Source organism: Typopeltis vanoorti, unplaced genomic scaffold (genome assembly GCF_054136105.1).
Source record: "Typopeltis vanoorti isolate ZY-2024b unplaced genomic scaffold, IOZ_Tvanoo_1.0 HiC_scaffold_37, whole genome shotgun sequence".
NCBI lineage: Eukaryota > Metazoa > Arthropoda > Arachnida > Uropygi > Thelyphonidae > Typopeltis > Typopeltis vanoorti.
In genome coordinates this window covers 130,753-202,841 of record NW_028328094.1, presented here as the reverse complement: position 1 = coordinate 202,841, position 72,089 = coordinate 130,753, and the positions used below count along the sequence as shown (strand labels likewise).

The 72,089-nt window shown below is 37.7% G+C and overlaps 2 pseudogenes; both read right to left on the bottom strand.

Annotated features, from left to right (window-relative positions):
- Positions 1-38,975: 38,975 nt before the first annotated feature.
- LOC150092147 (5.8S ribosomal RNA) lies at positions 38,976-39,134 on the bottom strand (annotated as a pseudogene).
- A 17-nt stretch (positions 39,135-39,151) lies between these two features.
- On the bottom strand, positions 39,152-39,758 carry LOC150092146 (small subunit ribosomal RNA; annotated as a pseudogene; the record flags this gene model as incomplete).
- Between the last annotated feature and the right edge of the window lie 32,331 nt (positions 39,759-72,089).

Here is a 72,089-nt window from a genome sequence, read left to right as displayed (position 1 = left end):
GAATTTTTTAAAAATTTGCATATCACCCGATTAAGTTCTTATTAGCGCAGTTTGATAGATAACACTGCCCTATGCCTATATAAAAAGTTTCATATCGCTAGGATCATTTTCCAGCGAGTATCAGCGCATTCGTGCTGTAAGAGTAAAAACAAGCTGCTTTTGACTAAAAAACACGAAAAAATTGACTTTTTGCAAAATTTCACGGAAACGTTATTTTCCTGTTTTACACACACAAACGCTATCTAATGAAGCTATTTGAGTGTATTTAAGTATATTTCGTTATATGGCGCATAATTTAACGCAGAGGTTGTTAAAGAAACCAGCAATACATAGTATAGTGCTTTCTACCTTGTTTGGACATTATGTCGTTAGAGGGCGCTGTATTCGAACTAATGTTGAATTTTTTTAAAATTTGCATATCACCCGATTAAGTTCTTATTAGCGCAGTTTGATAGATAACACTGCCCTATGCCTATATAAAAAGTTTCATATAGCTCGGATCATTTTCCAGCGAGTATCAGCGCATTCGTGCTGTAAGAGTGAAAACAAGCTGATTTTGACTAAAAAACACAAAAAAATTGACTTTTTGCAAAATTTCACGGAAACGTTATTTTCCTGTTTTACACACACAAACGCTATCTAATGATGCTATTTGAGTGTATTTAAGTATATTTCGTTATATGGCACATAATTTAACGCAGAGGTTGTTAAAGAAACCAGCAATATATAGTATAGTGCTTTATACCTTGTTTGGATATTATATCGTTAGAGGGCGCTGTAATCGAACTAATGTTGAATTTTTTAAAAATTTGCATATCACCCGATTAAGTTCTTATTAGCGCAGTTTGATAGATAACACTGCCCTATGCCTATATAAAAAGTTTCATATCGCTCGGATCATTTTCCAGCGAGTATCAGTGCCTTCGTGCTGTAAGAGTGAAAACAAGCTGCTTTTGACTAAAAAACACGAAAAAATTGACTTTTTGCAAAATTTCACGGAAACGTTATTTTCCTGTTTTACACACACAAACGCTATCTAATGAAGCTATTTGAGTGTATTTAAGTATATTTCGTTATATGGCACATAATTTAACGCAGAGGTTGTTAAAGAAACCAGCAATACATAGTATAATGCTTTCTACCTTGTTTGGACATTTTGTCGTTAGAGGGCGCTGTAATCGAACTAATGTTGAATTTCTTAAAAATTTGCATATCACCCGATTAAGTTCTTATTAGCGCAGTTTGATAGATAACACTGCCCTATGCCTATATAAAAAGTTTCATATCGCTCGGATCATTTTCCAGCGAGTATCAGCGCATTCGTGCTGTAAGAGTGAAAACAAGCTGCTTTTGACGAAAAAACACGAAAAAATTGACTTTTTGCAAAATTTCACCGAAACGTTATTTTCATGTTTTACACACACAAACGCTATCTAATGAAGCTATTTGAGTGTATTTAAGTATATTTCGTTATATGGCGCATAATTTAACGCAGAGGTTGTTAAAGAAACCAGGAATACATAGTATAGTGCTTTCTACCTTGTTTGGACATTATGTCGTTAGAGGGAGCTGTAATCGAACTAATGTTGAATTTTTTAAAAATGTGCATATCACCCGATTAAGTTCTTATTAGCGCAGTTTGATAGATAACACTACCCTATGCCTATATAAAAAGTTTCATATCGCTCGGATCATTTTCCAGCGAGTACCAGTGCATTCGTGCTGTAAGAGTGAAAACAAGCTGCTTTTGACTAAAAAACACGAAAAAATTGACTTTTTGCAAAATTTCACGGAAACGTTATTTTCTTGTTTTACACACACAAACACTATCTAATGAAGCTATTTGAGTGAATTTAAGTATATTTCGTTATATGGCGCATAATTTAACGCAGAGGTGTTAAAGAAACCAGCAATATATAGTATGGTGCTTTATACCTTGTTTGGATATTATATCGTTAGAGGGCCCTGTAATCGAACTAATGTTGAATTTTTTTAAAATTTGCATATCACCCGATTAAGTTCTTATTAGCGCAGTCAGTGCCCTATGCCTATATAAAAAGTTTCATATAGCTCGGATCATTTTCCAGCGAGTATCAGCGCATTCGTGCTGAAAGAGTGAAAACAAGCTGCTTTTGACTATAAAACAAGAAAAAATTGACTTTTTGCAAAATTTCACGGAAAAGTTATTTTCGTGTTTTACACACACAAACGCGATCTAATGAAGCTATTTGAGTGTATTTAAGTATATTTCGTTATATGGCACATAATTTAACGCAGACGTTGTTAAAGAAACCAGCAATACATAGTATAGTGCTTTATACCTTGTTTGGACATTATATCGTTAGAGGGCGCTGTAATCGAACTAATGTTGAATTTTTTAAAAATTTGCATATCACCCGATTAAGTTCTTATTAGCGCAATTTGCTAGATAACACTGCCCTATGCTTATATAAAAAGTTTCATATCGCTCGGATCATTTTCCAGCGAGTATCAGCATATTCGTGCTGTAAGAGTGAAAACAAGCTGCTTTTGACTAAAAAACACGAAAAAATTGACTTTTTCCAAAATTTCACGGAAACGTTATTTTCGTGTTTTACACACACAATCGCTATCGAATGAAGCTATTTGAGTGTATTTAAGTATATTTCGTTATATGGCACATAATTTAACGCAGAGGTTGTTAAAGAAACCAGCAATACATAGTATAGTGCTTTATACATTGTTTAGACATTATGTCGTTAGAGGGCGCTGTAATCGAACTAATGTTGAATTTTTTAAAAATTTGCATATCAACCGATTAAGTTCTTATTAGCGCAGTTTGATAGATAACACTGCCCTATGCCTATATAAAAAGTTTCATATCGCTCGGATCATTTTCCAGCGAGTATCAGCGCATTCGTGCTGTAAGAGTGAAAACAAGCTGCTTTTGACTAAAAAACACGAAAAAATTGACTTTTTGCAAAATTTCACGGAAACGTTATTTTCGTGTTTTACACACACAAACGCTATCTAATGAAGCTATTTGAGTGTATTTAAGTATATTTCGTTATATGGCGCTATAATTTAACGCAGATGTTGTTAAAGAAACCAGCAATATATAGTATATTACTTTATACCTTGTTTGGATATTATATCGTTAGAAAGCGCTGTAATCGAACTAATGTTGAATTTTTTAAAAATTTGCATATCACCCGATTAAGTTCTTATTAGCGCAGTTTGAAAGATAACACTGCCCTATGCCTATATAAAAAGTTTCATATCGCTCGGATCATTTTCCAACGAGTATCAGCGCATTCGTGCTGTAAGAGTGAAAACAAGCTGCTTTTGACTAAAAAACACGAAAAAATTGACTTTTTGCAAAATTTCATGGAAACGTGATTTTCGTGTTTTACGCACACAAACGCTATCTAATGAAGCTATTTGAGTGTATTTAAGTATATTTCGTTATATGGCACATAATTTAACGCAGAGGTTGTTAAAGAAACCAGCAATATATAGTATAGTGCTTTATACCTTGTTTGGACATTATGTCGTTAGAGGGCGCTGTTATCGAACTAATGTTGAATTTTTTAAAAATTTGCATATCACCCGATTAAGTTCTTATTAGCGCAGTTTGATTGATAACACTGCCTTATGCCTATATAAAAACTTTCATATCGCTCGGATCATTTTCCAGCGAGTATCAGCGTATTCGTGCTGTAAGAGTGAAAACAAGCTGCTTTTGACTAAAAAACACGAAAAAATTGACTTTTTGCAAAATTTCACGGAAACGTTATTTTCGTGTTTTACACACACAAACGCTATCTATTGAAGCTATTTGAGTGTATTTATGTATATTTCGTTATATGGCGCATAATTTAACGCAGTGGTTGTTAAAGAAAAAGATCGGGTGATATGTTAAATACATAGTATAGTGCTTTCTACCTTGTTTGGACATTATGTCGTTAGAGGGCGCTGTAATCAAACTAATGTTGAATTTTTTAAAAATTTGCATATCACCCGATTAAGTTCTTATTAGCGCAGTTTGATAGATAACACTGCCCTATGCCTATATAAAAAGTTTCATATCGCTCGGATCATTTTCCAGCGAGTATCAGCGCATTCGTGCTGTAAGAGTGAAAATAAGCTGCTTTTGACTAAAAAACACGAAAAAATTGACTTTTTGCAAAATTTCACGGAAACGTTATTTTCGTGTTTTACACACACAAACGCTATCTAATGAAGCTATTTGAGTGTATTTAAGTATATTTCGTTATATGGTACATAATTTAACGCAGAGGTTGTTAAAGAAACCAGCAATACATAGTATAGTGCTTTCTACCTTGTTTGGACATTATATCGTTAGAGGGCGCTGTAATCGAACTAATGTTGAATTTTTTAAAAATTTGCATATCACCCGATTAAATTCTTATTAGCGCAGTTTGATAGATAACACTGCAATATGCCTACATAAAAAGTTTCATATCGCTCGGATCATTTTCCAGCGAGTATCAGGGCATTCGTACTGTAAGAGTGAAAACAAGATGCTTTTGACTAAAAAACACGAAAAAATTGACTTTTTGCAAAATTTCACGGAAACGTTATTTTCGTGTTTTACACACACAAACGCTATCTAATGAAACTATTTGAGTGTATTTAAGTATATTTCTTTATATGGCGCATAATTTAACACAGGTGTTGTTAAAGAAACCAGCAATACATAGTATAGTGCTTTCTACCTTGTTTGGACATTATGTCGTTAGAGGGCGCTGTAATCGAACTAATGTTGAATTTTTTAAAAATTTGCATATCACCCGATTAAGTTCTTATTAGCGCAGTTTGAGAGATAACACTGCCCTATGCCTATATAAAACGTTTCATATCGCTCGGATCATTTTCCAACGAGTGTCAGCGCATTCGTGCTGTAAGAGTGAAAACAAGCTGCTTTTGACTAAAAAACACGAAAAAATTGACTTTTTGCAAAATTTCACGGAAACGTTATTTTCGTGTTTTACACACACAAACGCTATCTAATGAAGCTATTTGAGTGTATTTAAGTATATTTCGATATATGGTACATAATTTAACGCAGAGGTTGTTATAGAAACCAGCAATACATAGTATAGTGCTTTATACCTTGTTTGGACATTATTTCGTTAGAGGGCGCTGTATCGAACTAATGTTGAATTTTTTAAAAATTTGCATATCACCCGATTAAGTTCTTATTAGCGCAGTTTGATAGATAACACTGCCCTATGCCTACATAAAAATTTCATATCGCTCGGATCATTTTCCAGCGAGTATCAGCGCATTCGTGCTGTAAGAGTGAAAACAAGCTGCTTTTGACTAAAAAACACGAAATAATTGACTTTTTGCAAAATTTCACGGAAACGTTATTTTCGTGTTTTACACACACAAACGCTATCTAATGAAGCTATTTGAGTGTATTTAAGTATATTTCGTTATATGGCGCATAATTTAACACAGAGGTTGTTAAAGAAACCAGCAATACATAGTATAGTGCTTTCTACCTTGTTTGGACATTATGTCGTTAGAGGGCGCTGTAATCGAACTAATGTTGAATTTTTTAAAAATTTGCATATCACCCGATTAAGTTCTTATTAGCGCAGTTTGAAAGATAACACTGCCCTATGCCTATATAAAAAGTTTCATATAGCTCGGATCATATTCCAACGAGTATTAGCGCATTCGTGCTGTAAGAGTGAAAACAAGCTGCTTTTGACTAAAAAACACGAAAAAATTCACTTTTTGCAAAATTTCACGGAAACGTTATTTTCTTGTTTTACACACATAAACGCTATCAGATGAAGCTATTTGAATTTGTTTTTTGGGGGGGGGGTGGGGGGGGGGGGGGGTGGGGGGGGGGGGGGGTGGGGGGGGGGGGGGGTGGGGGGGGGGGGGGGTGGGGGGGGGGGGGGGTGGGGGGGGGGGGGGGTGGGGGGGGGGGGGGGTGGGGGGGGGGGGGGGTGGGGGGGGGGGGGGGTGGGGGGGGGGGGGGGTGGGGGGGGGGGGGGGTGGGGGGGGGGGGGGGTGGGGGGGGGGGGGGGTGGGGGGGGGGGGGGGTGGGGGGGGGGGGGGGTGGGGGGGGGGGGGGGTGGGGGGGGGGGGGGGTGGGGGGGGGGGGGGGTGGGGGGGGGGGGGGGTGGGGGGGGGGGGGGGTGGGGGGGGGGGGGGGTGGGGGGGGGGGGGGGTGGGGGGGGGGGGGGGTGGGGGGGGGGGGGGGTGGGGGGGGGGGGGGGTGGGGGGGGGGGGGGGTGGGGGGGGGGGGGGGTGGGGGGGGGGGGGGGTGGGGGGGGGGGGGGGTGGGGGGGGGGGGGGGTGGGGGGGGAAAATTCAACATTAGTTCGATAAAGCGCCCACTATTCAATTTTCATCCTTTTACATAGTCATGCTTGTGTTACTCATTTATTAAATAATTCCTGAAGGTAGATGACCCTCAAGGTACAAAAATAGCGACTTTCATATAGAGGGAGGATGATGCTCAAGGTAGATTGGCTGTCGACTGCGTTCTACCTTGAGCATCATCCTCCCTGAAGAGGGAACATGAACCTAAAGGGTGTCGATTATTTTAACCTTCAGGTTCATCTTCCCTAACGAGGGAACATGAACCTGAAGGGTGTGGAGTCAGATCAACCTTCAGGGTCACCTTCTAAAAAGAAAGCACTGTACTATGTATTGCTGGTTTCTTTAACAACCTCTGCGTTAAATTATGTTGCATATAACGAAATACACTTAAATACACTCAAATAGCTTCACCTGATAGCGTTTATGTGTGTAAAACACGAAAATAACGTTTTCGTGTTTTATCGGATGGCGACTGCGTTCTACCTTGAGCATCATCGTCCCTAACGAGGGATCATGAACCTAAAGGGTGTCGATTTAGTTTAACCTTCAGGTTCATCTTCCCTAACGAGGGAACATGAACCTGAAGGGTGTGGAGTCAGTTCAACCTTCAGGGTCACCTTCTAAAAAGAAAGCACTATACTATGTATTGCTGGTTTCTTTAACAACCTCTGCGTTAAATTATGTGCCATATAACGAAATATACTTAAATACACTCAAATAGCTTCATTAGATAGCGTTTGTGTGTGTAAAACACGAAAATAACGTTTCCGTGAAATTTTGCAAAAAGTCAATTTTTTCGTGTTTTTTAGTCAAAAGCAGCTTGTTTTCACTCTTACAGCACGAATACGCTGATACTCGCTGGAAAATGATCCGAGCGATATGAAACTTTTTATATAGGCATAGGGCAGTGCTATCTATCAAACTGCGCTAATAAGAACTTAATCGGGTGATATGCAAATTTTTAAAAAATTCAACATTAGTTCGATAACAGCGCCCTCTAACGACATAATGTCCAAACAAGGTATAAAGCACTATACTATGTATTGCTGGTTTCTTTAAAAACCTCTGCGTTAAATTATGTGCCATATAACGAAATATACTTAAATACACTCAAATAGCTTCATTAGATAGCGTTTGTGTGTGTAAAACACGAAAATAACGTTTCCGTGAAATTTTGCAAAAAGTCAATTTTTTCGTGTTTTTTAGTCAAAAGCAGCTTGTTTTCACTCTTACAGCACGAATACGCTGATACTCGCTGGAAAATGATCCGAGCGATATGAAACTTTTTATATAGGCATAGGGCAGTGCTATCTATCAAACTGCGCTAATAAGAACTTAATCGGGTGATATGCAAATTTTTAAAAAATTCAACATTAGTTCGATAACAGCGCCCTCTAACGACATAATGTCCAAATAAGGTAGAAAGCACTATACTATGCATTGCTGGTTTCTTTAACAACCTCTGCGTTAAATTATGTGCCATATAACGAAATATACTTAAATACACTCAAATAGCTTCATTTGATAGCGTTTGTGTGTGTAAAACACGAAAATAACGTTTCCGCGAAATTTTGCAAAAAGTGAATTTTTTCGTGTTTTTTAGTCAAAAGATGCTAGTTTTCACTCTTACAGCACGAATACGCTGATACTCGCTGGAAAATGATCCGAGCGATAAGAAATTTTTATATAGGCATAGGGCAGTGCTATCTACCAAACTGCGCTAATAAGAACTTAATCGGGTGATATGCAAATTTTTAAAAAATTCAACATTAGTTCGATAACAGCGCCCTCTAACGACATAATGTCCAAACAAGGTATAAAGCACTATACTATGTATTGCTGGTTTCTTTAAAAACCTCTGCGTTAAATTATGTGCCATATAACGAAATATACTTAAATACACTCAAATAGCTTCATTAGATAGCGTTTGTGTGTGTAAAACACGAAAATAACGTTTCCGTGAAATTTTGCAAAAAGTCAATTTTTTCGTGTTTTTTAGTCAAAAGCAGCTTGTTTTCACTCTTACAGCACGAATACGCTGATACTCGCTGGAAAATGATCCGAGCGATATGAAACTTTTTATATAGGCATAGGGCAGTGCTATCTATCAAACTGCGCTAATAAGAACTTAATCGGGTGATATGCAAATTTTTAAAAAATTCAACATTAGTTCGATAACAGCGCCCTCTAACGACATAATGTCCAAACAAGGTATAAAGCACTATACTATGTATTGCTGGTTTCTTTAAAAACCTCTGCGTTAAATTATGTGCCATATAACGAAATATACTTAAATACACTCAAATAGCTTCATTAGATAGCGTTTGTGTGTGTAAAACACGAAAATAACGTTTCCGTGAAATTTTGCAAAAAGTCAATTTTTTCGTGTTTTTTAGTCAAAAGCAGCTTGTTTTCACTCTTACAGCACGAATACGCTGATACTCGCTGGAAAATGATCCGAGCGATATGAAACTTTTTATATAGGCATAGGGCAGTGCTATCTATCAAACTGCGCTAATAAGAACTTAATCGGGTGATATGCAAATTTTTAAAAAATTCAACATTAGTTCGATAACAGCGCCCTCTAACGACATAATGTCCAAACAAGGTATAAAGCACTATACTATGTATTGCTGGTTTCTTTAAAAACCTCTGCGTTAAATTATGTGCCATATAACGAAATATACTTAAATACACTCAAATAGCTTCATTAGATAGCGTTTGTGTGTGTAAAACACGAAAATAACGTTTCCGTGAAATTTTGCAAAAAGTCAATTTTTTCGTGTTTTTTAGTCAAAAGCAGCTTGTTTTCACTCTTACAGCACGAATACGCTGATACTCGCTGGAAAATGATCCGAGCGATATGAAACTTTTTATATAGGCATAGGGCAGTGCTATCTATCAAACTGCGCTAATAAGAACTTAATCGGGTGATATGCAAATTTTTAAAAAATTCAACATTAGTTCGATAACAGCGCCCTCTAACGACATAATGTCCAAACAAGGTATAAAGCACTATACTATGTATTGCTGGTTTCTTTAAAAACCTCTGCGTTAAATTATGTGCCATATAACGAAATATACTTAAATACACTCAAATAGCTTCATTTGATAGCGTTTGTGTGTGTAAAACACGAAAATAACGTTTCCGTGAAATTTTGCAAAAAGTCAATTTTTTCGTGTTTTTTAGTCAAAAGCAGCTTGTTTTCACTCTTACAGCACGAATACGCTGATACTCGCTGGAAAATGATCCGAGCGATATGAAACTTTTTATATAGGCATAGGGCAGTGCTATCTATCAAACTGCGCTAATAAGAACTTAATCGGGTGATATGCAAATTTTTAAAAAATTCAACATTAGTTCGATAACAGCGCCCTCTAACGACATAATGTCCAAACAAGGTATAAAGCACTATACTATGTATTGCTGGTTTCTTTAAAAACCTCTGCGTTAAATTATGTGCCATATAACGAAATATACTTAAATACACTCAAATAGCTTCATTAGATAGCGTTTGTGTGTGTAAAACACGAAAATAACGTTTCCGTGAAATTTTGCAAAAAGTCAATTTTTTCGTGTTTTTTAGTCAAAAGCAGCTTGTTTTCACTCTTACAGCACGAATACGCTGATACTCGCTGGAAAATGATCCGAGCGATATGAAACTTTTTATATAGGCATAGGGCAGTGCTATCTATCAAACTGCGCTAATAAGAACTTAATCGGGTGATATGCAAATTTTTAAAAAATTCAACATTAGTTCGATAACAGCGCCCTCTAACGACATAATGTCCAAACAAGGTATAAAGCACTATACTATGTATTGCTGGTTTCTTTAAAAACCTCTGCGTTAAATTATGTGCCATATAACGAAATATACTTAAATACACTCAAATAGCTTCATTAGATAGCGTTTGTGTGTGTAAAACACGAAAATAACGTTTCCGTGAAATTTTGCAAAAAGTCAATTTTTTCGTGTTTTTTAGTCAAAAGCAGCTTGTTTTCACTCTTACAGCACGAATACGCTGATACTCGCTGGAAAATGATCCGTGCGATATGAATCTTTTTATATAGGCATAGGGTAGTGCTATCTATCAAACTGCGCTAATAAGAACTTAATCGGGTGATATGCAAATTTTTAAAAAATTCAACATTAGTTCGATAACAGCGCCCCTAACGACATAATGTCCAAACAAGGTATAAAGCACTATACTATGTATTGCTGGTTTCTTTAAAAACCTCTGCGTTAAATTATGTGCCATATAACGAAATATACTTAAATACACTCAAATAGCTTCATTAGATAGCGTTTGTGTGTGTAAAACACGAAAATAACGTTTCCGTGAAATTTTGCAAAAAGTCAATTTTTTCGTGTTTTTTAGTCAAAAGCGGCTTGTTTTCACTCTTACAGCACGAATACGCTGATACTCGCTGGAAAATGATCCGAGCGATATGAAACTTTTTATATAGGCATAGGGCAGTGCTATCTATCAAACTGCGCTAATAAGAACTTAATCGGGTGATAAGCAAATTTTTAAAAAATTCAACATTAGTTCGATAACAGCGCCCTCTAACGACATAATGTCCAAACAAGGTATAAAGCACTATACTATGTATTGCTGGTTTCTTTAAAAACCTCTGCGTTAAATTATGTGCCATATAACGAAATATACTTAAATACACTCAAATAGCTTCATTAGATAGCGTTTGTGTGTGTAAAACACGAAAATAACGTTTCCGTGAAATTTTGCAAAAAGTCAATTTTTTCGTGTTTTTTAGTCAAAAGCAGCTTGTTTTCTCTCTTACAGCACGAATACGCTGATACTCGCTGGAAAATGATCCGAGCGATATGAAACTTTTTATATAGGCATAGGGCAGTGCTATCTATCAAACTGCGCTAATAAGAACTTAATCGGGTGATATGCAAATTTTTAAAAAATTCAACATTAGTTCGATAACAGCGCCCTCTAACGACATAATGTCCAAACAAGGTATAAAGCACTATACTATGTATTGCTGGTTTCTTTAAAAACCTCTGCGTTAAATTATGTGCCATATAACGAAATATACTTAAATACACTCAAATAGCTTCATTAGATAGCGTTTGTGTGTGTAAAACACGAAAATAACGTTTCCGTGAAATTTTGCAAAAAGTCAATTTTTTCGTGTTTTTTAGTCAAAAGCAGCTTGTTTTCACTCTTACAGCACGAATACGCTGATACTCGCTGGAAAATGATCCGAGCGATATGAAACTTTTTATATAGGCATAGGGCAGTGCTATCTATCAAACTGCGCTAATAAGAACTTAATCGGGTGATATGCAAATTTTTAAAAAATTCAACATTAGTTCGATAACAGCGCCCTCTAACGACATAATGTCCAAACAAGGTATAAAGCACTATACTATGTATTGCTGGTTTCTTTAAAAACCTCTGCGTTAAATTATGTGCCATATAACGAAATATACTTAAATACACTCAAATAGCTTCATTAGATAGCGTTTGTGTGTGTAAAACACGAAAATAACGTTTCCGTGAAATTTTGCAAAAAGTCAATTTTTTCGTGTTTTTTAGTCAAAAGCAGCTTGTTTTCACTCTTACAGCACGAATACGCTGATACTCGCTGGAAAATGATCCGAGCGATATGAAACTTTTTATATAGGCATAGGGCAGTGCTATCTATCAAACTGCGCTAATAAGAACTTAATCGGGTGATAAGCAAATTTTTAAAAAATTCAACATTAGTTCGATAACAGCGCCCTCTAAGGACATAATGTCCAAACAAGGTATAAAGCACTATACTATGTATTGCTGGTTTCTTTAAAAACCTCTGCGTTAAATTATGTGCCATATAACGAAATATACTTAAATACACTCAAATAGCTTCATTAGATAGCGTTTGTGTGTGTAAAACACGAAAATAACGTTTCCGTGAAATTTTGCAAAAAGTCAATTTTTTCGTGTTTTTTAGTCAAAAGCAGCTTGTTTTCACTCTTACAGCACGAATACGCTGATACTCGCTGGAAAATGATCCGAGCGATATGAAACTTTTTATATAGGCATAGGGCAGTGCTATCTATCAAACTGCGCTAATAAGAACTTAATCGGGTGATATGCAAATTTTTAAAAAATTCAACATTAGTTCGATAACAGCGCCCTCTAACGACATAATGTCCAAACAAGGTATAAAGCACTATACTATGTATTGCTGGTTTCTTTAAAAACCTCTGCGTTAAATTATGTGCCATATAACGAAATATACTTAAATACACTCAAATAGCTTCATTAGATAGCGTTTGTGTGTGTAAAACACGAAAATAACGTTTCCGTGAAATTTTGCAAAAAGTCAATTTTTTCGTGTTTTTTAGTCAAAAGCAGCTTGTTTTCACTCTTACAGCACGAATACGCTGATACTCGCTGGAAAATGATCCGAGCGATATGAAACTTTTTATATAGGCATAGGGCAGTGCTATCTATCAAACTGCGCTAATAAGAACTTAATCGGGTGATATGCAAATTTTTAAAAAATTCAACATTAGTTCGATAACAGCGCCCTCTAACGACATAATGTCCAAACAAGGTATAAAGCACTATACTATGTATTGCTGGTTTCTTTAAAAACCTCTGCGTTAAATTATGTGCCATATAACGAAATATACTTAAATACACTCAAATAGCTTCATTAGATAGCGTTTGTGTGTGTAACACACGAAAATAACGTTTCCGTGAAATTTTGCAAAAAGTCAATTTTTTCGTGTTTTTTAGTCAAAAGCAGCTTGTTTTCACTCTTACAGCACGAATACGCTGATACTCGCTGGAAAATGATCCGAGCGATATGAAACTTTTTATATAGGCATAGGGCAGTGCTATCTATCAAACTGCGCTAATAAGAACTTAATCGGGTGATAAGCAAATTTTTAAAAAATTCAACATTAGTTCGATAACAGCGCCCTCTAACGACATAATGTCCAAACAAGGTATAAAGCACTATACTATGTATTGCTGGTTTCTTTAAAAACCTCTGCGTTAAATTATGTGCCATATAACGAAATATACTTAAATGCACTCAAATAGCTTCATTAGATAGCGTTTGTGTGTGTAAAACACGAAAATAACGTTTCCGTGAAATTTTGCAAAAAGTCAATTTTTTCGTGTTTTTTAGTCAAAAGCAGCTTGTTTTCTCTCTTACAGCACGAATACGCTGATACTCGCTGGAAAATGATCCGAGCGATATGAAACTTTTTATATAGGCATAGGGCAGTGCTATCTATCAAACTGCGCTAATAAGAACTTAATCGGGTGATATGCAAATTTTTAAAAAATTCAACATTAGTTCGATAACAGCGCCCTCTAACGACATAATGTCCAAACAAGGTATAAAGCACTATACTATGTATTGCTGGTTTCTTTAAAAACCTCTGCGTTAAATTATGTGCCATATAACGAAATATACTTAAATACACTCAAATAGCTTCATTAGATAGCGTTTGTGTGTGTAAAACACGAAAATAACGTTTCCGTGAAATTTTGCAAAAAGTCAATTTTTTCGTGTTTTTTAGTCAAAAGCAGCTTGTTTTCACTCTTACAGCACGAATACGCTGATACTCGCTGGAAAATGATCCGAGCGATATGAAACTTTTTATATAGGCATAGGGCAGTGCTATCTATCAAACTGCGCTAATAAGAACTTAATCGGGTGATAAGCAAATTTTGAAAAAATTCAACATTATTCGATAACAGCGCCCTCTAAAGACATAATGGCCAAACAAGGTATAAAGCACTATACTATGTATTGCTGGTTTCTTTAAAAACCTCTGCGTTAAATTATGTGCCATATAACGAAATATACTTAAATACACTCAAATACCTTCATTAGATAGCGTTTGTGTGTGTAACACACGAAAATAACGTTTCGGTGAAATTTTGCAAAAAGTCAATTTTTTCGTGTTTTTTAGTCAAAAGCAGCTTGTTTTCACTCTTACAGCACGAATACGCTGATACTCGCTGGAAAATGATCCGAGCGATATGAAACTTTTTATATAGGCATAGGGCAGTGCTGTCTATCAAACTGCGCTAATAAGAACTTAATCGGGTGATAAGCAAATTTTTAAAAAATTCAACATTAGTTCGATAACAGCGCCCTCTAAGGACATAATGTCCAAACAAGGTATAAAGCACTATACTATGTATTGCTGGTTTCTTTAAAAACCTCTGCGTTAAATTATGTGCCATATAACGAAATATACTTAAATACACTCAAATAGCTTCATTAGATAGCGTTTGTGTGTGTAAAACACGAAAATAACGTTTCCGTGAAATTTTGCAAAAAGTCAATTTTTTCGTGTTTTTTAGTCAAAAGCAGCTTGTTTTCTCTCTTACAGCACGAATACGCTGATACTCGCTGGAAAATGATCCGAGCGATATGAAACTTTTTATATAGGCATAGGGCAGTGCTATCTATCAAACTGCGCTAATAAGAACTTAATCGGGTGATATGCAAATTTTTAAAAAATTCAACATTAGTTCGATAACAGCGCCCTCTAACGACATAATGTCCAAACAAGGTATAAAGCACTATACTATGTATTGCTGGTTTCTTTAAAAACCTCTGCGTTAAATTATGTGCCATATAACGAAATATACTTAAATACACTCAAATAGCTTCATTAGATAGCGTTTGTGTGTGTAACACACGAAAATAACGTTTCCGTGAAATTTTGCAAAAAGTCAATTTTTTCGTGTTTTTTAGTCAAAAGCAGCTTGTTTTCACTCTTACAGCACGAATACGCTTATACTCGCTGGAAAATGATCCGAGCGATATGAAACTTTTTATATAGGCATAGGGCAGTGCTATCTATCAAACTGCGCTAATAAGAACTTAATCGGGTGATAAGCAAATTTTTAAAAAATTCAACATTAGTTCGATAACAGCGCCCTCTAACGACATAATGTCCAAACAAGGTATAAAGCACTATACTATGTATTGCTGGTTTCTTTAAAAACCTCTGCGTTAAATTATGTGCCATATAACGAAATATACTTAAATACACTCAAATAGCTTCATTAGATAGCGTTTGTGTGTGTAAAACACGAAAATAACGTTTCCGTGAAATTTTGCAAAAAGTCAATTTTTTCGTGTTTTTTAGTCAAAAGCAGCTTGTTTTCACTCTTACAGCACGAATACGCTGATACTCGCTGGAAAATGATCCGAGCGATATGAAACTTTTTATATAGGCATAGGGCAGTGCTATCTATCAAACTGCGCTAATAAGAACTTAATCGGGTGATATGCAAATTTTTAAAAAATTCAACATTAGTTCGATAACAGCGCCCTCTAACGACATAATGTCCAAACAAGGTATAAAGCACTATACTATGTATTGCTGGTTTCTTTAAAAACCTCTGCGTTAAATTATGTGCCATATAACGAAATATACTTAAATACACTCAAATAGCTTCATTAGATAGCGTTTGTGTGTGTAAAACACGAAAATAACGTTTCCGTGAAATTTTGCAAAAAGTCAATTTTTTCGTGTTTTTTAGTCAAAAGCAGCTTGTTTTCACTCTTACAGCACGAATACGCTGATACTCGCTGGTAAATGATCCGAGCGATATGAAACTTTTTATATAGGCATAGGGCAGTGCTATCTATCAAACTGCGCTAATAAGAACTTAATCGGGTGATAAGCAAATTTTGAAAAAATTCAACATTAGTTCGATAACAGCGCCCTCTAAAGACATAATGGCCAAACAAGGTATAAAGCACTATACTATGTATTGCTGGTTTCTTTAAAAACCTCTGCGTTAAATTATGTGCCATATAACGAAATATACTTAAATACACTCAAATACCTTCATTAGATAGCGTTTGTGTGTGTAACACACGAAAATAACGTTTCGGTGAAATTTTGCAAAAAGTCAATTTTTTCGTGTTTTTTAGTCAAAAGCAGCTTGTTTTCACTCTTACAGCACGAATACGCTGATACTCGCTGGAAAATGATCCGAGCGATATGAAACTTTTTATATAGGCATAGGGCAGTGCTATCTATCAAACTGCGCTAATAAGAACTTAATCGGGTGATAAGCAAATTTTTAAAAAATTCAACATTAGTTCGATAACAGCGCCCTCTAATGACATAATGTCCAAACAAGGTATAAAGCACTATACTATGTATTGCTGGTTTCTTTAAAAACCTCTGCGTTAAATTATGTGCCATATAACGAAATATACTTAAATACACTCAAATAGCTTCATTAGATAGCGTTTGTGTGTGTAAAACACGAAAATAACGTTTCCGTGAAATTTTGCAAAAAGTCAATTTTTTCGTGTTTTTTAGTCAAAAGCAGCTTGTTTTCACTCTTACAGCACGAATACGCTGATACTCGCTGGTAAATGATCCGTGCGATATGAAACTTTTTATATAGGCATAGGGCAGTGCTATCTATCAAACTGCGCTAATAAGAACTTAATCGGGTGATAAGCAAATTTTGAAAAAATTCAACATTATTCGATAACAGCGCCCTCTAAAGACATAATGGCCAAACAAGGTATAAAGCACTATACTATGTATTGCTGGTTTCTTTAAAAACCTCTGCGTTAAATTATGTGCCATATAACGAAATATACTTAAATACACTCAAATACCTTCATTAGATAGCGTTTGTGTGTGTAACACACGAAAATAACGTTTCGGTGAAATTTTGCAAAAAGTCAATTTTTTCGTGTTTTTTAGTCAAAAGCAGCTTGTTTTCACTCTTACAGCACGAATACGCTCATACTCGCTGGAAAATGATCCGAGCGATATGAAACTTTTTATATAGGCATAGGGCAGTGCTATCTATCAAACTGCGCTAATAAGAACTTAATCGGGTGATAAGCAAATTTTTAAAAAATTCAACATTAGTTCGATAACAGCGCCCTCTAATGACATAATGCCCAAACAAGGTATAAAGCACTATACTATGTATTGCTGGTTTCTTTAAAAACCTCTGCGTTAAATTATGTGCCATATAACGAAATATACTTAAATACACTCAAATAGCTTCATTAGATAGCGTTTGTGTGTGTAAAACACGAAAATAACGTTTCCGTGAAATTTTGCAAAAAGTCAATTTTTTCGTGTTTTTTAGTCAAAAGCAGCTTGTTTTCACTCTTACAGCACGAATACGCTTATACTCGCTGGAAAATCATCCGAGCGATATGAAACTTTTTATATAGGCATAGGGCAGTTCTATCTATCAAAGTGCGCTAATAAGAACTTAATCGGGTGATATGCAAATTTTTTAAAAATTCAACATTAGTTCGATAACAGCGCCCTCTAACGACATAATGTCCAAACAAGGTATAAAGCACTATACTATGTATTGCTGGTATCTTTAAAAACCTCTGCGTTAAATTATGTGCCATATAACGAAATATACTTAAATACACTCAAATAGCTTCATTAGATAGCGTTTGTGTGTGTAAAACACGAAAATAACGTTTCCGTGAAATTTTGCAAAAAGTCAATTTTTTCGTGTTTTTTAGTCAAAAGCAGCTTGTTTTCACTCTTACAGTACGAATACGCTGATACTCGCTGGTAAATGATCCGTGCGATATGAAACTTTTTATATAGGCATAGGGCAGTGCTATCTATCAAACTGCGCTAATAAGAACTTAATCGGGTAATAAGCAAATTTTGAAAAAATTCAACAATATTCGATAACAGCGCCCTCTAAAGACATAATGGCCAAACAAGGTATAAAGCACTATACTATGTATTGCTGGTTTCTTTAAAAACCTCTGCGTTAAATTATGTGCCATATAACGAAATATACTTAAATACACTCAAATACCTTCATTAGATAGCGTTTGTGTGTGTAACACACGAAAATAACGTTTCGGTGAAATTTTGCAAAAAGTCAATTTTTTCGTGTTTTTTAGTCAAAAGCAGCTTGTTTTCACTCTTACAGCACGAATACGCTGATACTCGCTGGAAAATGATCCGAGCGATATGAAACTTTTTATATAGGCATAGGGCAGTGCTATCTATCAAACTGCGCTAATAAGAACTTAATCGGGTGATAAGCAAATTTTTAAAAAATTCAACATTAGTTCGATAACAGCGCCCTCTAATGACATAATGCCCAAACAAGGTATAAAGCACTATACTATGTATTGCTGGTTTCTTTAAAAACCTCTGCGTTAAATTATGTGCCATATAACGAAATATACTTAAATACACTCAAATAGCTTCATTAGATAGCGTTTGTGTGTGTAAAACACGAAAATAACGTTTCCGTGAAATTTTGCAAAAAGTCAATTTTTTCGTGTTTTTTAGTCAAAAGCAGCTTGTTTTCTCTCTTACAGCACGGATACGCTGATACTCGCTGGAAAATGATCCGAGCGATATGAAACTTTTTATATAGGCATAGGGCAGTGCTATCTATCAAACTGCGCTAATAAGAACTTAATCGGGTGATATGCAAATTTTTAAAAAATTCAACATTAGTTCGATAACAGCGCCCTCTAACGACATAATGTCCAAACAAGGTATAAAGCACTATACTATGTATTGCTGGTTTCTTTAAAAACCTCTGCGTTAAATTATGTGCCATATAACGAAATATACTTAAATACACTCAAATAGCTTCATTAGATAGCGTTTGTGTGTGTAACACACGAAAATAACGTTTCCGTGAAATTTTGCAAAAAGTCAATTTTTTCGTGTTTTTTAGTCAAAAGCAGCTTGTTTTCACTCTTACAGAACGAATACGCTGATACTCGCTGGAAAATGATCCGAGCGATATGAAACGTTTTATATAGGCATAGGGCAGTGCTGTCTATCAAACTGCGCTAATAAGAACTTAATCGGGTGATAAGCAAATTTTTAAAAAATTCAACATTAGTTCGATAACAGCGCCCTCTAAAAACATAATGTCCAAACAAGGTATAAAGCACTATACTATGTATTGCTGGTTTCTTTAAAAACCTCTGCGTTAAATTATGTGCCATATAACGAAATATACTTAAATGCACTCAAATAGCTTCATTAGATAGCGTTTGTGTGTGTAAAACACGAAAATAACGTTTCCGTAAAATTTTGCAAAAAGTCAATTTTTTCGTGTTTTTTAGTCAAAAGCAGCTTGTTTTCTCTCTTACAGAACGAATACGCTGATACTCGCTGGAAATGATCCGAGCGATATGAAACGTTTTATATAGGCATAGGGCAGTGCTATCTATCAAACTGCGCTAATAAGAACTTAATCGGGTGATATGCAAATTTTTAAAAAATTCAACATTAGTTCGATAACAGCGCCCTCTAACGACATAATGTCCAAACAAGGTATAAAGCACTATACTATGTATTGCTGGTTTCTTTAAAAACCTCTGCGTTAAATTATGTGCCATATAACGAAATATACTTAAATACACTCAAATAGCTTCATTAGATAGCGTTTGTGTGTGTAACACACGAAAATAACGTTTCCGTGCAATTTTGCAAAAAGTCAATTTTTTCGTGTTTTTTAGTCAAAAGCAGCTTGTTTTCACTCTTACAGAACGAATACGCTGATACTCGCTGGAAAATGATCCGAGCGATATGAAACGTTTTATATAGGCATAGGGCAGTGCTGTCTATCAAACTGCGCTAATAAGAACTTAATCGGGTGATAAGCAAATTTTTAAAAAATTCAACATTAGTTCGATAACAGCGCCCTCTAAGGACATAATGTCCAAACAAGGTATAAAGCACTATACTATGTATTGCTGGTTTCTTTTAAAAACCTCTGCGTTAAATTATGTGCCATATAACGAAATATACTTAAATACACTCAAATAGCTTCATTAGATAGCGTTTGTGTGTGTAACACACGAAAATAACGTTTCCGTGCAATTTTGCAAAAAGTCAATTTTTTCGTGTTTTTTAGTCAAAAGCAGCTTGTTTTCACTCTTACAGAACGAATACGCTGATACTCGCTGGAAAATGATCCGAGCGATATGAAACGTTTTATATAGGCATAGGGCAGTGCTGTCTATCAAACTGCGCTAATAAGAACTTAATCGGGTGATATGCAAATTTTTAATAAATTCAAAATTAGTTCGATAACAGCGCCCTCTAACGACATAATGTCCAAACAAGGTATAAAGCACTATACTATGTATTGCTGGTTTCTTTAAAAACCTCTGCGTTAAATTATGTGCCATATAACGAAATATACTTAAATACACTCAAATAGCTTCATTCGATAGCGTTTGTGTGTGTAAAACACGAAAATAACGTTTCCGTGAAATTTTGCAAAAAGTCAATTTTTTCGTGTTTTTTAGTCAAAAGCAGCTTGTTTTCTCTCTTACAGCACGAATACGCTGATACTCGCTGGAAAATGATCCGAGCGATATGAAACTTTTTATATAGGCATAGGGCCATGCTATCTATCAAACTGCGCTAATAAGAACTTAATCAGGTGATATGCAAATTTTTAAAAAATTCAACATTAGTTCGATAACAGCGCCCTCTAACGACATAATGTCCAAACAAGGTATAAAGCACTATACTATGTATTGCTGGTTTCTTTAAAAACTTCTGCGTTAAATTATGTGCCATATAACGAAATATACTTAAATACACTCAAATAGCTTCATTAGATAGCGTTTGTGTGTGTAAAACAGAAAAATAACGTTTCCGTGAAATTTTGCAAAAAGTCAATTTTTTCGTGTTTTTTAGTCAAAAGCAGCTTGTTTTCACTCTTACAGCACGAATACGCTTATACTCGCTGGAAAATGATCCGAGCGGTATGAAACTTTTTATATAGGCATAGGGCAGTGCTATCTATCAAAGTGCGCTAATAAGAACTTAATCGGGTGATATGCAAATTTTTTAAAAATTCAACATTAGTTCGATAACAGCGCCCTCTAACGACATAATGTCCAAACAAGGTATAAAGCACTATACTATGTATTGCTGGTATCTTTAAAAACCTCTGCGTTAAATTATGTGCCATATAACGAAATATACTTAAATACACTCAAATAGCTTCATTAGATAGCGTTTGTGTGTGTAAAACACGAAAATAACGTTTCCGTGAAATTTTGCAAAAAGTCAATTTTTTCGTGTTTTTTAGTCAAAAGCAGCTTGTTTTCACTGTTACAGCACGAATACGCTGATACTCGCTGGTAAATGATCCGGGCGATATGAAACTTTTTACATAGGCATAGGGCAGTGCTATCTATCAAACTGCGCTAATAAGAACTTAATCGGGTGATATGCAAATTTTTAATAAATTCAAAATTAGTTCGATAACAGCGCCCTCTAACGACATAATGTCCAAACAAGGTATAAAGCACTATACTATGTATTGCTGGTTTCTTTAAAAACCTCTGCGTTAAATTATGTGCCATATAACGAAATATACTTAAATACACTCAAATAGCTTCATTCGATAGCGTTTGTGTGTGTAAAACACGAAAATAACGTTTCCGTGAAATTTTGCAAAAAGTCAATTTTTTCGTGTTTTTTAGTCAAAAGCAGCTTGTTTTCTCTCTTACAGCACGAATACGCTGATACTCGCTGGAAAATGATCCGAGCGATATGAAACTTTTTATATAGGCATAGGGCCATGCTATCTATCAAACTGCGCTAATAAGAACTTAATCGGGTGATAAGCAAATTTTGAAAAAATTCAACATTATTCGATAACAGCGCCCTCTAAAGACATAATGGCCAAACAAGGTATAAAGCACTATACTATGTATTGCTGGTTTCTTTAAAAACCTCTGCGTTAAATTATGTGCCATATAACGAAATATACTTAAATACACTCAAATACCTTCATTAGATAGCGTTTGTGTGTGTAACACACGAAAATAACGTTTCGGTGAAATTTTGCAAAAAGTCAATTTTTTCGTGTTTTTTAGTCAAAAGCAGCTTGTTTTCACTCTTACAGCACGAATACGCTGATACTCGCTGGAAAATGATCCGAGCGATATGAAACTTTTTATATAGGCATACGGCAGTGCTATCTATCAAACTGCGCTAATAAGAACTTAATCGGGTGATAAGCAAATTTTTAAAAAATTCAACATTAGTTCGATAACAGCGCCCTCTAATGACATAATGCCCAAACAAGGTATAAAGCACTATACTATGTATTGCTGGTTTCTTTAAAAACCTCTGCGCTAAATTATGTGCCATATAACGAAATATACTTAAATACACTCAAATAGCTTCATTAGATAGCGTTTGTGTGTGTAAAACACGAAAATAACGTTTCCGTGAAATTTTGCAAAAAGTCAATTTTTTCGTGTTTTTTAGTCAAAAGCAGCTTGTTTTCTCTCTTACAGCACGGATACGCTGATACTCGCTGGAAAATGATCCGAGCGATATGAAACTTTTTACATAGGCATAGGGCAGTGCTATCTATCAAACTGCGCTAATAAGAACTTAATCGGGTGATATGCAAATTTTTAAAAAATTCAACATTAGTTCGATAACAGCGCCCTCTAACGACATAATGTCCAAACAAGGTATAAAGCACTATACTATGTATTGCTGGTTTCTTTAAAAACCTCTGCGTTAAATTATGTGCCATATAACGAAATATACTTAAATACACTCAAATAGCTTCATTAGATAGCGTTTGTGTGTGTAACACACGAAAATAACGTTTCCGTGAAATTTTGCAAAAAGTCAATTTTTTCGTGTTTTTTAGTCAAAAGCAGCTTGTTTTCACTCTTACAGCACGAATACGCTGATACTCGCTGGAAAATGATCCGAGCGATATGAAACTTTTTATATAGGCATAGGGCAGTGCTATCTATCAAACTGCGCTAATAAGAACTTAATCGGGTGATAAGCAACTTTTTAAAAAATTCAACATTAGTTCGATAACAGCGCCCTCTAACGACATAATGTCCAAACAAGGTATAAAGCACTATACTATGTATTGCTGGTTTCTTTAAAAACCTCTGCGTTAAATTATGTGCCATATAACGAAATATACTTAAATGCACTCAAATAGCTTCCGTAGATAGCGTTTGTGTGTGTAAAACACGAAAATAACGTTTCCGTGAAATTTTGCAAAAAGTCAATTTTTTCGTGTTTTTTAGTCAAAAGCAGCTTGTTTTCACTCTTACAGCACGAATACGCTGATACTCGCTGGAAAATGATCCGAGCGATATGAAACTTTTTATATAGGCATAGGGCAGTGCCGTCTATCAAACTGCGCTAATAAGAACTTAATCGGGTGATAAGCAAATTTTTAAAAAATTCAACATTAGTTCGATAACAGCGCCCTCTAACGACATAATGTCCAAACAAGGTATAAAGCACTATACTATGTATTGCTGGTATCTTTAAAAACCTCTGCGTTAAATTATGTGCCATATAACGAAATATACTTAAATACACTCAAATAGCTTCATTAGATAGCGTTTGTGTGTGTAAAACACGAAAATAACGTTTCCGTGAAATTTTGCAAAAAGTCAATTTTTTCGTGTTTTTTAGTCAAAAGCAGCTTGTTTTCACTCTTACAGCACGAATACGCTGATACTCGCTGGTAAATGATCCGTGCGATATGAAACTTTTTATATAGGCATAGGGCAGTGCTATCTATCAAACTGCGCTAATAAGAACTTAATCGGGTGATAAGCAAATTTTGAAAAAATTCAACATTATTCGATAACAGCGCCCTCTAAAGACATAATGGCCAAACAAGGTATAAAGCACTATACTATGTATTGCTGGTTTCTTTAAAAACCTCTGCGTTAAATTATGTGCCATATAACGAAATATACTTAAATACACTCAAATACCTTCATTAGATAGCGTTTGTGTGTGTAACACACGAAAATAACGTTTCGGTGAAATTTTGCAAAAAGTCAATTTTTTCGTGTTTTTTAGTCAAAAGCAGCTTGTTTTCACTCTTACAGCACGAATACGCTGATACTCGCTGGAAAATGATCCGAGCGATATGAAACTTTTTATATAGGCATAGGGCAGTGCTATCTATCAAACTGCGCTAATAAGAACTTAATCGGGTGATAAGCAAATTTTTAAAAAATTCAACATTAGTTCGATAACAGCGCCCTCTAATGACATAATGCCCAAACAAGGTATAAAGCACTATACTATGTATTGCTGGTTTCTTTAAAAACCTCTGCGTTAAATTATGTGCCATATAACGAAATATACTTAAATACACTCAAATAGCTTCATTAGATAGCGTTTGTGTGTGTAAAACACGAAAATAACGTTTCCGTGAAATTTTGCAAAAAGTCAATTTTTTCGTGTTTTTTAGTCAAAAGCAGCTTGTTTTCACTCTTACAGCACGAATACGCTGATACTCGCTGGAAAATGATCCGAGCGATATGAAACTTTTTATATAGGCATAGGGCAGTGCTATCTATCAAACTGCGCTAATAAGAACTTAATCGGGTGATATGCAAATTTTTAAAAAATTCAACATTAGTTCGATAACAGCGCCCTCTAACGACATAATGTCCAAACAAGGTATAAAGCACTATACTATGTATTGCTGGTTTCTTTAAAAACCTCTGCGTTAAATTATGTGCCATATAACGAAATATACTTAAATACACTCAAATAGCTTCATTAGATAGCGTTTGTGTGTGTAACACACGAAAATAACGTTTCCGTGAAATTTTGCAAAAAGTCAATTTTTTCGTGTTTTTTAGTCAAAAGCAGCTTGTTTTCACTCTTACAGCACGAATACGCTGATACTCGCTGGAAAATGATCCGAGCGATATGAAACTTTTTATATAGGCATAGGGCAGTGCTATCTATCAAACTGCGCTAATAAGAACTTAATCGGGTGATAAGCAAATTTTTAAAAAATTCAACATTAGTTCGATAACAGCGCCCTCTAACGACATAATGTCCAAACAAGGTATAAAGCACTATACTATGTATTGCTGGTTTCTTTAAAAACCTCTGCGTTAAATTATGTGCCATATAACGAAATATACTTAAATACACTCAAATAGCTTCATTAGATAGCGTTTGTGTGTGTAAAACACGAAAATAACGTTTCCGTGAAATTTTGCAAAAAGTCAATTTTTTCGTGTTTTTTAGTCAAAAGCAGCTTGTTTTCACTCTTACAGCACGAATACGCTGATACTCGCTGGAAAATGATCCGAGCGATATGAAACTTTTTATATAGGCATAGGGGTGCGCTAATAAGAACTTAATCGGGTGATATGCAAATTTTTTAAAAATTCAACATTAGTTCGATAACAGCGCCCTCTAACGACATAATGTCCAAACAAGGTATAAAGCACTATACTATGTATTGCTGGTATCTTTAAAAACCTCTGCGTTAAATTATGTGCCATATAACGAAATATACTTAAATACACTCAAATAGCTTCATTAGATAGCGTTTGTGTGTGTAAAACACGAAAATAACGTTTCCGTGAAATTTTGCAAAAAGTCAATTTTTTCGTGTTTTTTAGTCAAAAGCAGCTTGTTTTCACTGTTACAGCACGAATACGCTGATACTCGCTGGTAAATGATCCGGGCGATATGAAACTTTTTACATAGGCATAGGGCAGTGCTATCTATCAAACTGCGCTAATAAGAACTTAATCGGGTGATATGCAAATTTTTAATAAATTCAAAATTAGTTCGATAACAGCGCCCTCTAACGACATAATGTCCAAACAAGGTATAAAGCACTATACTATGTATTGCTGGTTTCTTTAAAAACCTCTGCGTTAAATTATGTGCCATATAACGAAATATACTTAAATACACTCAAATAGCTTCATTCGATAGCGTTTGTGTGTGTAAAACACGAAAATAACGTTTCCGTGAAATTTTGCAAAAAGTCAATTTTTTCGTGTTTTTTAGTCAAAAGCAGCTTGTTTTCTCTCTTACAGCACGAATACGCTGATACTCGCTGGAAAATGATCCGAGCGATATGAAACTTTTTATATAGGCATAGGGCCATGCTATCTATCAAACTGCGCTAATAAGAACTTAATCGGGTGATAAGCAAATTTTGAAAAAATTCAACATTATTCGATAACAGCGCCCTCTAAAGACATAATGGCCAAACAAGGTATAAAGCACTATACTATGTATTGCTGGTTTCTTTAAAAACCTCTGCGTTAAATTATGTGCCATATAACGAAATATACTTAAATACACTCAAATACCTTCATTAGATAGCGTTTGTGTGTGTAACACACGAAAATAACGTTTCGGTGAAATTTTGCAAAAAGTCAATTTTTTCGTGTTTTTTAGTCAAAAGCAGCTTGTTTTCACTCTTACAGCACGAATACGCTGATACTCGCTGGAAAATGATCCGAGCGATATGAAACTTTTTATATAGGCATACGGCAGTGCTATCTATCAAACTGCGCTAATAAGAACTTAATCGGGTGATAAGCAAATTTTTAAAAAATTCAACATTAGTTCGATAACAGCGCCCTCTAATGACATAATGCCCAAACAAGGTATAAAGCACTATACTATGTATTGCTGGTTTCTTTAAAAACCTCTGCGCTAAATTATGTGCCATATAACGAAATATACTTAAATACACTCAAATAGCTTCATTAGATAGCGTTTGTGTGTGTAAAACACGAAAATAACGTTTCCGTGAAATTTTGCAAAAAGTCAATTTTTTCGTGTTTTTTAGTCAAAAGCAGCTTGTTTTCTCTCTTACAGCACGGATACGCTGATACTCGCTGGAAAATGATCCGAGCGATATGAAACTTTTTACATAGGCATAGGGCAGTGCTATCTATCAAACTGCACTAATAAGAACTTAATCGGGTGATATGCAAATTTTTAAAAAATTCAACATTAGTTCGATAACAGCGCCCTCTAACGACATAATGTCCAAACAAGGTATAAAGCACTATACTATGTATTGCTGGTTTCTTTAAAAACCTCTGCGTTAAATTATGTGCCATATAACGAAATATACTTAAATACACTCAAATAGCTTCATTAGATAGCGTTTGTGTGTGTAACACACGAAAATAACGTTTCCGTGAAATTTTGCAAAAAGTCAATTTTTTCGTGTTTTTTAGTCAAAAGCAGCTTGTTTTCACTCTTACAGCACGAATACGCTGATACTCGCTGGAAAATGATCCGAGCGATATGAAACTTTTTATATAGGCATAGGGCAGTGCTATCTATCAAACTGCGCTAATAAGAACTTAATCGGGTGATAAGCAACTTTTTAAAAAATTCAACATTAGTTCGATAACAGCGCCCTCTAACGACATAATGTCCAAACAAGGTATAAAGCACTATACTATGTATTGCTGGTTTCTTTAAAAACCTCTGCGTTAAATTATGTGCCATATAACGAAATATACTTAAATGCACTCAAATAGCTTCCGTAGATAGCGTTTGTGTGTGTAAAACACGAAAATAACGTTTCCGTGAAATTTTGCAAAAAGTCAATTTTTTCGTGTTTTTTAGTCAAAAGCAACTTGTTTTCACTCTTACAGCACGAATACGCTGATACTCGCTGGAAAATGATCCGAGCGATATGAAACTTTTTATATAGGCATAGGGCAGTGCCGTCTATCAAACTGCGCTAATAAGAACTTAATCGGGTGATAAGCAAATTTTTAAAAAATTCAACATTAGTTCGATAACAGCGCCCTCTAAGGACATAATGTCCAAACAAGGTATAAAGCACTATACTATGTATTGCTGGTTTCTTTTAATAACCTCTGCGTTAAATTATGTGCCATATAACGAAATATACTTAAATACACTCAAATAGCTTCATTAGATAGCGTTTGTGTGTGTAAAACACGAAAATAACGTTTCCGTGAAATTTTGCAAAAAGTGAATTTTTTCGTGTTTTTTAGACAAAAGCAGCTTGATTTCACTCTTACAGCACGAATACGCTTATACTCGCTGGAAAATGATCCGAGCGATATGAAACTTTTTACATAGGCATAGGGCAGTGCTATCTATCAAACTGCGCTAATAAGAACTTAATCGGGTGATATGCAAATTTTTAATAAATTCAAAATTAGTTCGATAACAGCGCCCTCTAACGACATAATGTCCAAACAAGGTATAAAGCACTATACTATGTATTGCTGGTTTCTTTAAAATCCTCTGCGTTAAATTATGTGCCATATAACGAAATATACTTAAATACACTCAAATAGCTTCATTCGATAGCGTTTGTGTGTGTAAAACACGAAAATAACGTTTCCGTGAAATTTTGCAAAAAGTCAATTTTTTCGTGTTTTTTAGTCAAAAGCAGCTTGTTTTCACTCTTACAGCACGAATACGCTGATACTCGCTGTAAATGATCCGAGCGATATGAAACGTTTTATATAGGCATAGGGCAGTACTATCTATCAAACTGCGCTAATAAGAACTTAATCGGGTGATATGCAAATTTTTAAAAAATTCAACATTAGTTCGATAACAGCGCCCTCTAACGACATAATGTCCAAACAAGGTATAAAGCACTATACTATGTATTGCTGGTTTCTTTAAAAACCTCTGCGTTAAATTATGTGCCATATAACGAAATATACTTAAATACACTCAAATAGCTTCATTAGATAGCGTTTGTGTGTGTAACACACGAAAATAACGTTTCCGTGAAATTTTGCAAAAAGTCAATTTTTTCGTGTTTTTTAGTCAAAAGCAGCTTGTTTTCACTCTTACAGAACGAATACGCTGATACTCGCTGGAAAATGATCCGAGCGATATGAAACGTTTTATATAGGCATAGGGCAGTGCTATCTATCAAACTGCGCTAATAAGAACTTAATCGGGTGATAAGCAAATTTTTAAAAAATTCAACATTAGTTCGATAACAGCGCCCTCTAACGACATAATGTCCAAACAAGGTATAAAGCACTATACTATGTATTGCTGGTTTCTTTAAAAACCTCTGCGTTAAATTATGTGCCATATAACGAAATATACTTAAATGCACTCAAATAGCTTCATTAGATAGCGTTTGTGTGTGTAAAACACGAAAATAACGTTTCCGTAAAATTTTGCAAAAAGTCAATTTTTTCGTGTTTTTTAGTCAAAAGCAGCTTGTTTTCACTCTTACAGAACGAATACGCTGATACTCGCTGGAAAATGATCCGAGCGATATGAAACGTTTTATATAGGCATAGGGCAGTGCTGTCTATCAAACTGCGCTAATAAGAACTTAATCGGGTGATAAGCAAATTTTTAAAAAATTCAACATTAGTTCGATAACAGCGCCCTCTAAGAACATAATGTCCAAACAAGGTATAAAGCACTATACTATGTATTGCTGGTTTCTTTAAAAACCTCTGCGTTAAATTATGTGCCATATAACGAAATATACTTAAATGCACTCAAATAGCTTCATTAGATAGCGTTTGTGTGTGTAAAACACGAAAATATCGTTTCCGTAAAATTTTGCAAAAAGTCAATTTTTTCGTGTTTTTTAGTCAAAAGCAGCTTGTTTTCTCTCTTACAGAACGAATACGCTGATACTCGCTGGAAATGATCCGAGCGATATGAAACGTTTTATATAGGCATAGGGCAGTGCTATCTATCAAACTGCGCTAATAAGAACTTAATCGGGTGATATGCAAATTTTTAAAAAATTCAACATTAGTTCGATAACAGCGCCCTCTAACGACATAATGTCCAAACAAGGTATAAAGCACTATACTATGTATTGCTGGTTTCTTTAAAAACCTCTGCGTTAAATTATGTGCCATATAACGAAATATACTTAAATACACTCAAATAGCTTCATTAGATAGCGTTTGTGTGTGTAAAACACGAAAATAACGTTTCCGTGAAATTTTGCAAAAAGTCAATTTTTTCGTGTTTTTTAGTCAAAAGCAGCTTGTTTTCACTCTTACAGCACGAATACGCTGATACTCGCTGGAAAATGATCCGAGCGATATGAAACTTTTTATATAGGCATAGGGCAGTGCTATCTATCAAACTGCGCTAATAAGAACTTAATCGGGTGATAAGCAAATTTTTAAAAAATTCAACATTAGTTCGATAACAGCGCCCTCTAACGACATAATGTCCAAACAAGGTATAAAGCACTATACTATGTATTGCTGGTTTCTTTAAAAACCTCTGCGTTAAATTATGTGCCATATAACGAAATATACTTAAATACACTCAAATAGCTTCAGTAGATAGCGTTTGTGTGTGTAAAACACGAAAATAACGTTTCCGTGAAATTTTGCAAAAAGTCAATTTTTTCGTGTTTTTTAGACAAAACAGCTTGTTTTCACTCTTACAGCACGAATACGCTGATACTCGCTGGAAAATGATCCGAGCGATATGAAACTTTTTACATAGGCATAGGGCAGTGCTATCTATCAAACTGCGCTAATAAGAACTTAATCGGGTGATATGCAAATTTTTAATAAATTCAAAATTAGTTCGATAACAGCGCCCTCTAACGACATAATGTCCAAACAAGGTATAAAGCACTATACTATGTATTGCTGGTTTCTTTAAAAACCTCTGCGTTAAATTATGTGCCATATAACGAAATATACTTAAATACACTCAAATAGCTTCATTCGATAGCGTTTGTGTGTGTAAAACACGAAAATAACGTTTCCGTGAAATTTTGCAAAAAGTCAATTTTTTCGTGTTTTTTAGTCAAAAGCAGCTTGTTTTCTCTCTTACAGAACGAATACGCTGATACTCGCTGGAAATGATCCGAGCGATATGAAACGTTTTATATAGGCATAGGGCAGTGCTATCTATCAAACTGCGCTAATAAGAACTTAATCGGGTGATATGCAAATTTTAAAAAATTCAACATTAGTTCGATAACAGCGCCCTCTAACGACATAATGTCCAAACAAGGTATAAAGCACTATACTATGTATTGCTGGTTTCTTTAAAAACCTCTGCGTTAAATTATGTGCCATATAACGAAATATACTTAAATACACTCAAATAGCTTCATTAGATAGCGTTTGTGTGTGTAACACACGAAAATAACGTTTCCGTGAAATTTTGCAAAAAGTCAATTTTTTCGTGTTTTTTAGTCAAAAGCAGCTTGTTTTCACTCTTACAGAACGAATACGCTGATACTCGCTGGAAAATGATCCGAGCGATATGAAACGTTTTATATAGGCATAGGGCAGTGCTGTCTATCAAACTGCGCTAATAAGAACTTAATCGGGTGATAAGCAAATTTTTAAAAAATTCAACATTAGTTCGATAACAGCGCCCTCTAAGAACATAATGTCCAAACAAGGTATAAAGCACTATACTATGTATTGCTGGTTTCTTTAAAAACCTCTGCGTTAAATTATGTGCCATATAACGAAATATACTTAAATGCACTCAAATAGCTTCATTAGATAGCGTTAGTGTGTGTAAAACACGAAAATAACGTTTCCGTAAAATTTTGCAAAAAGTCAATTTTTTCGTGTTTTTTAGTCAAAAGCAGCTTGTTTTCTCTCTTACAGAACGAATACGCTGATACTCGCTGGAAATGATCCGAACGATATGAAACGTTTTATATAGGCATAGGGCAGTGCTATCTTTCAAACTGCGCTAATAAGAACTTAATCGGGTGATAAGCAAATTTTTAAAAAATTCAACATTAGTTCTATAACAGCGCCCTCTAACGACATAATGTCCAAACAAGGTATAAAGCACTATACTATGTATTGCTGGTTTCTTTAAAAACCTCTGCGTTAAATTATGTGCCATATAACGAAATATATAATTAAATGCACTCAAATAGCTTCAGTAGATAGCGTTTGTGTGTGTAAAACACGAAAATAACGTTTCCGTGAAATTTTGCAAAAAGTCAATTTTTTCGTGTTTTTTAGTCAAAAGCAACTTGTTTTCACTCTTACAGCACGAATACGCTGATACTCGCTGGAAAATGATCCGAGCGGTATGAAACTTTTTATATAGGCATAGGGCAGTGCTGTCTATCAAACTGCGCTAATAAGAACTTAATCGGGTGATAAGCAAATTTTTAAAAAATTCAACATTAGTTCGATAACAGCGCCCTCTAAGGACATAATGTCCAAACAAGGTATAAAGCACTATACTATGTATTGCTGGTTTCTTTTAAAAACCTCTGCGTTAAATTATGTGCCATATAACGAAATATACTTAAATACACTCAAATAGCTTCATTAGATAGCGTTTGAGTGTGTAAAACACGAAAATAACGTTTCCGTGAAATTTTGCAAAAAGTCAATTTTTTCGTGTTTTTTAGTCAAAAGCAGCTTGTTTTCACTCTTACAGAACGAATACGCTGATACTCGCTGGAAAATGATCCGAGCGATATGAAACGTTTTATATAGGCATAGGGCAGTGCTGTCTATCAAACTGCGCTAATAAGAACTTAATCGGGTGATAAGCAAATTTTTAAAAAATTCAACATTAGTTCGATAACAGCGCCCTCTAAGGACATAATGTCCAAACAAGGTATAAAGCACTATACTATGTATTGCTGGTTTCTTTAAAAACCTCTGCGTTAAATTATGTGCCATATAACGAAATATACTTAAATACACTCAAATAGCTTCATTAGATAGCGTTTGTGTGTGTAAAACACGAAAATAACGTTTCCGTAAAATTTTGCAAAAAGTCAATTTTTTCGTGTTTTTTAGTCAAAAGCAGCTTGTTTTCTCTCTTACAGAACGAATACGCTGATACTCGCTGGAAAATGATCCGAGCGATATGAAACGTTTTATATAGGCATAGGGCAGTGCTATCTATCAAACTGCGCTAATAAGAACTTAATCGAGTGATATGCAAATTTTTAAAAAATTCAACATTAGTTCGATAACAGCGCCCTCTAACGACATAATGTCCAAACAAGGTATAAAGCACTATACTATGTATTGCTGGTTTCTTTAAAAACCTCTGCGTTAAATTATGTGCCATATAACGAAATATACTTAAATACACTCAAATAGCTTCATTAGATAGCGTTTGTGTGTGTAAAAGAAGAAAATAACGTTTCCGTGAAATTTTGCAAAAAGTCAATTTTTTCGTGTTTTTTAGTCAAAAGCAGCTTGTTTTCACTCTTACAGCACGAATACGCTGATACTCGCTGGAAAAGGATCCGAGCGATATGAAACTTTTTATATGGGCATAGGGCAGTGCTATCTATCAAACTGCGCTAATAAGAACTTAATCGGGTGATAAGAAAATTTTTAAAAAATTCAACATTAGTTCGATAACAGCGCCCCTAACGACATAATGTCCAAACAAGGTTTAAAGCTCTATACTATGTAATGCTGGTTTCTTTAAAAACCTCTGCGTTAAATTATGTGCCATATAACGAAATATACTTAAATACACTCAAATAGCTTCATTAGATAGCGTTTGTGTGTGTAAAAGACGAAAATAACGTTTCCGTGAAATTTTGCAAAAAGTCAATTTTTTCGTGTTTTTTAGTCAATAGCAGTTTGTTTTCACTCTTACAGCACGAAGACGCTGATACTCGCTGGAAAATGATCCGGGCGATATGAAACTTTTTATATAGGCATAGGGCAGTGCTATCTATCAAACTGCGCTAATAAGAACTTAATCGGGTGATAAGCAAATTTTGAAAAAATTCAACATTATTCGATAACAGCGCCCTCTAAAGACATAATGGCCAAACAAGGTATAAAGCACTATACTATGTATTGCTGGTTTCTTTAAAAACCTCTGCGTTAAATTATGTGCCATATAACGAAATATACTTAAATACACTCAAATAGCTTCATTAGATAGCGTTTGTGTGTGTAAAACACGAAAATAACGTTTCCGTGAAATTTTGCAAAAAGTCAATTTTTTCGTGTTTTTTAGTCAAAAGCAGCTTGTTTTCACTCTTACAGCACGAATACGCTGATACTCGCTTGAAAATGATCCGGGCGATATGAAACTTTTTATATAGGCATAGGGCAGTGCTATCTATCAAACTGCGCTAATAAGAACTTAATCGGGTGATAAGCAAATTTTTAAAAAATTCAACATTAGTTCGATAACAGCGCCCTCTAACGACATAATGCCCAAACAAGGTATAAAGCACTATACTATGTATTGCTGGTTTCTTTAAAAACCTCTGCGTTAAATTATGTGCCATATAACGAAATATACTTAAATACACTCAAATAGCTTCATTAGATAGCGTTTGTGTGTATAAAACACGAAAATAACGTTTCCGTGAAATTTTGCAAAAAGTCAATTTTTTCGTGTTTTTTAGTCAAAAGCAGCTTGTTTTCTCTCTTACAGCACGGATACGCTGATACTCGCTGGAAAATGATCCGAGCGATATGAAACTTTTTATATAGGCATAGGGTAGTGCTATCTATCAAACTGCGCTAATAAGAACTTAATCGGGTGATATGCAAATTTTTAAAAAATTCAACATTAGTTCGATAACAGCGCCCCTAACGACATAATGTCCAAACAAGGTATAAAGCACTATACTATGTATTGCTGGTTTCTTTAAAAACCTCTGCGTTAAATTATGTGCCATATAACGAAATGTATTTAAGTATATTTCGTTATATATACTTATATATAAACGTTATATAAACGCTATCTAATGAAGCTCAAATAGCTTCATTAGATAGCGTTTGTGTGTGTAAAACACGAAAATAACGTTTCCGTGAAATTTTGCAAAAAGTCAATTTTTTCGTGTTTTTTAGTCAAAAGCGGCTTGTTTTCACTCTTACAGCACGAATACGCTGATACTCGCTGGAAAATGATCCGAGCGATATGAAACTTTTTATATAGGCATAGGGCAGTGCTATCTATCAAACTGCGCTAATAAGAACTTAATCGGGTGATAAGCAAATTTTTAAAAAATTCAAAATTAGTTCGATAACAGCGCCCTCTAACGATATAATGTCCAAACAAGGTATAAAGCACTATACTATGTATTGCTGGTTTCTTTAAAAACCTCTGCGTTAAATTATGTGCCATATAACGAAATATACTTAAATACAATCAAATAGCTTCATTACATAGCGTTTGTGTGTGTAAAACACGAAAATAACGTTTCCGTGAAATTTTGCAAAAAGTCAATTTTTTCGTGTTTTTTAGTCAAAAGCAGCTTGTTTTCACTCTTACAGCACGAATACGCTGATACTCGCTGGAAAATGATCCGAGCGATATGAAACTTTTTATATAGGCATAGGGCAGTGTCTATCAAACTGCGCTAATAAGAACTTAATCGGGTGATATGCAAATTTTTAAAAAATTCAACATTAGTTCGATAACAGCGCCCTCTAACGACATAATGTCCAAACAAGGTATAAAGCACTATACTATGTATTGCTGGTTTCTTTAAAAACCTCTGCGTTAAATTATGTGCCATATAACGAAATATACTTAAATACACTCAAATAGCTTCATTAGATAGCGTTTGTGTGTGTAAAACACGAAAATAACGTTTCCGTGAAATTTTGCAAAAAGTCAATTTTTTCGTGTTTTTTAGTCAAAAGCAGCTTGTTTTCACTCTTACAGCACGAATACGCTGATACTCGCTGGAAAATGATCCGAGCGATATGAAACTTTTTATATAGGCATAGGGCAGTGCTATCTATCAAACTGCGCTAATAAGAACTTAATCGGGTGATATGCAAATTTTTAAAAAATTCAACATTAGTTCGATAACAGCGCCCTCTAACGACATAATGTCCAAACAAGGTATAAAGCACTATACTATGTATTGCTGGTTTCTTTAAAAACCTCTGCGTTAAATTATGTGCCATATAACGAAATATACTTAAATACACTCAAATAGCTTCATTAGATAGCGTTTGTGTGTGTAAAACACGAAAATAACGTTTCCGTGAAATTTTGCAAAAAGTCAATTTTTTCGTGTTTTTTAGTCAAAAGCAACTTGTTTTCACTCTTACAGCACGAATACGCTGATACTCGCTGGAAAATGATCCGAGCGATATTAAACTTTTTATATAGGCATAGGGCAGTGCTGTCTATCAAACTGCGCTAATAAGAACTTAATCGGGTGATAAGCAAATTTTTAAAAAATTCAACATTAGTTCGATAACAGCGCCCTCTAACGACATAATGTCCAAACAAGGTATAAAGCACTATACTATGTATTGCTGGTTTCTTTAACAACCTCTGCGTTAAATTATGTGCCATATAACGAAATATACTTAAATACACTCAAATAGCTTCATTAGATAGCGTTTGTGTGTGTAAAACACGAAAATAACGTTTCCGTGAAATTTTGCAAAAAGTCAATTTTTTCGTGTTTTTTAGTCAAAAGCAGCTTGTTTTCACTCTTACAGCACGAATACGCTGATACTCGCTGGAAAATGATCCGAGCGATATGAAACTTTTTATATAGGCATAGGGCAGTGCTATCTATCAAACTGCGCTAATAAGAACTTAATCGGGTGATATGCAAATTTTTAAAAAATTCAACATTAGTTCGATAACAGCGCCCTCTAACGACATAATGTCCAAACAAGGTATAAAGCACTATACTATGTATTGCTGGTTTCTTTAAAAACCTCTGCGTTAAATTATGTGCCATATAACGAAATATACTTAAATACACTCAAATAGCTTCATCTGATAGCGTTTGTGTGTGTAAAACACGAAAATAACGTTTCCGTGAAATTTTGCAAAAAGTCAATTTTTTCGTGTTTTTTAGTCAAAAGCAGCTTGTTTTCACTCTTACAGCACGAATACGCTGATACTCGCTGGAAAATGATCCGAGCGATATGAAACTTTTTATATAGGCATAGGGCAGTGCTATCTATCAAACTGCGCTAATAAGAACTTAATCGGGTGATATGCAAATTTTTAAAAAATTCAACATTTGTTCGATGACAGCGCCCTCTATTCAATTTTCATCCTTGTTCATAGTCATGCTTGATTTCATCCCACAGTGTCAGTTCTGCTTAACAAAAGTGGACCACTGGGCACTCATATCCTTTCGTCTGGGCTTCGAGTCAAGCAAGCGGACTTCTCACCCATTTAAAGTTTGAGAATAGGTTGAGGTCGTTTCGGCCCCAAGGCCTCTAATGATTCGCTTTATCGGATGAGACTGATTCCCTCGAGCGCCCGCTATCCTGAGGGAAACTTCGGAGGGAACCCGCTACTAGATGGTTCGATTAGTCTTTCGCCCCTATACCCGGGTCTGACGATCGATATGCACGTCATAACCGCTGCGGACCTCCACCAGAGTTTCCTCTGGCTTCGTTCTCCCCAGGCGTATTTCACCATCTTTCGGGTCCCAACGTGTACGCTCTCACTTCGCCCCACCGACGATGCGGGCGGGACGGGCCGTTGGTGCTCAAGCGCCGTGGAAGCGGCACGAGATCCCCACGAAGCCGACGCAAGCGTCGACCTTCACGTTCATTGCGCTTTTGGGCTTATTCAAGACCCAATGACTCGCGCACATGTTAGACTCCTTGGTCCGTGTTTCACGACGGGTCGGTTTGGTGACCGACCTACTCGCCGCCAACCGCCTGCGCCTCCGCGGTTTACTCTCTCAACCAGCGGCACGACTTCGAGATCAGTCCACAGGCTCGTCTGGAACGAACGTTTAACACTGTCGCTGAAGGGCGCCTGCCGGAGATCCTGCTCGCTCGAGAGGGCTCGGCGAGGTGCCGCACAAGGGACCGTTCGACCACGTTCGGGCGTCACGACCCAGGCAGGCTGGATATACAACCGGCGACGCGTCGAGCGCCACCGGCCACCTTCCGTCGCCCACCTTCATAGCTGACAAATTCCCCTCCGAAAAAAGAGGGAAAACCCAACCGGTTGAGGCCTCCTACTTGCGGAGGGAAGTGCGTCAGCGACTGGAAACACTCTAGTCCCGGCCGGCCTGGCGCGGTCCGTCGTTCAGACCGACGCCAGGCCAACTTCCACTGACTGAATCCCCCCGCTTTCGAGGGCCCACCCGTTTGCCTCTGAGCGGTTTCACGTACTATTGAACTCTCTCTTCAAAGTTCTTTGCATCTTTTCCTCATGGTACTTATTTGCTATCGGTCTCACGGACGTATTTAGCCTTAGGTGGAGTTTACCACCCACTTAGGGCTGCACTCCCAAGCAACCCGAATCCAAGGAGATCACACTCGACGGAGACAGCATCAGCTATGGGCCTCGCACCCACTCTGGGTCACAGCCCCGTTCAGGGGGACTTGCGACGCCGTCAACGGACGGAACGATTTCTCCCAAACGCCACATTTTCCAGACGCCCTCTGGGGACGCGGAATTCGCCGCTGGGCTAATCCCCGTTCGCTCGTCGTTACTAGGGGAATCCCTGTTGGTTTCTTTTCCTCCGCTTATTTATATGCTTAAATTCAGCGGGTCATCTCGTCTGATCTGAGGTCGACAATATTCAGGAACACGTTCCGCGTGAACGGAACAATATAAATGCGCCGCACGAAAAAAAATATAAAAAAATTTTTCTTGATGTGAACCGGCGGCTGTAACGCGGCACTGTAGTCGCGACGCAAGCGGTCGTTTTCATCGCGTTTTCACGCGATACATGGCGTTTCATGGTCACGCATTCTCTGTCTCTGCCACCCTGCACTTAGGCCGACCGAACGTTTCGTAGAAACTCTCGGAGACGGCCAAGTAGGATGCCTGCGGACGAGGGCGTTCTCGGAAGTCGAGAGAAGCCCCCAGGATCGGAACTGGCACGCAGACAAACCTTCGGAAATCGTTATCCGACCCTCAGACAGGCGAGGCCCGGGGAGTTACCCGAGGCCACAACGTGCGTTCGAAAAATCAGTGCTCAATGTGTCCTGCAATTCACACCAAGTCTCGCAGCTCGGTGGACAAGACGATGGACGACCCGTCTGGAACTGAGATCCAACTACGAGCTTTTTAACTGCAACAACTTTAATATACGCTATTGGAGCTGGAATTACCGCAGCTGCTGGCACCAGACTTGCCCTCCAATAGATCCTCGTTAAAGGATTTAGAGTGTACTCATTCCAATTACGAGTGCTCAATAGAGTCCCGTATTGTTATTTTTCTTCACTACCTCCCCGTGCCGGGAGCAGGTAATTTGCGCGCCTGCTGTCTTCTTTGGATGTGGTAGCCGTTTCTCAGTCTCCCTCTCCGGAATCGAACCCTGCTTCCCCGTTACCCGTTACGACCATTGTAGGCGCATAACCTACCATCGACAGTTGAAACGGCAGACACTTGAAAGATGCGTCGCCGGTACGAGACCGTGCGATCTACTCAAAGTTATCCAGAGTCACCAGGAGTTTCGGACCGAAGCCCGATTGGTCTTGGTCTAATAAAAGCGCTCGTCCCCGACGGTCGGAGCTTTGCTGCATGTATTAGCTCTGGAATTACCACAGTTATCCAAGTAAAAAGGTACGATCTAAGGAACCATAACTGATTTAATGAGCCATTCACGGTTTCACCTTGCTTAGGCATGTACTTAGACATGCATGGCTTAAACTTTGAGACAAGCATATGAATACTGGCAGGATCAACCAGGTAGCATTCGATAACATTCGAATGCAATGAACGCTGCAGCCTCGCCACCGCGTTCGCTTTTCAGAGTTTCGACTGCATCGCAGTCGGTGTGCTCCGACTCCCGGAGCACCGCGGTACTCGCTTACCGATTCGTACAGAAATCGTTCTGAGGAGCGGTTCGCCTCGACCCCATCCCGTGCATCACACGGACGTCGGCTTCGACTTCGTTAGAAATCTTGGCGCTCGGTCGCAGAGGTAGCAAACTAATTGGTTAGAAATGCATCTCCAGAAGCCGCTTGCTCAGACGAATTCACGTGCAGAGCTCTGCGACGGGAGTTGGGCGTTGTAGATCAACGGACCATACCTGGGAAACGTTAGGGAGATGCAGGATGAAACCACGTGTCCACGTGACCGTCACGACACCGCAACGCACCATTATCGGCATTCATTCTCTTTCTACTACCACCGCAATCGCCACTTCTACCACCACCATCACCAACATTACCACCACCACCATCACCACTTTTCAATTTTAATTCGTATTAGAATTCTTTTTCATTTGTTTAACTCGTTACCATTTCACTATTTATTTATTAGGGCGGAATATTCACTGCATTTACTGGCGGCTCGCCTTATGGCTCATCACTGCCTGTGCTTGCTTGCCAGGTGCGTACTCCTGCCGTGGGTCGCTCCGTCGACGATGGGGGTGGGGGGGGGGGGGGGTGGGGGGGGGGGGGGGTGGGGGGGGGGGGGGGTGGGGGGGGGGGGGGGTGGGGGGGGGGGGGGGTGGGGGGGGGGGGGGGTGGGGGGGGGGGGGGGTGGGGGGGGGGGGGGGTGGGGGGGGGGGGGGGTGGGGGGGGGGGGGGGTGGGGGGGGGGGGGGGTGGGGGGGGGGGGGGGTGGGGGGGGGGGGGGGTGGGGGGGGGGGGGGGTGGGGGGGGGGGGGGGTGGGGGGGGGGGGGGGTGGGGGGGGGGGGGGGTGGGGGGGGGGGGGGGTGGGGGGGGGGGGGGGTGGGGGGGGGGGGGGGTGGGGGGGGGGGGGGGTGGGGGGGGGGGGGGGTGGGGGGGGGGGGGGGTGGGGGGGGGGGGGGGTGGGGGGGGGGGGGGGTGGGGGGGGGGGGGGGTGGGGGGGGGGGGGGGTGGGGGGGGGGGGGGGTGGGGGGGGGGGGGGGTGGGGGGGGGGGGGGGTGGGGGGGGGGGGGAAGTATGAAAATTGAATACAGGGCGCTGTTATCGAACTAATGTTGATTTTTTAAAATTTCCATATCATCCGATTAAATTCTTATTAGCATAGATTGATACATATCAATGCCCTATGCCCATATAAAAAGTTTGATATCACTGGAATCATTTTCCAGCGAGTATCAGCGTATTGTTGCTGTAAGATTGAAAACAAGCAGATTTTGACAAAAAAACACGAAAAAATTCACTTTTTGCAAAATTTCACGGAAAGGTTATTTTCCTGTTTTACACACACAAACGCTATCAGATGAAGCTATTTGAGTGTATTTAAGTGTATTTCGTTATATGGCACATAATTTAACGCAGTCGTTATTAATGAAACCAGCAATACATAGTACAGTGCTTTCTTGTTTGGAAGGTGACCCTGAAGGTTGAACTGAATCCACACCCTTCAGGTTCATGTTCCCTCGTTAGGGAGGATGAACCTGAAGGTTGCACTCACTTCACTCCCTTCAGGTTCATGTGCCCTAGTTAGGGATGATGATGCTCAAGGTAGAACGAAGTCGCCAGCCGATCTACCTTGAGCATCACCCTCCCTCTAAATGAAAGTCGCTATTTTTGTACCTTGAGGGTCAACTACCTTCAGGAAATATTTAATAAATGAGTAACACAAACATGACTATTTACAAGTATGAAAATTGAATACAGGGCGCTGTTACTAAACAAATTTTGATTTTTTTTTAAATTTCCATATCATCCGATTAAGTTCTTATTAGTATAGTTTGATACATATCAATGCCCTATGCCTATATAAAAAGTTTGGTTTCACTGGAATCATTTTCCAGCGAGTATCAGCGTATTGTTGCTGTAAGAGTGAAAACAAGCAGATTTTGACTAAAAAACACGAAAAAATTCACTTTTTGCAAAATATCACGGAAACGTTATTTTCGTGTTTTACACACACAAACGCTATCAGATGAAGCTATTTGAGTGTATTTAAGTGTATTTCGTTATATGGCACATAATTTAACGCAGAGGTTATTAATGAAACCAGCAATACATAGTACAGTGCTTTCTTGTTTGGAAGGTGACACTGAAGGTTGAACTGAATCCACACCCTTCAGGTTCATGTTCCCTCGTTAGGGAGGATGAACCTGAAGGTTGAACTGACTTCACACCCTTCAGGTTCATGTTCCCTAGTTAGGGATGATGATGCTCAAGGTAGAACGAATTCGCCAGCCGATCTACCTTGAGAATCACCCTCCCTCTAAACGAAAGTCGCTATTTTTGTACCTTGAGAGTCATCTTCCTTCAGGAAATATTTAATAAATGAGTAACACAAACATGACTATGTACAAGTATGAAAATTGAATACAGGGCGCTTTTATCGAACTAATGTTGATTTTTTTAAAATTTCCATATCAACCGATTAAATTCTTATTAGCACAGTTTGATACATATCAATGCCCTATGCCTATATAAATATATATATATAAATCTTGCTATCTTTAGTAATGAAACAAATAAATAAATAATTAAATATGTATATATATATAATATAAAAAGCAGAAAATATGATCATAATAAGAAACTTAAATAATATTATGCAGAGAGCAATCATAATAATGTTAACATAAGAAGAGTATGATATAGACGGTCGGGATGATGACCCTGAAGGGTGTCGCAAACAAAATGTATACGTTCGCGTTCTGGGCGACGGAGTTTTGTCTTTAACTTTCCGACTTCCTTGAGGCTCATGATCCCTCTTTCTCGGTGCACTTGCCGATGCCGTCTGACTGCTGGCGTGCTTCGGCATAGGTGCACGTACTCAGTACCGTTTCGAAGTGCTATTGCTGCGTATCGCAGCAATAGCACTTAAAAATTTGGCAATGTTTAGTTGATTGACAGATAAGTATATGGCATAGGAGGAAAACACCAACACGACATTGGCATTTTCATTGCCGTACTAGTGGTTTACTTTAACGAATGGTTATTTGCGATGTGCGACAGATCCGCCTCTTCATATACTGTTACCATTGGACTGTTTTCTCCTGAAATGGACCAATGAGGCTAAAGCGTTTCGCAGTTCTATACTAGGAGGAGAGGTCCTCTTGCAGGACGGAGGAGATTAAAGACTAATGAATGTCTCGTCGACGGAGTGACCCACGGCAGGAGCACGCACCCGGCAAGCAAGCACAGGCAGTGATGAGCCATAAGGCGAGCCGCCATTAAGTGCAGTAAGTATTCCGCCCTAATAAATAAATAGTGAAATGGTAACGAGAAAAACAAATGAAAAAGAATTCTAATACGAATTCAAATTGAAAAGTGGAGGTGATGGTGGTGGTGGTACCGTTGGTGATGGTGGTTGTAGTATTGGCGATGGTGGTGGTAGTAATAAGAGAATGAATGCCGATAATGGTGAGTTGCGGTGTCGTGACGGTCACGTGGACACCTGGTTTCCTCCAGCCTCTCCGTAACGTTTCCCAGGTATGGTCCGTTGATCTACAACGCACAACTCCCGTCGCAGCGCTCTGCACGTGAATTCGTCTGAGCAAGCGGCTTCTGGAAATGCATTTCTAACCAACGAATTTGCTGCGTCTGCGACCGAGCGCCAAGATTTCTAACGAAGTCGAAGCCGATGTCCGTGCGATGCACGGAATGGGGTCGTGGCGAACCGCTCCTCAGAACGAGGTCTGTACGAATCGGTAAGCGAGTACCGCGGTGCTTCGCGAGACGGAGCACACCGACTGCGATGCAGTCGAAACTCTGAGAAGCGAACGCGGTGGTTCGTATTCTGACTGGGAGATTTGTCTCCTCTGAGAGACACTTTCCCTGGCAACGCATGTTCGGAGCATTTCCGTGTCCTTCCCGCTCCGGAAAACTGATGAAAAACTAGGACGGGAACGAATAAATTGTATCCAGAGCATTTCCGTGCCCTGACGAGATTGGAAAATTATTCGTGGAGCATTTCCGTGTCCTGACGAGATTGGAAAGTTAAACATGGAGCATTTCCTTGTTCTGACGAGATTGGAAAGTTACACATGGAGCATTTCCGTGTCCTGACGAGATTGTAAAGTTCTACGTGGAGCATTTCCGTGTCCTGACGAGATTGGAAAGTTACACATGCAGCATTTCCGTGCCCTGAAAGATTGGAAAGTTATACATGGAACATTTCCGTGTACTGTTAAGCGTTGAAATTTATACCTGGAGCATTGCCGTGTAATGTTCAGCATTGAAAGTTAAACATCCAGCATTTCCGTGTCCTGGTGAGTGGGGAAAGTTATACATGCAACGTTTCTGTTTCCGGTGAGTTTGGAAAGTTATACATGGAGCATATCCGTGTCCTGATCAGTGTGCAATGTTATACCTGCAGCATTTCTATGTCCAGATGAGCATTGAAAATTATTCATGGAGCATTTCCGTGTACTGATGAGCGATAGAAGTTAAACATCCAGCATTTCCGTATCTTGAGTATGGAAAGTTATATATGCAGCATTTCCATGTCCCTGTGAATTTGGAAAGTTATACATGGGGATTTTCCATGTCCTGATCAGTGTGGAAAGTTATACCTGCAGCATTTCTGTGCCCTGATGAGTGTTGAAAGTTTTCCATGCAGCATTTCTATGTCCTGATGAGGGTTGAAAGTTTTCATGCAGCATTTCTGTGTACTAATGAGCGTTGAAAGTTATACATGGAGCATTTTCGTGTCCTGATGAGCGTTGAAAGTTATACATGGAGCATTTCCGTTTCCTGATGAGTGTGGAAAGTTATACATGCAGCACTTCTCTGTCGCAGTGAGTGTGGAAACTTACACATGCAGCAGTTCGGTGCATTGATCACCATGGAAAGTTATTCATGCAGTATTTCCAAGTCCGATGAGCATTGAAAGCCCTAAATGATTAATAATTATTCATGATTCCAGACTGATAAATAAATGTTAATGTGATTTTATGTATTTTCAATATATAGTTTTCATCCTTTACCATTGTCATGCTATGTTATTCGTCTATTATACACTTCCTATAGGCAGATGACTTTCAAGGACACGAAAAAAGCAACTTTACTATAAGGGAGGGTGATGTTGAAGGTAGTTCGGTTAGCGACTACGTTCTACCTTGAACATCATCATCCCTACCGAGGGAACTTGACCCTGAAGGTAGTGGAGTCAGTTCAACCTTGAGGGTCACCTTCCCTAGATTTCAATCCGTGTCTGATAATTATATTCTGTACAGATATGCACCCATTCAACTTTCCAATGTTTTCTAATAGGAGTCTTGTCGTGCGGAGGATATGTACCAATCCTTACATTTCGGATATTTCATGAATATTTATCAATCTGTCAGATAATTTTATTTACTTTCGATGCACGGACTATTTGTAATCTATTTTCCGTGTATAATATTAACCGTTAACCATTGCCATGCTTATGGTACTCATCTATTAAATATTTCCTGAAGGTAGATGACCCTCAAGGTACAAAAATAGCGACTTTCATATAGAGGAAGGGTGATGCTCAAGGTACATTGGCTGGCAAACGAGATCTACCTTGAGTATATCATCGTCCCTAAAGAGGGCACATGATCCAGAAGGTAGTGGATTCAGATCAACCTTGAGGTTCAACTTTCCTTGATTTCAATCCGTGTCTGATAAATATATTCTCTACAGATATGCACCCATTCAACTTTCCAATGTTTTCTAATAAGAGTCTTGTGCGGAGGATATGTATCAATCCTTATATTTCGGATATTTCATGTATATTTATCAATCTGTCCGATAATTTTATTCACTTTCGATCGACGAACTATTTGTAATTTATTTTCCGTGTATAATTTTCATTGTTAACTATTGCCATTCTTGTGGTACTCATCTATTAAATATTTCTGAAGGTAGATGACCCTCAAGTTAAAAAAATAGCGACTTTCATATAGAGGGAGGGTGAAGCTCAAGGTACATCGGCTGGCGACCGCGAACTACCTTGAGCATCATCGTCCCTAAAGAGGGCACATGACCCAGAAGGTAGTGGAATCAGATCAACCTTGAGGTTCAATTTTCCTTGATTTCAATCCGTGTCTGATAATTATATTCTCTATAGATATGCACCCATTCTACTTTCCAATGTTTACTAATGAGAGTGTTGTGCGAAGGATATGTATCAATCCTTATATTTCGGATATTTATGTATATTTATCAATCCGTCCGATAATTTTATTCACTTTCAATCGACGAACTATTTGTAATATATTTTCCAAATATAATTTTCATTGTTAACCATTGCCATTTTTGTGGTACTCACTATTAAATATTTCCTTAAGGTAGATGACCCTCAAGGTACAAAAATAGCGACTTTCATATAGAGGGAGTGTGATGCTCAAGGTACATCGGCTGGTAACCGCATTCAACCTTGAGCATCATCGTCCCTAATGAGGGAACATGACCCTGAAAGTTGTGGAGTCAGATAAACCTTGAGGGTCACCTTTACAAGATTTCAATCGATGTCTGATAATTATATTCTTTACAGATATGCACCCATTCAACTTTCCAATGTTTTCTAATAAGAGTCTTGTCGTGCAGAGGATATGTACCAATCCTTATATTTTGGATATTTCATGAATATTTATCAATCTGTCCGATAATTTTATTCACTTTCGATGGACGGACTATTTGTAATCTATCTACCGTGTATAATATTCACCGTTAACCATTGCCATCCTTATGGTACTCATCTACTAATATTTCCTAAAGGTAGATGACCCTCAAGGTACAAAAATAGCAACTTTCTTATAGAGGGAGGGTGATGCTCAAGGTACATCGGCTGTCAAATGCGTTCTAACTTGAGCATCATCGTCCCTAAAGAGGGAACATGATCCTGAAGGTTGTAGAGACAGTTCAACCTTGAAGGTCACCTTCTCTAGATTTCAATCCATGTCTGGTAATTATATTCTCTACAGATATGCACCCTTTCAACTTTCCAATGTTTCCTAATAAGAGTCTTGTCGTGCGGAGGATATGTACCAATCCCTACATTTCGGATATTTCATGAATATTTATCGATCTGCCCGATAATTTTATTCACGTTCGATGGACGGGCTATTTGTAATCTATTTTCCGTGTATAATATTCGTCGTTAACCATTGCCATGGTTGTGGTACTCATCTATTATATATTTTCTGAACGTAGATGACGCTCAAGGTAGAAAAATAGCGACTTTCATATAGAGGGAGGGTGATGCTCAAGATACATCGGCTGGCGGCTGCGTTCTACCTTGAGCATCATCGTCCCTAAAGAGGGAACATGAACCTGAAGGGTGTGGAGTCAGTTGAACCTTGAGGGTCACCTTCCCTACATTTCAATCCGTGTCTGATAATTATATTCTCTACAGATAAGAACCCATTCATCTTTCCATTGTTTTCTAATAAGAGTCTTGTCGTTCGGAGGATATATACCAATCCCTACATTTCGGATATTTCATGCATACGAATTAATCTGTCCGAGAAATACAGTCACTTTCGATCGACGGACTATTTGTAATCTATTTTCTGTATACAATTTTCATCCTTGTACTTTGTCATGCTTATTTTACTCATCTATTATATATTTCCTGAAGGTAGATGACCCTCAATATTCAAAATTACCGACTTTCATATTGAGGGAGGGTGATGCTCAAGGTAGATTGGCTGACAACTGCGTTCTACCTTGAGCATCATCGTCCCTACCAAGGGAACATGACCCTGAAGGTTTTGGAGTCAGTGCGACAGTTCAACCTTGTGGGTCACCTTCCCTAGATTTCAACCCGTGTCTGAAAAATATATTCTGTACGGATAAGCGACAACTCAGCTTTTCAATGTGTCCGTCTTATATTTCTTAATTTTTTCACATTGTCGAGCGGGAAATACGTATCAATCTTTAATTTTTCTCATACATCACGAATAATTACCAATCTGGCTGATAATTATAGTCAGTTTCGATAAACGGACCTTGAACGATGTTGAGATTGTGTTCCGCTCAGTCGTGTATTTAATGTAGATATGTGGCTCTCTGGGTACAAAAATAGCGAGCGCATTCGGATGGGAGGTTTAAGCTGAAGTGACTTTTGATGACGACATCGTATTACTTTCTGCTTCAACATCTCTATCGATGAGAGATCAATCACAAAGTACTTCGGCTGTTCTATATTCTGGTTATCCTTGCCTGGCTTTCAACTTTGTGGGGGGGGGGGGGTGCGTGCTTTGCGTTTATATTACGTGAGACTCTTTGTATATATTTTTGTGTATCGTAATATCTATGTGGTGGATTAAGATTTGTGTAGGTGTATGTGTATTTCTGGTAGTGTTTTTGTTTATGCTTTTCCTGAGTGTGTGGCATTGTGTGTGTTGGTTTATGTGCGCGTCGTTTTGTCTGAATATGTGTACGTATTTTGGGTGGTGGTGTGTGTGGTTTTGTCTGAGTGTTTGTGCGGAGGTGGTGGTGTGTGGCATTGTGTGTGTGTGGTGGATTGTGTGTGCTTTATCTGTGTGTGTGTTTGTGATAGGGATTTTGTGTGGTTTTTTCTGAGTGTTTGTGTGGCATTATGTGTGTGTGTTAGTGGCAGGGTTTGTGGCATTGTGTGTGTGGTGGTCTCATTCGAGTGTTTGTGGCAGTGTTTGTTGTATTGTCTCTGTGTGGTTGCTATATCTGTGTGTGTGTGCGATCATGGTGTCTGTGTGTGTGGTGGATTGTGTGTGTGTGTGTGTGTGGTGGATTATGAGTGGTTTTGTCTGTGTTTTTATTTGTGGTGTGGTTTTTGTGTGGTTTTCTCTGAGTGTGTGTGTGTGGCATTATGTGTGTGTGTTTGTCGCAGTGTTTTTTGCATTGTCTCTGTGTGGTTGCTATATCTGTGTGTGTGTGCTGTCGTGGTGTCTGTGTGTGGCGGGTTGTGTGTGTCTGTGGTGGATTATGTGTGGTTTTGTCTGTGTGTTTGTATTTGTGGTGGTGTTTTTTTTTGGTTTTTCCTGAGTGTGTGTGACATTATCTGTGTTTGTTTGTGGCAGTGTTTGTTGCATTTTCTCTGTGTGGTTGCTATATCTGTGTGTGTGTGCGATCGTGGTGTCTGAGTGTCGTGGGTTGTGTGTGTTTGTGGTGGATTATGTGTGGTTTTGTCTGTGTGTTTGTATTTGTGGTGGTGTTTTTGTGTGGTTTATTCTGAGTGTGTGTGGCATTATGTGTGTGTTTTTGTGGCAGTGTTTGCTATATCTGTGTGTGTGCCGTCGTGGTGTCTGTGTGTGGTGGGTTGTGTGTGTGCGGTCGTGGTGTCTGTATGTGGTGGATTATGTGTGGTTTTTTCTGTGTGTTTGTATTTGTGGTGGTGTTTTTGTGTGGTTTTCTCTGAGTTTTTGTCTGTGGCATTACGTGTGTGTGGTTGTGGCAGTGTTTTTTGCATTGTCTCTGTGCAGTTGCTATATCTGTGTGTATGGGATCGTGGTGTCTGAGTGTGGTGGGTTGTGTGTGTGTGTGTGTGTGTGGTGGATTATGTGTGTGATTTTTTGAGTGTGTGTGTATTATTGGTGGTGTTTGTTTGTGGTTTTTTCTATGTGAGTGTGTGGCGGATTATATGTGTGTTTGTGGTGGTTTGTTTGTCATTGTGTGAATGTGTAGTGGTTTCTGAGTGTTTGCTTGTGGCGGTGTGTGTGGCATTGTATGTGTGTGTTGTGGTTTATATGCGTTTGCTGGTGGCGGTGTGTGTGGCATTCTGTGTGTGTTGTAGATTATGTGTGTGTTTTGTCTGAGTGTATATTTGTGGTTTAGGTGCTTGCGTTTGTGGCCGTGTGTGTGGCAATGTGTGTGTGTGGTGGATTATGTGTGTGGTTTTGTCTGAGTGTGTGTTTGTGGTTTAGGTGCTTGTGTTTGTGGCGGTGTGTGTGTGGCATTGTGTGTGTGTGGTGGATTATGTGTGTGGTTTTGTCTGAGTGTGTGTGTATTTGTGTTTGTGTTTGTGTGTGCTTTTGTCTCTCAGTGTGTGTGTTGTGGTTTAGGTGCGTGTGTTTGTGGTGGTGTGTGTGGTGGATTATGTGTGTGGTTTTGTGGTTGCGTTTTGTTTCTCAGCGTGTTTGTGGCGGTGTGTTTGTGATTGTGTGAGTGTGTACTGGTTTATGCGAGTGTGTCTTGGTGGCGGTGTGTTTGGCGTTGTATTAATGTCTGGTGGTTTATGTGTGTGTGCTTGTGGCGGATTGTGTGTGTGGTGGATTATGTGCCTTTGATTGTGGCATTGTGTGTGGCGTTGGTGTGTCTTTGTCATATAATATATGTGGGGGAATGTATATGTGTATTATATGTGTGGTTGTGTGTGTTATCATGTACTACAGAAGAATATTATTTTCTATGTAACTTTTTGTGGTTTTGTGGTGGCGTTTTGTCTCTCAGCCTGTTTGTGGCGGTGTGTGTGTGAATGTGTGAGTGTGTATGGTTTTTGTGTGTGTGAGTGTGTGTGTGTGTGTTTGTGGCGGTGTGTGTGGCATTGTATGAATGTCTGGTGGTTTATGAGTGTGTGCTTGTGGTGTGTGTGTGTGTGTGTGGTGGATTATGTGCCTTTGTTTGTGGCATTGTGTGTGGTGTTGGAGTGCGTGTGTGTGTGTGTGTGTGTCATATAATATATGTGAGGGAATGTATATATGTATAATATGGGTGGTTGTGTGTGTTATCATGTACTAAAGAAGAATATTATTTTCTACGCAACATTTTAGAACAACAAGAACAATAATATATACAAATAAATTTTGTGTGTGTATCATTATGCAAAGTATATATATATATATATATATATATATATATATATATATATATATATATATTATCCTTTGTGTAATATATATATTAAGTTCTTATTAGCACAGTTTAATAATTATCAATGCCCAATGCCTACATAAAAAGTTGCATATCGCTGGAATCATTTTCCAGCGAGTATCAGCGTATTGGTGCTGTAAGAGTGAAAACAAGCAGATTTTGACTAAAAAACACGAAAAAATTCACTTTTTGCAAAATTTCACGGAAACGTTATTTTCGTGTTTTACACACACAAACGCTATCAGATGAAGCTATTTGAGTGTATTTAAGTGTATTTCGTTATATGGCACATAATTTAACGCAGAGGTTATTAATGAAACCAGCAATACATAGTACAGTGCTTTCTTGTTTGGAAGGTGACCCTGAAGGTTGAACTGAATCCACACCCTTCAGGTTCATGTTCCCTCGTTAGGGAGGATGAACCTGAAGGTTGAACTCACTTCACTCTGTTCAGGTTCATGTTCCCTAGTTAGGGATGATGATGCTCAAGGTAGAACGAAGTCGCCAGCCGATCTACCTTGAGCATTACCCTCCCTCTAAATGAAAGTCGCTATTTTTGTACCTTGAGGGTCATCTACCTTCAGGAAATATTTACTAAATGAGTAACACAAACATGACTATGTACAAGTATGAAAATTGAATACAGGGCGCTGTTATCGAACTAATGTTGATTTTTTTTAAAATTTCCATATCATCCGATTAAGTTCTTATTAGAATAGTGATACATATCAATGCCCTATGCCTATATAAAAAGTTTGGTATAACTGGAATCATTTTCCAGCGAGTATCAGCGTATTCGTGCTGTAAGAGTGAAAACAAGCAAGTTTTGACTAAAAAACACGAAAAAAGTCACTTTTTGCAAAATTTCACGGAAACGTTATTTTCCTGTTTTACACACACAAACGCTATCAGATGAAACGATTTGAGTGTATTTAAGTGTATTTCGTTATATGGCACATAATTTAACGCAGACGTTATTAATGAAACCAGCAATACATAGTACAGTGGTTTCTTGTTTGGAAGGTGACCCTGAAGGTTGAACTGAATCCACACCCTTCAGGTTCATGTTCCCTCGTTAGGGAAGATGAACCTAAAGGTTAAAATAATCGACACCCTTTAGGTTCATGTTCCCTCGTTTGGGACGATGATGCTCAAGGTAGAACGCAGTCGCCAGCCGATCTACCTTGAGCATCATCCTCCCTCTATATGAAAGTCGCTATTTTTGTACCTTGAGGGTCATCTACCTTCAGGAATTATTTAATAAATGAGTAACACAAACATGACAATGTAAAAGGATGAAAATTGAATAGTGGGCGCTTTATCGAACTAATGTTGAATTTTTTAAAAATTTGCATATCACCCGATTAAGTTCTTATTAGCGCAGTTTGATACATATAAATGCCCTATGCCTATATAAAAAGTTTCATATCGCTGGAATCATTTGCCAGCGAGTACCAGCGTATTGGTGCTGTAAGAGAGAAAACAAGCAGATTTTGACAAAAAAACACGAAAAAATTGACTTTTTGCAAAATTTCACGGAAACGTTATTTTCGTGTTTTACACACACAAACGCTATCTAATGAAGCTATTTGAGTGTATTTAAGTATATTTCGTTATATGGCACATAATTTAACGCAGAGGTTGTTAAAGAAACCAGCAATACACAGTATAGTGCTTTCTACCTTGTTTGAACATTATGTCGTTAGAGGGCGCTGTTATCGAACTAATGTTGAATTTTTTAAAAATTTGCATATCACCCGATTGAGTTCTTATTAGCGCAGTTTAATAGATAACACTGCCCTATGCCTATATAAAAAGTTTCATATCGCTCGGATCATTTTCCAGCGAGTATCAGCGTATTCGTGCTGTAAGAGTGGAAATAAGCAGCTTTTGACTAAAAAACACGAAAAAATTGACTTTTTGCAAAATTTCACAAATACGTTATTTTCGTGTTTTACACACACAAACGCTATCTAATGAAGCTATTTGAGTGTGTTTAAGTATATTTCGTTATATAGCACATAATTTAACGCAGAGGTTGTTAAAGAAACCAGCAATACACAGTATAGTGCTTTCTACCTTGTTTGGACATTATGTCGTTAGAGAGCGCTCTTATCGAACTAATGTTGAATTTTTTAAAAATTTGCATATCACCCGATTAAGTTCTTATTAGCACAATTTGATACATATCAATGCCCTATGCCTATATAAAAAGTTTCATATCGCTCGGATCATTTTACAACGAGTATCAGCGTATTCGTGCTGTAAGAGTGGAAACAAGCAGCTTTTGACCAAAAAACACAAAAAAATTGACTTTTTGCAAAATTTCACGGAAACGTTATTTTCGTGTTTTACACACACAAACGCTATCTAATGAAGCTATTTGAGTGTATTTAAGTATATTTCGTTATATGGCACATAATTTAACGCAGAGGTTGTTAAAGAAACCAGCAATACACAGTATAGTGCTTTCTACCTTGTTTGGACATTATGTCGTTAGAGGGCGCTGTTATCGAACTAATGTTCAATTTTTTAAAAATTTGCATATCACCCGATTGAGTACTTATTAGCGCAGTTTGATAGATAACACTGCCCTATGCCTATATAAAAAGTTTCATATCGCTCGGATCATAATTTACAGCGAGTATCAGCGTATTCGTGCCGTAAGAGTGGAAATAAGCAGCTTTTGACCAAAAAACACGAAAAAATTGACTTTTTGCAAAATTTCACGGAAACGTTATTTTCGTGTTTTACACACACAAACGCTATCTAATGAAGCTATTTGAGTGTATTTAAGTATATTTCGTTATATGGCACATAATTTAACGCAGAGGTTGTTAAAGAAACCAGCAATACACTGTATAGTGCTTTCTACCTTGTTTGAACATTATGTCGTTAGAGGGCGCTGTTATCGAACTAATGTTGAATTTTTTAAAAATTTGCATATCACCCGTTTGAGTTCTTATTAGCGCAGTTTAATAGATAACACTGCCCTATGCCTATATAAAAAGTTTCATATCGCTCGGATCATTTTCCAGCGAGTATCAGCGTATTCGTGCTGTAAGAGTGGAAATAAGCAGCTTTTGACTAAAAAACACGAAAAAATTGACTTTTTGCAAAATTTCACGAATACGTTATTTTCGTGTTTTACACACACAAACGCTATCTAATGAAGCTATTTGAGTGTGTTTAAGTATATTTCGTTATATAGCACATAATTTAACGCAGAGGTTGTTAAAGAAACCAGCAATACACTGTATAGTGCTTTTTACCTTGTTTGGACATTATGTCGTTAGAGAGCGCTCTTATCGAACTAATTTTGAATTTTTTAAAAATATCCATATCACCCGATTAAGTTCTTATTAGCACAATTTGATACATATCAATGCCCTATGCCTATATAAAAAGTTTCATATCGCTCGGATCATTTTACAGCGAGTATCAGCGTATTCGTGCTGTAAGAGTGGAAACAAGCAGCTTTTGACTAAAAAACAAGAAAAAATTGACTTTTTGCAAAATTTCACGAAAACGTTATTTTCGTGTTTTACACACACAAACGCTATCTAATGAAGCTATTTGAGTGTATTTAAGTATATTTCGTTATATGGCACATACTTTAACCCAGAGGTTGTTAAATAAACCAGCAATACATAGTACAGTGCTTTCTTTTTAGAAGGTGACCCTGAAGATTGAACTGACTCCACACCCTTTAGGTTCATGATCCCTTGTCAGGGAGGATGATGCTCAAGGTAGAACGCAGTCGCCAGCCGATCTACCTTGAGCATCATCCTCCCTCTATATGAAAGTCGCTATTTTTGTACCTTGAGGGTCATCTACCTTCAGGAATTATTTAAAAAATGAGTAACACAAGCATGACTATGAAAAAGGATGAAAATTGAATAGTGGGCGCTTTATCGAACTAATGTTGAATTTTTTAAAAATTTGCATATCACCCGATTAAGTTCTTATTAGCACAGTTTGATACAAATCAATGCCCTATGCCTATATAAAAAGTTTCATATCGCTGGAATCATTTGCCAGCGAGTACCAGCGTATTGGTGTTGTAAGAGAAAAAACAAGCAGATTTTGACAAAAAAACACGAAAAAATTCACTTTTTGCAAAATTTCACGGAAACGTTATTTTCGTGTTTTACACATATAAACGCTATCAGACGAAGCTATTTGAGTGTCTTTAAGTATATTTCGTTATATGGCAGATACTTTAACGCAGAGGTTGTTAAAGAAACCAGCTATACACAGTATAGTGCTTTCTACCTTGTTTGAACATTACGTCGTTAGAGGGCGCTGTTATCGAACTAATGTTGAATTTTTTTAAAATTTGCATATCACCCGATTGAGTTCTTATTAGCGCAGTTTGACACATATCAATGCCCTATGCCTATATAAAAAGTTTCATATCGCACGGATCATTTTCCAGCGAGTATCAGCGTATTCGTGCTGTAAGAGTGGAAATAAGCAGCTTTTGACCAAAAAACACGAAAAAATTGACTTTTTGCAAAATTTCACGGAAACGTTATTTTCGTGTTTTACACACACAAACGCTATCTAATGAAGCTATTTGAGTGCATTTAAGTATATTTCGTTATATAGCACATAATTTAACGCAGAGGTTGTTAAAGAAACCAGCAATACACAGTATAGTGCTTTCTACCTTGTTTGGAGATTATGTCGTTAGAGGGCGCTGTTATCGAACTAATGTTGAATTTTTTAAAAATTTGCATATCACCCGATTGAGTTCTTATTAGCGCAGTTTGATAGATAACACTGCCCTGTGCCTATATAAAAAGTTTCATATCGCTCGGATCATTTTCCAGCGAGTATCAGCGTATTCGTGCTGTAAGAGTGGAAATAAGCAGCTTTTGACAAAAAAACACGAAAAAATTGACTTTTTGCAAAATTTCACGAAAACGTTATTTTCGTGTTTTACACACACAAACGCTATCTAATGAAGCTATTTGAGTGTATTTAAGTATATTCCGTTATATGGCACATAATTTAAGTGTATTTAAGCACTTAATTTATGTGCTTAAATAATTTAAGCGCAGAGGTTGTTAAGAAACCAGCAATACACAGAATAGTGCTTTCTACCTTGTTTGAACATTATGTCGTTAGAGGGCGCTGTTATCGAACAAATTTTGAATTTTTTAAAAATTTGCATATCACCCGATTGAGTTCTTATTAGCACAGTTTAATAGACAACACTGCCCTATGCCTATATAAAAAGTTTCATATCGCTCGGATCATTTTCCAGCGAGTATCAGCGTATTCGTACTGTAAGAATGGAAACAAGCAGCTTTTGACTAAAAAACACGAAAAAATTGATTTTTGCAAAATTTAACTAAAACGTTATTTTCGTGTTTTACACACACAAACGTTATCTAATGAAGCTATTTGAGTGTATTTAAGTATATTTCGTTATATGGCACATACTTTAACGCAGAGGTTGTTAAATAAACCAGCAATACATAGTACAGTGCTTTCTTTTTAGAAGGTGACCCTGAAGGTTGATCTGACTCCACACCCTTCAGGTTCATGTTCCCTCGTTAGGGAAGATGAACCTGAAGGTTAAAATAATCGACACCCTTTAGGTTCATGTTCCCTCCTCAGGGACGATGATGCTCAAGGTAGAACGCAGTCGCAGCCGATCTACCTTGAGCATAATCCTCCCTCTATATGAAAGTCGCTATTTTTGTACCTCGAGGGTCATCTACCTTCAGGAATTATTTAATAAATGAGTAACACAAGCATGACTATGTAAAAGGATGAAAATTTAATAGTTGGCGCTTTATCGAACTAATGTTGAATTTTTTAAAAATTTGCATATCACCCGATTAAGTTCTTATTAGCACAGTTTGATACATATCAACGCCCTATGCCTATATAAAAAGTTTCATATCGCTGGAATCATTTGCCAGCGAGTACCAGCGTATTGGTGCTGTAAGAGAGAAAACAAGCAGATTTTGACAAAAAAACACGAAAAAATTCACTTTTTGCAAAATTTCACGGAAACGTTATTTTCGTGTTTTACACACATAAACGCTATCAGATGAAGCTATTTGAGTGTGTTTAAGTATATTTCGTTATATGGAACATAATTTAACGCAGAGGTTGTTAAAGAAACCAGCAATACACAGTATAGTGCTTTCTACCTTGTTTGGACATTATGTCGTTAGAGGGCGCTGTTATCGAACTAATGTTGAATTTTTTAAAAATTTGCATATCACCCGATTGAGTACTTATTAGCGCAATTTGATAGATAACACTGCCCTATGCCTATATAAAAAGTTTCATATCGCTCGGATCATTTTCCAGCGAGTATCAGCGTATTGTTGCTGTAAGAGTGAAAACAAGCAGATATTGACTAATAAACACGAAAAAATTCACTTTTTGCAAAATTTCACGGAAACGTTATTTTCGTGTTTTACACACACAAACGCTATCAGATGAAGCTATTTGAGTGTATTTAAGTGTATTTCGTTATATGGCACATAATTTAACGCAGAGGTTATTAATGAAACCAGCAATACATAGTACAGTGCTTTCTTGTTTGGAAGGTGACCCTGAAGGTTGAAGTGAATCCACACCCTTCAGGTTCATGTTCCCTCGTTAGGGAGGATGAACCTGAAGGTTGAACTGACTTCACACCCTTCAGGTTCATGTTCACTAGTTAGGGATGATGATCCTCAAGGTAGAACGAAGTCGCCAGCCGATCTACCTTGAGCATCACCCTCCCTCTAAACGAAAGTCGCTATTTTTGTACCTTGAGAGTCATCTTCCTTCAGGAAATATTTAATAAATGAGTAACACAAACATGACTATGTACAAGTATGAAAATTGAATACAGGACGCTTTTATCGAACTAATGTTGATTTTTTTTAAAATTTCCATATCATCCGATTAAGTTCTTATTAGAATAGTTTGATACATATCAATGCCCTATGCCTATATAAAAAGTTTGTATCACTGGAATCATTTTCCAGCGAGTATCAGCGTATTGTTGCTGTAAGAGTGAAAACAAGCAGATTTTGACTAAAAAACACGAAAAAATTCACTTTTTGCAAAATATCACGGAAACGTTATTTTCGTGTTTTACACACACAAACGCTATCAGATGAAGCTATTTGAGTGTATTTAAGTGTATTTCGTTATATGGCACATAATTTAACGCAGAGCTTATTAATGAAACCAGCAATACATAGTACAGTGCTTTCTTGTTTGGAAAGTGACCCTGAAGGTTGAACTGAATCCACACCCTTCAGGTTCATGTTCCCTCGTTAGGGAGGATTAACCTGAAGGTTGAACTGACTTCACACCCTTCAGGTTCATGTTCCCTAGTTAGGGATGATGATGCTCAAGGTAGAACGAATTCGCCAGCCGATCTACCTTGAGCATCACCCTCCCTCTAAATGAAAGTCGCTATTTTTGTACCTTGAGGGTCATCTACCTTCAGGAAATATTTAATAAATGAGTAACACAAACATGACTATGTACAAGTATGAAAATTAAATACAGGGCGCTGTTATCGAACTAATGTTGATTTTTTAAAATTTCCATATCATCCGATTAAATTCTTATTAGCATAGATTGATACATATCAATGCCCTATGCCCATATAAAAAGTTTGATATCACTGGAATCATTTTCCAGCGAGTATCAGCGTATTGTTGCTGTAAGATTGAAAACAAGCAGATTTTGACAAAAAAACACGAAAAAATTCACTTTTTGCAAAATTTCACGGAAACGTTATTTTCCTGTTTTACACTCACAAACGCTATCAGATGAAGCTATTTGAGTGTATTTAAGTGTATTTCGTTATATGGCACATAATTTAACGCAGAGGTTATTAATGAAACCAGCAATACATAGTACAGTGCTTTCTTGTTTGGAAGGTGATCCTGAAGGTTGAACTGAATCCACACCCTTCAGGTTCATGTTCCCTCGTTAGGGAGGATGAACCTGAAGGTTGAACTCACTTCACTCCCTTCAGGTTCATGTTCCCTAGTTAGGGATGAAGATGCTCAAGGTAGAACGAAGTCGCCAGCCGATCTACCTTGAGCATTACCCTCCCTCTAAATGAAAGTCGCTATTTTTGTACCTTGAGGGTAACTACCTTCAGGAAATATTTAATAAATGAGTAACACAAACATGACTATGTACAAGTATGAAAATTGAATACAGGGCTCTGTTACTAAACAAATTTTGATTTTTTTTAAATTTCCATATCATCCGATTAATTTCTTATTAGAATAGTTTGATACATATCAATGCCCTATGCCTATATAAAAAGTTTGTATCACTGGAATCATTTTCCAGCGAGTATCAGCCTATTGTTGCTGTAAGAGTGAAAACAAGCAGATTTTGACTAAAAAACACGAAAAAATTCACTTTTTGCAAAATATCACGGAAACGTTATTTTCGTGTTTTACACACACAAACGCTATCAGGTGAAGCTATTTGAGTGTATTTAAGTGTATTTCGTTATATGGCACATAATTTAACGCAGAGCTTATTAATGAAACCAGCAATACATAGTACAGTGCTTTCTTGTTTGGAAAGTGACCCTGAAGGTTGAACTGAATCCACACCCTTCAGGTTCATGTTCCCTCGTTAGGGAGGATGAACCTGAAGGTTGAACTGACTTCACACTCTTCAGGTTCATGTTCCCTAGTTAGGGATGATGATGCTCAAGGTAGAACGAATTCGCCAGCCGATCTACCTTGAGCATCACCCTCCCTCTAAATGAAAGTCGCTGTTTTTGTACCTTGAGGGTCATCTACCTTCAGGAAATATTTAATAAATGAGTAACACAAACATGACTATGTACAAGTATGAAAATTGAATACAGGGCGCTGTTGTCGAACTAATGTTGATTTTTTAAAATTTCCATATCATCCGATTAAATTCTTATTAGCATAGATTGATACATATCAATGCCCTATGCCCATATAAAAAGTTTGATGTCACTGGAATCATTTTCCAGCGAGTATCAGCGTATTGTTTCTGTAAGATTGAAAACAAGCAGATTTTGACAAAAAAACACGAAAAAATTCACTTTTTGCAAAATTTCACGGAAACGTTATTTTCCTTTTACACACACAAACGCTATCAGATGAAGCTATTTGAGTGTATTTAAGTGTATTTCGTTATATGGCACATAATTTAACGCAGAGGTTATTAATGAAACCAGCAATACATAGTACAGTGCTTTCTTGTTTGGAAGGTGACCCTGAAGGTTGAACTGAATCCACACCCTTCAGGTTCATGTTCCCTCGTTAGGGAGGATTAACCTGAAGGTTGAACTGACTTCACACCCTTCAGGTTCATGTTCCCTAGTTAGGGATGATGATGCTCAAGGTAGAACGAATTCGCCAGCCGATCTACCTTGAGCATCACCCTCCCTCTAAATGAAAGTCGCTATTTTTGTACCTGGGGGTGGGGGGGGGGGGGGGTGGGGGGGGGGGGGGGTGGGGGGGGGGGGGGGTGGGGGGGGGGGGGGGTGGGGGGGGGGGGGGGTGGGGGGGGGGGGGGGTGGGGGGGGGGGGGGGTGGGGGGGGGGGGGGGTGGGGGGGGGGGGGGGTGGGGGGGGGGGGGGGTGGGGGGGGGGGGGGGTGGGGGGGGGGGGGGGTGGGGGGGGGGGGGGGTGGGGGGGGGGGGGGGTGGGGGGGGGGGGGGGTGGGGGGGGGGGGGGGTGGGGGGGGGGGGGGGTGGGGGGGGGGGGGGGTGGGGGGGGGGGGGGGTGGGGGGGGGGGGGGGTGGGGGGGGGGGGGGGTGGGGGGGGGGGGGGGTGGGGGGGGGGGGGGGTGGGGGGGGGGGGGGGTGGGGGGGGGGGGGGGTGGGGGGGGGGGGGGGTGGGGGGGGGGGGGGGTGGGGGGGGGGGGGGGTGGGGGGGGGGGGGGGTGGGGGGGGGGGGGGGTGGGGGGGGGGGGGGCAAAATTAGTTCGATAACAGCGCCCTCTAACGACATAATGTCCAAACAAGGTAGAAAGCACTATACTGTGTATTGCTGGTTTCTTTAACAACCTCTGCGTTAAATTATGTGCTATATAACGAAATATACTTAAATACACTCAAATAGCTTCATTAGATAGCGTTTGTGTGTGTAAAACACGAAAATAACGTTTCCGTGAAATTTTGCAAAAAGTCAATTTTTTCGTGTTTTTTAGTCAAAAGCTGCTTATTTCCACTCTTACAGCACGAATACGCTGATACTCGCTGGAAAATGATCCGAGCGATATGAAACTTTTTATATAGGCATAGGGCAGTGTTATCTATCAAACTGCGCTAATAAGAACTTAATCGGGTGATATGCAAATTTTTAAAAAATTCAACATTAGTTCGATAACAGCGCCCTCTAACGACATAATGTTCAAACAAGGTAGAAAGCACTATACTGTGTATTGCTGGTTTCTTTAACAACCTCTGCGTTAAATTATGTGCCATATAACGAAATATACTTAAATACACTCAAATAGCTTCATTAGATAGCGTTTGTGTGTGTAAAACACGAAAATAACGTTTCCGTGAAATTTTGCAAAAAGTCAATTTTTTCGTGTTTTTTAGTCAAAAGCTGCTTGTTTCCACTCTTACGGCACGAATACGCTGATACTCGCTGGAAAATGATCCGAGCGATATGAAACTTTTTATATAGGCATAGGGCAGTGTTATCTATCAAACTGCGCTAATAAGTACTCAATCGGGTGATATGCAAATTTTTAAAAAATTCAACATTAGTTCGATAACAGCGCCCTCTAACGACATAATGTCCAAACAAGGTAGAAAGCACTATACTGTGTATTGCTGGTTTCTTTAACAACCTCTGCGTTAAATTATGTGCCATATATCGAAATATACTTAAATACACTCAAATAGCTTCATCTGATAGCGTTTATGTGTGTAAAACACGAAAATAACGTTTCCGTGAAATTTTGCAAAAAGTGAATTTTTTCGTGTTTGTTAGTCAAAATCAGCTTGTTTTCACTCTTACAGCACCAATACGCTGATACTTGCTGAAAATTGATTCCAGCGATATGAAACTTTTTATATAGTCATAGGGCATTGATATGTATCAAATTATGCTAATGAGAACTTAATCGGGTGATATGCAAATTTTTAAAAAATTCAACATTAGTTCGATAAAGCGCCCACTATTAAATTTTCATCCTTTTACATAGTTATGCTTGTGTTACTCATTTATTAAATAATTCCTGAAGGTAGATGACCCTCGAGGTACAAAAATAGCGACTTTCATATAGAGGGAGGATTATGCTCAAGGTAGATCGGCTGGCGACTGCGTTCTACCTTGAGCATCATCGTCCCTGACGAGGGAACATGAACCTAAAGGGTGTCGATTATTTTAAACTTCAGGTTCATCTTCCCTAACGAGGGAACATGAACCTGAAGGGTGTGGAGTCAGATCAACCTTCAGGGTCACCTTCTAAAAAGAAAGCACTGTACTATGTATTGCTGGTTTATTTAACAACCTCTGCGTTAAAGTATGTGCCATATAACGAAATATACTTAAATACACTCAAATAGCTTCATTAGATAGCGTTTGTGTGTGTAAAACACGAAAATAACGTTTTAGTTAAATTTTGCAAAAATCAATTTTTTCGTGTTTTTTAGTCAAAAGCTGCTTGTTTCCATTCTTACAGTACGAATACGCTGATACTCGCTGGAAAATGATCCGAGCGATATGAAACTTTTTATATAGGCATAGGGCATTGATATGTATCAAACTATGCTAATAAGAACTCAATCGGGTGATATGCAAATTTTTAAAAAATTCAACATTAGTTCGATAACAGCGCCCTCTAACGATATAATGTTCAACTAGGTAGAAAGCACTATACTGTGTATTGCTGGTTTCTTTAACAACCTCTGCGTTAAATTATGTGCCATATAACGAAATATACTTAAATACACTCAAATAGCTTCATTAGATAGCGTTTGTGTGTGTAAAACACGAAAATAACGTTTCCGTGAAATTTTGCAAAAAGTGAATTTTTTCGTGTTTTTCAGTCAAAATCTGCTTCTTTTCACTCTTACAGCAACAATACGCTGATACTCGCTGGAAAATGATTCCAGTGATATGAAACTTTTTATATAGGCATAGGGCATTGATATGTATCAAACTATGCTAATAAGAACTTAATCGGATGATATGGAAATTTAAAAAAAAATCAACATTAGTTTGATAACAGCGCCCTGTATTCAATTTTCATACTTGTACATAGTCATGTTTGTGTTACTCATTTATTAAATATTTCCTGAAGGTAGATGACCCTCAAGGTACAAAAATAGCAACTTTCGTTTAGAGGGAGGGTGATGCTCAAGGTAGATCGGCTGGCGACTTCGTTCTACCTTGAGCATCATCATCCCGATCTAGGGAACATGAACCTGAAGGGTGTGAAGTCAGTTCAACCTTCAGGTTCATCCTCCCTAACGAGGGAACATGAATCTGAAGGGTGTGGATTCAGTTCAACCTTCAGGGTCACCTTCCAAACAAGAAAGCACTGTACTATGTATTGCTGGTTTCATTAATAACCTCTGCGTTAAATTATGTGCCATATAACGAAATACACAAATACACTCAGATAGCTTCATCTGATAGCGTTTGTGTGTGTAAAACACGAAAATGACGTTTCCGTGAAATTTTGCAAAAAGTGAATTTTTTCGTGTTTTTTAGTCAAAATCTGGTTGTTTTCACTCTTACAGCAACAACACGCTGATACTCGCTGGAAAATGATTCCAGTGATACCAAACGTTTTATGTAGGCATAGGGCATTGATATGTATCAAACTATGCTAATAAGAACTTAATCGGATGATATGGAAATTTAAAAAAAATCAAAATTTGTTTAGTAACAGCGCCCTGTATTCAATTTTCATACTTGTACATAGTCATGTTTGTATTACTCATTTATTAAATATTTCCTGAAGGTAGATGACCCTCAAGGTACAAAAATAGCGACTTTCATTTAGAGGGAGGGTGATGCTCAAGGTAGATCGGCTGGCGACATCGTTCTACCTTGAGCATCATCATCCCTAACTAGGGAACATGAACCTGAAGGGAGTGAAGTGAGTTCAACCTTCAGGTTCATCCTCCCTATCGAGGGAACATGAACCTGAAGGGTGTGGATGCAGTTCAACCTTCAGGGTGACCTTCCAAACAAGAAAGCACTGTACTATGCATTGCTGGTTTCATTAATAACCTCTGCGTTAAATTATGTGCCATATAACGAAATACACTTAAATACACTCAAATAGCTTCATCTGATAGCGTTTGTGTGTGTAAAACAGGAAAATAACGTTTCCGTGAAATTTTGCAAAAAGTGAATTTTTTCGTGTTTTTTTGTCAAAATCTGCTTGTTTTCAATCTTACAGCAACAATACGCTGATACTCGCTGGAAAGTGATTCCAGTGATATCAAACTTTTTATATGGGCATAGGGCATTGTTATGTATCAAACTATTCTAATAAGAACTTAATCGGATGATATGGAAATTTTAAAAAAAATCAACATTAGTTCGATAAAAGCGCCCTGTATTCAATTTTCATACTTGTACATAGTCATGTTTGTGTTACTCATTGATTAAATATTTCCTGGAGGTAGATGACTCTCAAGGTACAAAAATAGCGACTTTCGTTTAGAGGGAGGGTGATGCTCAAGGTAGATCGGCTGGCGACTTCGTTCTACCTTGAGCATCATCATCCCTAACTAGTGAACATGAACCTGAAGGGTGTGAAGTCAGTTCAACCTTCAGGTTCATCCTCCCTAACGAGGGAACATGAACCTGAAGGGTGTGGATTCACTAAAACCTTCAGGGTCACCTTCCAAACAAGAAAGCACTGTACTATGTATTGCTGGTTTCATTAATAACCTCTGCCTTAAATTATGTGCCATATAACGAAATACACTTAAATACACTCAAATAGCTTCATCTGATAGCGTTTGTGTGTGTAAAACACGAAAATAACGTTTCCGTGAAATTTTGCAAAAAGTGAATTTTTTCGTGTTTTTTAGTCAATATCTGCTTGTTTTCACTCTTACAGCAACAATACGCTGATACTCGCTGGAAAATGATTCCAGTGATACGAAACTTTTTATATAGGCATAGGGCATTGATATGTATCAAACTATTCTAATAAGAACTTAATCGGATGATATGGAAATTTTAAAAAAAATCAACATTAGTTCGATAACAGCGCCCTGTATTCAATTTTCATACTTGTACATAGTCATGTTTGTGTTACTCATTTATTATTTCCTGAAGGTAGATGACCCTCAAGGTACAAAAATAGCGACTTTCATTTAGAGTGAGGTTGATGCTCAAGGTTGATCGGCTGGCGAATTCGTTCTACCTTGAGCATCATCGTCCCTAACTAGGGAACATGAACCTGAAGGGTGTGGATTCAGTTCAACCTTCAGTGTCACCTTCCTAACAAGAAAGCACTGTACTATGTATTGCTAGTTTCATTAATAAACTCTGCGTTAAATTATGTGCCATATAACGAAATACACTTAAATTCACTCAAATAGCTTCATCTGAGAGCGTTTGTGTGTGTAAAACACGAAAATAACGTTTCCGTGAAATTTTGCAAAAAGTGAATTTTTTCGTGTTTTTTAGTCAAAACCTGCTTGTTTTCAGTCTTACAGCACGAATGCGCTGATAGTCGCTGGAAAATGATTCGAGCGATATGTAACTTTTTATATAGGCATAGGGCATTGATATCTCTCAAACTGCGCTAATAAGAACTTAATCGGGTGATATGCAAATTTTTAAAAAATTCAACATTAGTTCGATAACAGCGCCCTCTAACGACATAATGTCCAAACAAGGCAGAAAGCACTATACTATGTATTGCTGGTTTCTTTAACAACATCTGCGTTAAATTATGTGCCATACAACGAAATAAACTTAAATACACTCAAATAGCTTCATCTGATAGCGTTTGTTTGTGTAAAACACGAAAATAACGTTTCCGTGAAATTTTGCAAAAAGTGAATTTTTTCGTGTTTTTTAGTCAAAATCTGCTTGTTTTCACCCTTACAGCAACAATACGCTGATACTCGCTGGAAAATGAATCCAGTGATATCAACCTTTTTATATGGGCATAGGGCATTGATATGTATCAAACTATGCTAATAAAAATTTAATCGGATGATATGGAAATTTTAAAAAAATCAACATTAGTTCGATAACAGCGCCCTGTATTCAATTTTCATACTTGTACATAGTCATGTTTGTGTTACTCATTTATTAAATATTTCCTGAAGGTAGATGACCCTCAAGGTACAAAAATAGCGACTTTCCTTTAGAGGGAGGGTGATGCTCAAGGTAGATCGGCTGGCGACTTCGTTGTACCTTGAGCATCATTATCCCTAACTAGGGAACATGAACCTGAAGGGTGTGGATTCAGTTCAACCTTCAGGGTCACCTTCGAAACAAGAAAGCACTGTACTATGTATTGCTGGTTTCATTAATAACCTCTGCGTTAAATTATGTGCCATATAAAGAAATACACTTAAATACACTCAAATAGCTTCATCTGATAGCTTTTGTGTGTGTAAAACACGAAAATAACGTTTCCGTGAAATTTTGCAAAAAGTGAATTTTTTCGTGTATTTTAGTCAAAATCTGCTTGTTTTCACTCTTACAGAACCAATACGCTGATACTCGCTGGAAAATGATTCCAGCGATATCAAACTTTTTATATAGGCATAGGGCATTGATATTTATCAAACTATGCTAATAAGAACTTAATCAGATGGCACGAAATTTTAAAAAAAATCAACATTAGTTCGATAACAGCGCCCTGTATTCAATTTTCATACTTGTACATAGTCATGTGTGTGTTACTCATTTATTAAATATTTCCTGAAGGTAGATGACCCTCAAGGTACAAAAATAGCGACTTTCATTTAGAGGGAGGGTGATGCTCAAGGTAGATCGGCTGGCGACGTCGTTCTACCTTGAGCATCATCATCCCTAACTAGGGAACATGAACCTGAAGGGTGTGAAGTCAGTTCAACCTTCAGGGTCACCTTCCAAACAAGAAAGCACTGTACTATGTATTGCTGGTTTCATTAATAAGCTCTGCGCTAAATTATGAGCCATATAACGAAATACACTTAAATACACTCAAATAGCTTCATCTGATAGCGTTTGTGTGTGTAAAACACGAAAATAACGTTTCCGTGAAATTTTGCAAAAAGTGAATTTTTTCGTGTTTTTTAGTCAAAACCTGCTTGTTTTCACTCTTACAGCACGAATACGCTGATACTCGCTGGAAAATGATTCGAGCGATATGTAACTTTTTATATAGTCATAGGGTATTGATATCTGTCAAACTGCGCTAATAAGAACTTAATCGGGTGATATGCAAATTTTTAAAAAATTCAACATTAGTTCGATAACAGCGCCCTCTAACGACATAATGTCCAAACAAGGCTGAAATCACTGTACTATGTATTGCTGGTTTCTTTAACAACATCTGCCTGAAATTATGTGCCATACAACGAAATACACTTAAATACACTCAAATAGCTTCATCTGATTGCGTTTGTGTGTGTAAAACACGAAAATAACGTTTCCGTGAAATTTTGCAAAAAGTGAATTTTTTCGTGTTTTTTAGTCAAAATCTGCTTGTTTTCACTCTTACAGCAACAATACGCTGATACTCGCTGGAAAATAACTCAAGTGATATCAAACTTTTTATATGGGCATAGGGCATTGATATGTATCAATCTATGCTAATAAGAATTTAATCGGATGATATGGAAATTAAAAAAAAATCAAAATTAGTTTAGTAACAGCGCCCTGTATTCAATTTTCATACTTGTACATAGTCATGTTTGTGTTACTCATTTATTAAATATTTCCTGAAGGTAGATGACCCTCAAGGTACAAAAATAGCGACTTTCATTTAGAGGGAGGGTGATGCTCAAGGTAAATCGGCTGGCGAATTCGTTCTACCTTGAGCATCATCATCCCTAACTAGGGAACATGAACCTGAAGGGTATGAAGTCAGTTCAACCTTCAGGTTCATCCTCCCTAACGAGGGAACATGAACCTGAAGGGTGTGGATTCAGTTCAACCTTCAGGGTCACCTTCCAAACAAGAAAGCACTGTACTATGTATTGCTGGTTTCATTAATAACCTCCTCGTTAAATTATGTGCCATATAACGAAATACACTTAAATACACTCAAATAGCTTCATCTGATAGCGTCTGTGTGTGTGTAAAACACGAAAATAACGTTTCCGTGAAATTTTACAAAAAGTGAATTTTTTCGTGTTTTTTAGTCAAAATCTGCTTGTTTTCACTCTTACAGCAACAATACGCTGATACTCGCTGGAAAATGATTCCAGTGATACCAAACTTTTTATATAGGCATAGGGCATTGGTATGTATCAAACTTTTCTAATAAGAACTTAATCTGATGATATGGAAATTTAAAAAAAAATCAAGATTAGTTCGATAACAGCGCCCTGTATTCAATTTTCATACTTGTACATAGTCATGTTTGTGTTACTCATTTATTAAATATTTCCTGAAGGTAGATGACCCTCAAGGTACAAAAATAGCGACTTTCATTTAGAGGGAGGGTGATGCTCAAGGCAGATCGGCTGGCGACGTCGTTCTACCTTGAGCATCATCATCCCTGACTAGGGAACATGAACCTGAAGGGTGTGAAGTCAGTTCAACCTTCAGGTTCATCCTCCCTAACGAGGGAACATGAACCTGAAGGGTGTGGATTCAGTTCAACCTTCAGGGTCACCTTCCAAACAAGAAAGCACTGTACTATGTATTGCTGGTTTCATTAATAAGCTCTGCGTTAAATTATGTGCCATATAACGAAATACACTTAAATACACTCAAATAGCTTCATCTGATAGCGTTTGTGTGTGTAAAACACGAAAATAACGTTTCCGTGAAATTTTGCAAAAAGTGAATTTTTTCGTGTTTTTTAGTCAATACTTGCTTGTTTTCACTCTTACAGCACGAATACGCTGATACTCGCTGGAAAATGATTCGAGCGATATGTAACTTTTTATATAGGCATAGGGCATTGATATCTATCAAACTGCGCTAATAAGAACTTAATCGGGTGATATGCAAATTTTTAAAAAATTCAACATTAGTTCGATAACAGCGCCCTCTAACGACATAATGTCCAAACAAGGCAGAAAGCACTATACTATGTATTGCTGGTTTCTTTAACAACATCTGCGTTAAATTATGTGCCATAGAACGAAATACACTTAAATACACTCAAATAGCTTCATCTGATAGCGTTTTTGTGTGTAAAACACGAAAATAACGTTTCCGTGAAATTATGCAAAAAGTGAATTTTTTCGTGTTTTTTAGTCAAAACCTGCTTGTTTTCACTCTTACAGCACGAATACTCTGATACTCGCTGGAAAATGATTCGAGCGATATGTAACTTTTTATATAGTCATAGGGCATTGATATCTATCAAATTGCGCTAATAAGAACTTTATCGGGTGATATGGAAATTTTTAAAAAATTGAATATTAGTTCGATAACAGCGCCCTGTAATGACATAATTTCCAAACAAGGCAGAAACCACTGTACTGTGCATTGCTGGTTTCTTTAACAACCTCTGCGTTAAATTATGTGCCATATAACGAAATACGCTTAAATACTCTCAAATAGCTTCATCTGATAGCGTTTGTTTGTGTAAAATACGAAAATAACGTTTCCGTGAAATTTTGCAAAAAGTGAATTTTTTCGTGTTTTTTAGTCAAAATCTGCTTGTTTTCACTCTTACAGCACCAATACGCTGATACTCGCTGGAAAATGATTCCAGCGATATGCAACGTTTTATGTAGGCATTGGGCATTGATATTTATTAAACTGTGCTAATAAGAACTTAATATATATATTATACAAAGGATAATATATATATATATATATATATACTTTGCATAATGATACACACACAAAATTTATTTGTATATATTATTGTTCTTGTTGTTCTAAAATGTTGCGTAGAAAATAATATTCTTCTTTAGTACATGATAACACACAACCACCCATATTATACATATATACATTCCCTCACATATATTATATGACACACACACACACACACACACACACACTCCAACACCACACACAATGCCACAAACAAAGGCACATAATCCACCACACACACACACACACACCACAAGCACACACTCATAAACCACCAGACATTCATACAATGCCACACGCACCACCACAAACACACACACACACACACTCACACACACAAAAACCATACACACTCACACATTCACACACACAAAAACCATACACACTCACACATTCACACACACACCGCCACAAACACGCTGAGAGACAAAACGCCACCACAAAACCACAAAAAGTTACATAGAAAATAATATTCTTCTGTAGTACATGATAATACACACAACCACACATATTATACACATATACATTCCCCCACATATATTATATGACAAAGACACACCAACGCCACACACAATGCCACAATCAAAGGCACATAATCCACCACACACACAATCCGCCACAAGCACACACACATAAACCACCAGACATTAATACAACGCCAAACACACCGCCACCAAGACACACTCACATAAACCAGTACACACTCACACAATCTCAAACACACCGCCACAAACACGCTGAGAAACACACATACAATGGCACACACACTGAGAGAAAAAACCACACACAAACACAACCACAAATACACACACACTCAGACAAAACCACACACATAATCCACCACACACACACAATGCCACACACAGACCGCCACAAACACAAGCACCTAAACCACAAACACACACTCAGAAAAAACCACACACATAATCCACCACACACACACAATGCCACACACACGGCCACAAACGCAAGCACCTAAACCACAAATATACACTCAGACAAAACACACACATAATCTACAACACACACAGAATGCCACACACACAGACACCATGATCGCACACACACACAGATATAGCAACCACACAGAGACAATACAACAAACACTGCCACAAACACTCGAATGAGACCACCACACACACAATGCCACAAACCCTGCCACTAACACACACACATAATGCCACACAAACACTCAGAAAAAACCACACAAAATCCCTATCACAAACACACACACAGATAAAGCACACAGAATCCACCACACACACACAATGCCACACACCACCACCTCCGCACAAACACTCAGACAAAACCACACACACCACCACCCAAAATACGTACACATATTCAGACAAAACGACGCGCACATAAACCAACACACACAATGCCACACACTCAGGAAAAGCATAAACAAAAACACTACCAGAAATACACATACACCTACACAAATCTTAATCCACCACATAGATATTACGATACACAAAAATATATACAAAGAGTCTCACGTAATATAAACGCAAAGCACGCCCCCCCCCCCCACAAAGTTGAAAGTCAGGCAAGGATAACCAGAATATAGAACAGCCGAAGTACTTTGTGATTGATCTCTCATCGATAGAGATGTTGAAGCAGAAAGTAATACGATGTCGTCATCAAAAGTCACTTCAGCTTAAACCTCCCATCCGATTGCGCTCGCTATTTTTGTACCCAGAGAGCCACATATCTACATTAAATACACGACTGAGCGGAACACAATCTCAACATCGTTCTAGGTCCGTTTATCGAAACTGACTATAATTATCAGACAGATTGGTAATTATTCGTGATGTATGAGAAAAATTAAAGATTGATACGTATTTCCCGCTCGACAATGTGAAAAAATTAAGAAATATAAGACGGACACATTGAAAAGCTGAGTTGTCGCTTATCCGTACAGAATATATTTTTCAGACACGGGTTGAAATCTAGGGAAGGTGACCCACAAGGTTGAACTGTCGCACTGACTCCAAAACCTTCAGGGTCATGTTCCCTTGGTAGGGACGATGATGCTCAAGGTAGAACGCAGTTGTCAGCCAATCTACCTTGAGCATCACCCTCCCTCAATATGAAAGTCGGTAATTTTGAATATTGAGGGTCATCTACCTTCAGGAAATATATAATAGATGAGTAAAATAAGCATGACAAAGTACAAGGATGAAAATTGTATACAGAAAATAGATTACAAATAGTCCGTCGATCGAAAGTGACTGTATTTCTCGGACAGATTAATTCGTATACATGAAATATCCGAAATGTAGGGATTGGTATATATCCTCCGAACGACAAGACTCTTATTAGAAAACAATGGAAAGATGAATGGGTTCTTATCTGTAGAGAATATAATTATCAGACACGGATTGA